The sequence below is a fragment of the Alosa alosa genome, chromosome 3 (genome assembly GCF_017589495.1).
Source record: "Alosa alosa isolate M-15738 ecotype Scorff River chromosome 3, AALO_Geno_1.1, whole genome shotgun sequence".
NCBI lineage: Eukaryota > Metazoa > Chordata > Actinopteri > Clupeiformes > Clupeidae > Alosa > Alosa alosa.
The window spans coordinates 5,093,145-5,165,233 of NC_063191.1; the positions used below are offsets into that span (position 1 = coordinate 5,093,145).

General features: G+C 41.2%; 2 protein-coding genes across 2 annotated transcripts; one reads left to right on the plus strand and one right to left on the minus strand.

Moving 5' to 3' along the window:
- The first annotated feature begins 3,900 nt into the window (after positions 1-3,900).
- On the plus strand, positions 3,901-36,700 carry LOC125292270 (verrucotoxin subunit beta-like). The gene is given in 4 exon segments (XM_048239487.1): positions 3,901-3,984; positions 11,411-11,528; positions 34,235-35,334; positions 35,336-36,700. Coding segments are annotated over 3 exon segments (2,565 nt in total). The 5' UTR covers positions 3,901-3,984; positions 11,411-11,428.
- Positions 36,701-42,971: 6,271 nt separating this feature from the next.
- On the minus strand, positions 42,972-47,187 carry LOC125291738 (glycoprotein hormone beta-5-like). Its single transcript, XM_048238594.1, has 2 exons — positions 47,007-47,187; positions 42,972-43,248 (listed from the first exon to the last, which is right to left on the minus strand). Exons 1-2 carry the CDS (start codon positions 47,130-47,132, stop codon positions 43,054-43,056), a joined length of 321 nt encoding a protein of 106 aa, XP_048094551.1. The 5' UTR covers positions 47,133-47,187; the 3' UTR covers positions 42,972-43,053.
- Positions 47,188-72,089: the final 24,902 nt, after the last annotated feature.

Sequence of the window (72,089 nt, forward strand, 5' to 3'; positions counted from 1 at the left end):
TGAGAGTTTCTCTGTTATGCCCTATAAATTCTGTGATTTTCTATCTTGGGTGGGCTTGGCAGGCTACTAGCCCTGGCTGCCGCTAGGGGCGCGTCTAGATTTCTAGGCTACTTACCTAGCACTTTCTCGCCAAAATCATTTGACTTAATTTAAGAGGAGTTTGACATATTTTAAGACATCTCACCCTAAAAAGAAGCAAACAAAGCAAAAAAGTAAATTTGCCTTGATAAGACTCCTTAAAATAAGTCAAAGTCATCATGAATAAGGTCAAAATTATATTTCAAGAGAGTGCAAGGTAAGTCTCTTCATACTAAAAAACAGTACCAGATTTTTTTGATCTTAAAGGAGAATTCGTGTGATATTGACCTAAAGTGTGTTGGAACATGATACCGAAGTGTGAACGATGTCTCATAGCCCATCTCTGGCTTGTCCCCTGCACACTCAAAAATCTGGCGCTTAGTTAGCCGATGCTACCAACAGCTTTTTCAAGCTTTTTTGTGGTGCTCGGCATCGGCCTAGCCATGCAAAATAAATCACTGTTTTACACCATTTACGAGGCTCAATGTATCTCCATACTTCATTGGTAGACTTCCGAGGGCCCCTGACATTTAAAAACGAGACATTGAGAACTTTGAAAAAGCACTGGTAGTTTACTTACAAGACGATTTATACAGACAGTATCTTCACAAAGTTTAGCATTTGCAGCCATCTTGAATTTAGTCACGATAAGTCGAAATGCATGAGTAAGAAAAACAGGTATGATAAGGATTAGAAAAATAATTCTGTGGAAATGCATGGATTCCAGTTGCCGCTACTGGAAGAAACTGGAATCCATGCATTTCCACTGAATTATTTTTGGATGTTGAACCCAGCCTGACCCTCTGGGGATGCCTGTTAAAAAGTCCAATATCCAACTGCAGGTGAGTGATGGGAGCCCAAAGGTCCACCAGCTTAGACACCAGACATTGATATTAAAGTATTGAAGATTCAGATGAAAACACTATTGCTTAATATATAAAGGTGCATAGGCCTAATAATATTGATGTTAAATGTAAAAATCACATAGGTCTATTATTTAGGAGGATCACCCCGCAAAAGGAGTGAGGGTCTGTTTTTTTTTCTAATGAGAAGCCCCCGCCCTGGTTAGTGTTTCATTGGTTGTTGTGTTCCTACAGAGCTCTTTGCCTGACATATGCACAGAGCTGAAGTTAACTAACATGTTTAGTGTAAATTCTCCCCCTCTCTCCCTCTGGTTTGTTTTTTTTCTTTGGTAGTTGTGTTTCAATTTGATTCCTTCAAATGGGCCACTGACTATCAAAGTCACCGATGCACTGTTTGAAGTTGCAGTGCTTGCTTCTAAAGTGAATGACAGGTGTCATCCCAAAAACACGGACGCCCTCGGACCTTATCGCGACATCGTGAATGTCGTGATAAATCAATTCGAATTTGCACAATTTTTAAAAAAGCAGCATTGAGGTGACGCGGTTTGTAAACTTGAAGACAAAGCAATGATCAGCTATTTGTAAGAAATGCCTGGTGGCCTAAGCAGTTTAACCTGGGTAGGAGTAATGTAATAGACTAGATTATGCTACCTAATGTTTCATACAACGTCATTAATTAAATAATAAATAAAATGGGATGATATCAGTAACAGCATCCATAGAAACATTTCAACGTAGGTATGTTTGAAAGATTAGGACTGTATCTCTCTATACTAATTGTGGTTGTAAACACTCTGGTGTGTCAGTCAAAACACAATGATGAGGAGACAGGATTTTGGAGTTTCTTTACCTCGAATGCAATATAGTCTGTAATACACAGACAGTATGCAAAAGGCATATTACAACCATGTAATTATCAAATTCAAATTGACTGCCAATAATAAATAGCCTAGAAATCTAGAAGCGCACCCTAGCGTGACAAATTAATTTGCTCAGCCTGTACGTCTAGTATCAAACCATAGGGATTTCTATTGGCTGACGCCGTGGACCTCATCCAATCACAGTGCTCTATTTTGTTGGAGTCTTAAGGCAGGCTTAACAGGATAACGACAGTCCTGCGACGGTGAACAACAAGGAAGGTGGCTATGGCGAACGAAGAGCGGTTGTTTGAATCGGCGTTGGCGTCAACTTTGGAGAAGTTGGACTTTTCTTTGAAAGTTGCGCAACACAATGCACTTAAGTCATTCCTTTCGAAGAAGGATGTATTTGCCATTTTGCCGACCGGATACGGATATGGTCGTAGCACTGGCCTATTGCATGCCTAGGCAGTTTGAAAGACAATTCTCTGCCCGCCCCTTGGATTAAGCGAGGTGAATGGTTCGATGCCAGACTATACATTTCAATGATATAGGATGGCCCGCCAGGCTAAATAATAAAGGCAATGCAACATGCGCTGCACTCACCTTTAGGTTTCTTTTGGTTGAGGTTACGTCCCAAATATTTTTGGTGTGCTTGCCGACGGGCTAGGTGCAAAATACCAATGACTTACAGCGTGCTGTGGTCAAAGTAAAAAAAAAAGAGGTAACAATCCCAATGTGTTCTTTCTTTTTTCCTGGTTAATTTAAGGTCAGTAATCAACCATGCTGGAGATAAATGCATCAATGAGTATTTTAAGTCATGATTTTGTTCAAATCTACACACCTATGGCTATTGAAAAATGTAGGGTTCATTTAGCAAATGTTATTCTGAAGTGTTAAAAAACATTGTTGTTTTAGAATTTCCGAACAAAAGTGGTGATAATTTGGGGTGTTACGATACTTTCCATAAAGAGTAAAGAAGTAGCCTAATGTATAACATTATTTTAGAGATAGATAGATAGATAGATACTTTATTGATCCCTAGGGGGAAATTCAAAGGTCTCGGTAGCATACAGACATCACACACAACATGCACTTACAGCAGAAATGGTAAATATAAGTATAAGTATAAACATATAACCAAACTCTACTGTACAATAGAGACAGTAGAAGATAAGAAAAATAACAAAACTAAATACTAAATATACTATATAAATTAAATAAAAAAATCCACAGTGTGCTTGAGGGTGATCAAGCATGAGACGCTTGCAGTGACAGGGCCGGGACTGGCCTGTAGTTCTGTGTGCATGGTGAGGTGCTCAAGAGAGTGAGTGTCATAGTGAAGGTGCAAAAAGTAGTCCAACAGTAGTGCTGTAGTTCTGTGTGCATGGTAAGGAGCTCAAGAGAGTGAGTGTTGTGGTGAAGGTGCAAAAAGTAGTCCAACAGTAGTCCAACAGTGCAGGAATAAGGTCTAGAGACCAGCATAAATAATATGGACAAATAGGAAAGTAAAGTGTAATGTAGACAAGGTAAAATAAAAAAAACTATGTCAGTTTGAGGTAATAGGGTTGCAGCCATTCAGTATTCAGTATTGTAGCAGAAGCCATTGGTCATGTGTGCTAATATAGCATGAAACACACAGTGTAGCAGTAAAACAGTAGTAAAAACATTAGGCTGTGGACATTAGTAAAACAGCAGTAAAACAGTAGTGGGCAGTCAGTACTCAAACATGGAGAGGGTGGAGAGGTAGACAGACTAAGCAGAGACGTCTATCTCTCCTCTTTCCTTTAGTGAAGCATTGAACAGTTCAATGGCCCTGGGGACAAATTACTTCCTCAGCCTTTCAGTTGTGCATGGCAGTGAGCGAAGTCTCCAGCTGATCAAGCTCTTTTGCTTTTTAATAATGCTGTAGAGTGGATGACATTCATTGTCCAAGATGTTGATCAGTCTGTTCAGGGTCCTTTTGTCAGATATTGAAGTGATGCACTCAAGTTCAGCTCCCACTACAGAGCCAGCTTTCCTTACCAGCTTGTCCAGTCGCCCAGCATCCTTCTTCTTTGTGCTTCCTCCCCAGCATACCACTGCATAGAAGAGGACGCTGGCAACAACAGACTGGTAGAACATCCTGAGGAGCTTGCTGCACACATTGAAGGACCGCAACCTCCTCTGGAATTTTACAGTAACAAGTAATGTGTAGGCTATTACATTGCATCCCAATTTGTTCAACAAAGAAACACTTTTTTGCCTTTACTTTGTTCATGTCAGTGGACTAAGATTAAATAGTTTGAAGAGAAATGATACAGCTAGGCCTATTGCCTACCTGATTTAAGTTTGGGTGCTGAGCCATAGACGTCAAGGTTGTTCCATTTTCAGGGTGTCTACAGCCAGGCATAAACAAGTTAAATTTAAGACTTCTTTAAAGACCTTTTAGTACCACTTCTAAATTAAATTTAAAACCAAACTTATGAAGGAAATAGAAAAGTGGAAATATACAACACTTTCACACAAACACACAGGCATTTGTGGGCATTTGAGGGCGTTTTTGCGAGGTAACCAGGTACGCCATGCTGTTGGAGGTGCAATCAAATGCTGCATCACCATTGAGATCACATAGTAAGGAGCTGGCTCAAGAGTTATAAAAGTATTCTATCATGTTCATTTGTATAATGAATTGACTTTAATCACTCCTACACTACAAAATCTGCTTATCTTATAAAATATAACCAAGTGTTATTTATCTTATATCAACATCAATTTAATATTGTTTTCAGTATAAAGAGACTTACCTACTGTAGCGCTTTCGTGTAAAATCATTTGTCTTAATTTAAGAAGAGTTTGACTCCTTTTAAGACGTCTCATCCTGAAAACAAGCAAATCTTTCTGCCAGTGTGTTAAGCAAATTTGTCCTGTGTGCAAAAAATAAAATCTAACCAAGTGTTATTAATGTTATATTAACATCAAACAATCTAATTGTGATTGTTTTTAGTATGAACAGACTTACTTTGCTTTGCTTCATAGTTGCTGCTCTGTGGTTTATATTGGTAAATTAATCAAACATGTATAATTGAATTTGGGCAATTCCATGCAAAGGTCATCCTTACCATGAAAAAAAAAAGTTGTGCATACGCAAATAGAACTGTTGTTAAAATCTTCATTTAGGTCTATATTTTATTGTTTGTAACTGATCTGATTGAATTGATGGAGAATTACACTCTTTTTACATCATAAATATGGTGTGCAACCATACAGAAACAACATTTTTCACATGGAAATATTATACATATTTAAAAAGTGGATAAATGGACCCAAGGTTCAAAGAAATTGTGTCATTTGACAAATTCCAGATTGACAAGGGAATGGTAGAGCAATGTCTATGCTCAGCTTGCCTTTAAGAGCACAACTCCTTACATTTGTAAGGCTTTTGTTTTTAAGTTAGCAAGTTCCATGGCCATGTCACATCTATAACGTTTTATAGGAAAAGTTTATGCTACACATACAGTGTTGATGCAACAATGTCCATAGTGTCTGTGCAAAGCTGATTTATATCAATGTAAAGTGTGATGACCAAATTGTGCCCCTTTCTTACTTTTAAAACATTTAATGGTGCGTTATGAAGTGACGTTATGGATGTTACATAATGTGAATTTACAAGACTGGGGACTTTATTATACCTCAAAGCCGATAAAACGTCTGTTCTAGTGACTTGTCAGTTTCAACGCATATTCACCTTAGTGTTTACAATTGACATTTCAAAGATTATTAGGTTGATCAAAACCACATAATCCATTAGCAAACCATTAGCAAAACAAACATAATATTAAAATACCTCCAGTGATTAGCCTAGCCATAGCCTATTTTCAAGTGGCCTAATAACGAAAATTTTAGCGATTATCTTCCTGTAACTGTCATGCTGTTGTTGTACAGTAACTGGATTATCGTGTTAGCTGGTGAAGATGGCTGACTTTGCAGCTGGAGTTAACATAGCAACCTCCTGTTGCAGATCTGCTCAGCCTGCCGTTCACGTCTGCTTAACACAGTTTAATTAAGTGTGCTTGCTGCAAAGCAGCACACTTATTGTTCTTCTTAAGTTTTATTATTAAGTGTGCAAGCATTTTTCCACTTCTGAAATAACATTCAATGTTCTGCATGTAGCCTAGACATAATTAGATTTGGTGTATAGATGTAGCATATTAAAATGCAATTAGGTCGGCAGACAGTCGAACTGCATGCGCTCATGGAGCTGCTTGAGTATATACCTGGGACAGTTGAATCAGCCGGAGGTCGGTTACGCTTGTTATGAGTCCGAAGTCAGCCGAATCAGCCGGCTACGTTGTCATGAGTGGATCTTTAGAGCAGCGTAGTAGCCTAACTCCTCGTCAAGGTGAAAACAAATCCACAACAAAAGCCATGCTTTCACTTCTGAAATAACATATGTTCTGCACGATAGCCTACTATAAAATGCAATTAGGTCGCAAAGACAGTCCGAAACATTGCAAGCTCTGTATGGAGTTGCTTGAGTAGGCTACCTGAGTCAGTCGGATCACCCCGGCGGGCCGGTTATGTTATCTTGTTATGAGCGCGAAGTCAGCGAATTAGCCGGCCACGTTGTCATGAGTGGATCTTTAGAGGGGCGAGTAACTCCCTCGTCAAGGTGAAAAGCAAATCCACAACAAAAGCCATGCTTTCACTTCTGAAATAACATATGTTCTGCACGCATAGCCTACTTTTAAAATGCAATTAGGTCGCTAAGACAGTCCCAAACATTGCAAGCTTTGTATGGAGAGTAGGCTAGCCTACCTGGGTCAGTCGGATCAGCCGGGCGGACCCGGTTACGTTGTTGTTATGAGTCGCAGTCAGCCGAATCAGCCGGCTCGTTGTCATGAGTGGATCTTCAGAGGAGCCAGTAACTCCTAAATTCACGGTTAAAAGAAAATCCACAACAAAAAGCCATGCGTTCACTTCTGAAATAACATATATTCTGCACGCATAGCCTACTTTTAAAATGCAATTAGGTCGCAAAGACAGTCCGAAACATTGCAAGCTCTGTATGGAGTTGCTTGAGTAGGCTAGCCTACCTGGGTCATTTGGATCAGCCGGGCGGACCGGTTACGTTATGTTGTTATGAGTGCGAAGTCAGTCGAATCAGCCGGCTACATGAGTGGATCTGTAGGCGAAAGCCTTGCTGTCAAGGTAGCCTAGTTTCTAGTAGTAGTCAAGGTGATAATAATAATAGGCCTAATGAGAATAGTAGTAGTAGTAGTAGTAGTAGTAATAATAATAATAATAACAACAATAATAATAATTTATTCACTGCAGGGCATTGCTACGTTCCTGTATCTATGTCTACATTGAAAGTCAATTGCTTAGGCTAGGTTAAGACAATAAATAAACAGTCTGGCTCAAACTGCTGTTTCTTTCCCGTGATTTCTGTGGGTGGAGGTTTTGATGCTATTATATTAGGCTATATTATATTATATTATATTATATTAGGCTACCTAACAGTATAGCCATGATTAATAGTAATATTAGTTGCCTAGTATTAGCAGCCTATAATACTTATTAGAATAGATTCCTAGTAGCCTACTATTAGTAGTAGTGGTAATAAACATTGTAGCAGAGTAGCATTAGACCTAGGCAAACCTTTCTATTGTTAACAAAACAACAACAAATAATTATAATAATATAGGCTACCCTCTCTGTCAATAAGATCAAAGTTTCTGAACATGAGCACCAAAAAGATGAACAATGTGTGGATGCACTTTGATCAGGAGAGCAAAACTCTAAAGGCTAAATGCAAGTGCTGCAAAAACCTGGTTTCATATCATGGAGGATCCACCTCCAATATGAGAAGGCACTTGATGAAATGAAGCACCCAACAGCACTGCTTGAACGTAGGACTGAATTTCTTTGCGATGTAGCAATACTGATTCAAGTGACTCGTTCAACCCGGATCAGTTTAGTGAGTGACTCAGAATAACACGGATCCTAAATTGGAACCGAGTTTGACAGGTCTACTTACGATCTGAAATAGCAAGGAGAACAGTAGCTATATATAGCTTACATAATAGACGTTCACACTGACGGTATTCAAATAAAAATTTTCCTTATTGTTAAATGTCATGATGGGAGAGTATTATTAAAAATGTTACAAGTATGAAAATTCATATATTTACGGGAAATGAGGTTTTACTGGGTTTGTTTTGTTTTGTAAAGACATGCAAGGCATTCTGGGCCATGTAATAGACAAACAGTGGTCGGCAGCGTCCTGTATTAATATGAATAGGTATTTCTGTAAACCTAGGGACAATAAACAGCTATCTCTGTTACAAAAACAAGCTGGTAATCGCTCATTGAAGAGGGAACTATGATAAAAAGATTGTTTTCCTAAAAGCATGGAGTTGACGAAAGAATAAACAAGCAATGTCACGTTAATGTTAAATAGCCCACATCTGGACGCTAGGTGGCAACGTTGTATTACATTTCACTAGTGTAGCCTACTTGAAATAAGGTGTGAGATTCACAAGTAAGGAAGGTGCAAATATTATGTAATTTATCATGGGAAATTATTGGAAATGTTATTTTTTGTTTATTCTAATTGCAAACCACACACATCCATTCGGAAGCACACGTACACATAGACTGTATATATCTATGCACGTACACCATTTTTTACAGTCTATGACGTACACATTTAATACTGGAAGACTGTCATTTCGTTTATTTGATGTTGCTTAGCAACGGGGACAGACTTCAGAGCAAAGATTCTAGAACAGCTTCAGAGAGACACGTTTTGAGTTCGTGGCCAAGTACCTAAAATATCGGTTTCCATGTGTATGTGCTGGATGGTGTGCTTCCTTTATGAAAGTAAGTGTTTTATACAGTTAACGTTACAGACATAATGAGTCATGTTGTAGTGGTCCACATAAATGTGCCCCTTCTGTTATTAGAATGCTAAGCAGATATTTTAACATCATTCATTTCTAGTGTGGCTAGAAGCTAGCTAGCTAGGTCATAGGGAGGAGATGTTGCTGTAACGTTATGAGATTTATGTTGCTTAACCTAATGCCATGGTCATTTGATATGAGATGCTTGTACTCGTAACTTCGTCACTCGTAACTTTAGGACTCCTATTTTTTTTTACTAAGAGTAATTCAGGAAGCATTTTAGCCCTAAAAGTAGCGTCTGAGTCTGTGACAGCTTAAGCGAGGACTCCTAATAAGACCGATTCACAAACAATGTTTTGTGGTGGCATTTCACGTCGCGATGTTTTGAAATGCGTCTAACAATCACGAGGGAACAATTTTGCATTGTAGGCATAACTAAGGGATGCAGTAACACCACCAACAACAACCAAAACTAGCCTACTCATTGTTTACATGTACATTAAATGTAACGTTTCATTGTGAATCAAATTAAAAGATTCTCCTCTTTGCAAACGTTGGCATAGGCATATGGTGACAGATTAATTTAATAATGTTGCTGCGTGAATCACGGTAAGCGCGAATGAAGTGGCCAGGAGTCACTGTATGGAAGTAGGCTAAGTAAAATAGAGATGTTTAAAATAGGATAAAGTTAGGATATGCCCGCTTGACAACGGCAGAGATAACTGGCACATTCCCACATGAAACCCGGAATTGAAGGAGTCTCTTGGCTTGGTCCCCTGGAGGCAAACATAACGGAAAAAAATGGTCATCCTAGGCCCTACAGTTCTCAAGATATTCACAGAGAACTGTGTCTGCCCTACCCTCCTTTCGGGGGGTCCAGTCCAGCGGGGGGGCTACAGATCAAAACGAAAAATGACGGTTCCATGCTATCCATCTGGGGGTACATGCCCACCAAGTTTCGTGTACCCCGGTCTTTCATTGTCCCAGGAATCCTTGCTGGTGTACGGTCACTAAATGTACACATAAATTATTTTATTGTAAGGTCCCCCATGAACAAAAGTTCACAAAACTTGGCATGCAATCGATCCTACACTTTCAATTTCGTGCAGTTTTGACCATGTCAGCCAGAGATATTGTGCTTTTTAATTTTTAACTAGGTGGCGCTATACATGAAATAAGTGGTAATGGGATGGGTTGACACGCCCCCTTAAGACCAACATACAAAAAAAAAGGTGGACCTCCTAGGCCCTACGGTTCTCGAGATATTCACAGAAAACTGTCTCCGGCCACCTACAGGCCAGTTGGTGTATAGTAACATAAATTAATTGATTGTGTGGCCCCCCATGAGCGGAATTCCACGAAACTTGGCGTGCATTCAGAGGGTGTCACAATGATCCTACACTTCCAATTTTGTGCAGTTTTGACTATGTTAGGTCACAGATACCTGCGATTACAACACCTCATTTTTACTTTTTTGTGTTTAACTAGGTGGCGCTATACATGAAATGAGTGGTTATGGAATGGGTTGACATGGCCCCTTGAGATCAACATACAAAACGCAAAAAAACACGCAAAAAAAGCTACAGATCAAAACAAAAAACGATGGTTCCATGCTATCCATGTGGGGTTACATGCCCACCAAGTTTCGTGTACCCCGGTCTTACAGTGTCCTGGGAATCCTTGACAGAAATTTGGACATCCAAAAAAAAAAAAAATCTGACTAAACCTATATGACCGCCGCTTCGCTGCGTGGCGGTCATAATAAGTTTAAGACTACATAACAGCTCAGCCAGGTATGCGTGTTGTCACTAGTTTGGTTAAGAATGCCGATGGCATTTGGGATAAAATAGTTTTTCAATAGGCTACACTTTTTGCCTCTCTCCAATGTATGTGCATTCATGATCGCTCTCCGACTGCGAGTTTTTGTAACGTTAGTATTGGAGACGCAGAGCATATCGGCAAGCTGTCGGTCGGTGCGTAAAGTTTGCCTTGCGCTAAAGCAGTTCCTGCGCAACTTCATTCGTTTTCCTGGACACAAACCCACGACGGTCATTAAAGTGTTGTTTCACCAACTGGCAGGTCAGCATCACTTATTAAATGTGCACCGAAATGTGTCCAATAGGCTTACCATGCCTTCCGACATTCTTCACCCTTCCGATGGTGGAGGCGCATTTGGGGTTCTCAAAGAATTCTATGGCCCACTCAATCTGTGACAAGATAGGCTAGTTTAAGATACCATCATTTGAGGCAGTCAATAGGCTACAATACGTGATGTCCACTTAATTATTTAATTGTGCTTGACATTAAATATAGGCAATCCTAAACGTAGCCTACGCATTTACACGGTCAGTTAGGCTATTCTCTGCCAAGCAAGGACTCGGACGCAGACGCTTAAGTATTGCTCTTTTTTTGTTATTACAGTTCTCTCCTTCTACGCCTCGACTACTCCTCCTCTGTAAAATATGGTGCTTTTCGTTTCGCCGGTTTCACTCATGGTTTCGACTCTCAATAGATGATGCTTTTATAAGTTCGCCGTGAACGCGCACAACTCTGGGTTATCACAGGGTTGATTGAACTAACTGGTAACCGGTGTTTTGGAACCGACAGCTCGGGTTTAGTCGCCACAGGTTCAGACAACCCAGAGGTTAAGTTTTATCTCAGTGTTTGTTAAACCTCCTTTCTGTAATACCCCTCTGATCATTAAGTAAAACTGTGTTTTGTTTTACAGCTGAAATTGATCAACACCATGGCTTCATTTGATGATAATACCATTCAGACAGCAGCCCTGGGTAGACCATTCCAGCTCGGGATGCTGTACGACAGCCGGAAGGACACTCTTATTCCCGGTAAGAATTCCTGGATATGTTGACTATTCGCAACAATTCTATGGTTTGTGTTCCCTGTACACTTGTTTTGGTTTACAATGGCCACCGTCTGACTAGGCAAATATTAGTTAATATTAACATAAATCTTGCAACAGATAAACGATAAATGATTTTTGAGTATCTGTACTTTACTTGAGTATTAATATTTTTTGAAACTTGTGATTTTTACTCCACTACATTTGAAACACAAATACTGTACTTTTGACTCCACTACATTTGAAATATGAGCATGAAGTATTTGTTACTTTTAGCCACATTTGAGTCTTTGAATGCAATAATGCGATTGACCATCTTGAAGTCTTGACCATCTTGAAACTTAGCTGAATTGGTAATGGTAATCAGTGGTTAAATTGGCTTTTGTAAGGAGGGGTGAATGGTCATCATTCAAAATCGCACCGTAAAATGACAATGGGCCCCATCATGACATTCTAAAGTGCATCGTCACTCGTCAAAAGTCTATTCAAATTTAGTAGGATGTCCAGTTCACATTGGGAGGGGTTTCGTTATGAAAAGTGGAGCGCATGGCGTAACAAGGTGTTCCTAGGTCTTTTAATCAGTCATATGGGTGTGTTTGGGGCGTAACATCATTTTAAACAAATGAGAATTACATCTGTCATTCCCTTTAACGGCACAACGCGCGATATGTCAAATAAATGCATCGGTATTTTGGCATTCAACGGCGCATTTGAAGGAGGCTGCTTGCGAGACCGTATGGAATAGTCATTCTTAAACCATGCTTTACTAACACCTAGCATAGCCTTCACGCATTTGCACTCGTCTATTATTTGAACTCATTAGCAAAGTGAAACTAACTTCACCAAGGAGTCAGTCAACGACAAGACAGTTATATGCAGTTACTTTCACTATTGACTGACAATGGGTTACCATCGAAAACATAGGCTGGAAAAAGCAACACTTACCCTAATGTTGCTCAAATGACTGAATAAAACAACATTTATCCTACAGGAGTTGCTTATATCTCGTGACAGTGCGTCTTCAGCTGTGCTCCATACGTGTCTCTCGCCTCTCCCCTAATCACTTTTAACCGTCATTACCAATTTGCAAATGATGGTGAATAACTACTCATCATGAGATGTACAGTATTTCGTAATATCTTTATTCTAATTATGTTTCCCATTGTAATCGTGCAATTTGTAATGCTTTGCATGGACGTGCGCTGGTGTGCGTTCATGAATGATAGAAGGATGGTGCTTGCACCTGCCAATATGACTGTTGACATGCGCTCTTAAAATAGCATATGAACAACTCACCATTGACTTCTGACCAGGTTTAGGTGGTGTATGATAGCGATTTTCAGACAATGCGCTAGGTCCCTCCCTAGGTTGTTAATTGCCACACCCCTGGTCACAATGTTTAAAAAATAAACGTGCATGTAAAGGACCACTTTGGAGTTTTAATATCTGCTGTTGATCTAATGAAATAAGTATGGGTTGGTTTATTAGTAAAATATGTTTGTAAATGTGTGTAATTTAATCTAAATGAATTCTATATTTCGTATGTGCCTTTAATGTTATTTGTATGTGATTGACCGGAAATTCTGTGCACCATGTAATGTTGAAATTTGTCCCTTTGGTGGCACCGTAGTTTGCACAAGGGAAGATGAGCTTTTAAATGGTAGCTGGCGGTTGTGAGTAGTACGCAGCTGTGTTTGGGCCTACAGGATTTTATCAGATTTCGTTAACTTAAATGACTTGACGCCCGTTTCATGACGGAAGAAAGGACTATCATATATTTTGCATTCCTTGGTGAGCACAGCGAGTTTTCACGGTGCTAAGGTGACTATGATGGATTAAAAGTTGAACGTATGCTGGTTTGGCAAACTAAATAAAGAACACCTTATGCATCAGTCGAGACTCTCTTTTTGGATCCAAGGGCTGCTAAATAACGAATTCAACTTTCCACGGGTGAATAACGAGTATTACGCCATGCGCTGGTGGCCCAAAATACAGCCCAATGTGTTTTTACACCAAATGGGCTCTTTTTCCAGTATTAATGTAAGGTAGGGTTGAGTAGTTATTCAAACAAAGAGAATTACTTTACAATTGACGTAGCCAACTTTATTGTTATTTTTTACCTTTAATGTTGTGCCTTTCTTTAGGGTTTTTCTACTAAATGCATAGTTCCATAGCCTACTTCAAAACGACTGATTCTGCACACTTCTGTGTACATCTTCAATCTCAACCGCCCCTCAAAACATCTTCCAGGATCCGTTTCATCGCTATAGATCAGGGGCGTCATTAGATCTAGAGCTGCAATGCTCCCCCGTAAGAAAATGTAGCATATTTTAACGTTTAAATGCATCAATCTGGGTAAAAGGTAAGACTTAATAATTACATAATATTATATAAAATATATGGATGGAAATATTTGTGCTGTAGTCTAAACTATTTTGCAGTTCAGAGTTTTAACCATGCACACACAGTATAGTTAAGATACTGCAATAAATTCACAACCACAAAGCATATTTGCTGAGTTTCACTTTTTAGAAATGGTCAAAACTGTACATTTCAGCACTCCATACAATTATGCAGCAGCCTGTAGCAGAACAACCTGTGTTGTTCAGCTAGTTAATCTAAGGCTTAAGCTAGTCATATTTAGCCTGATGAGTCAGACCCACATTAAAATGTAGGGTCTGCACTGCAAAAATGAATTCTAACCAAGTGTTATTAATCTTATATGAAGATTAAAAAATCTATTTGGTATTGTTTTTAGTATGAAAAGGCTTACCTAGTGCCCTCTCAAAAGAACATTTTGATTTAATTTAAGAAGACTTTGACTTGGAGTCTTATCAAGACAAATTTACTCAACGCACTGGCAGACAAATTTGCTTGTTTTTAGGACAAATTTGCTTAACGCACTGGCAGACAAATTTTCTTGTTTTCAGGATGAGATGTCTTAAAATAAGTCAAACTTTTTTTAAATTAAGTAAAATGTTTTCACAAGAAAGCGCTAGGTAACTCTCTTTATACTGAAAACAATACCAACTAGTTTTTTTATCTTGATATAAGATTAATAACACTTGGTTAGATTTTGTTAGATAAGCAGTTTTTGCAGTGTGGGCACTCACCGTTCGCAGTGCTCAGTCCGAGGGGCGGAATAATCGGTTGTCTTTCAAATTCCCTCTGCACGCAATAGGACAGTGCTATGAGTCCCATGTTTTTCCCACCATCAGAGCTAGTTGGCTAGTTCAAACTTTTGCCAACTTAATAAAAGCTTAACTCGTGTCACACTGTTCGCCAACAGCAACATCCATCTTATTTGTTTTCAAGTAGCAGGGAATTCATAACCTGACTCTCGCCAGATGAATTTAGTTCCGCTTAGCTCCGCTTAGCTTCACTCACATCCATCTGGGACCTCTTCCATTGAGAGTGATTTCTGCAACCGATATTATGGTACAGCCAATCAGGATGCAGGGCGGGAGTTTCATAGATGTGACATAGCGTAGAAGCGACTGTGAGACTGTTATCAGCGTCACGGGTTGGTTTTGATGTGAGTGGTTGAAGTAGCACGTCAATAGATGACGGACAAGTGGCTTATTCAATCATATGCAAGCATTTGATTAGGCCCAGCCTTCTGAAGCAACACTCCAATGGATTGGTCCCAGATGGATGAGTGGAGCTAGGCGGAACGAAATTCATCTGGCGAGAGTCAGGTTAGGGAATTCAAGCCAAACCGTTGCAACTCTACCATCAATCATTATGTTAAGCCTGCCTAATGACTCTATACGCAATTTGATTGGCCTGATAGAAGTTTAATTTTTCGAGCTCACAAGCCAACGGAGAGTTGCTAGACTAGCCCCCTGGCTGCTAGGGTGCGTCTAGATTTCTAGGCTAAGTCATATTGGTCATTGAGTTATATTGGTCATTACAATGGCCATCGGTACATGCTATATCTTCCTTTTTCAGGACAGTCTGGGCTACGCATTCTGGGAAAGTAGATGTGATAATTAGGGCTGTCAATCGATTAAAAAATAATCTAATTAATTACATACTCTGTGATTAATTAATCTAAATCGCATATATAATTTTTGCTGTGAAAGTATTTTAAATACTTAAATTCAAATGAATCATTGAATAATCAGCATTAGTGACATTAAAGTTCAAAAACTCTTTTATTATTATTTTCACTGTTCAAATAATGGCCATAATAATCTATGATATGACCTAATATGCTGAGGAAATAAATTCAAAAGTGCTTCGGGAAGAAGTTTTTTTTTCTTCAAATACAAGGCCACAGATATAACAGGGGACACAATGAAAATAAATTAACACTCCCCTCAATGGTCCGTGTACCTTCTGTTCATTTGATTTTCAAATTCGAAACGAAAATTGAAAATCGAAAAACCCTCTTCTGTTGTTCTGTATGCGCGACTAGTCTATCGTTTTCTGTATTATGTTGGTAAAGGAGAATAGTAATGGAGAAAGAATCGAAAATGAGCTGTCCTTGCATTGGGGCGGGGGGTGGTGCACGTGATAAGGCCTAAGGAAGCATAGTAGCCAGCTGACCAAGGACGTAGGCTATTTGGTTATGGTTATGATAATGGTATTTCGCAGATGCTTCTGTTCAAAGTGACATACAACTAATTTATATTTATATTCATATTGTAACAACGGAGGCTACAAGGTTCAAATCAGTACATTTATTGGGTCAGGAGCGGGGAACACAGACAGGTCAAAAGTTAACATCATTAGCTTATCACACAAGGCTAGTCACTAACACATGCACAATACACGAACGGGTAGTCACACACAACACGCATGAATAAACACATGAGGTACAACCATAGACTGTGTATATATATATATATATATACAACCAAGGGAAGACTACACATGCTAACACACCACAAGGTAAATGCAAATACAACTAGGCCTACTAAAACCGATATATCACATTCCAACATGTACATATGGCATTATGGGAGTCCGATACAACGACATATTACAATTGTTTTTTTTTTTTTTTGCAGTTTAAACTGTTAAGCTAAGCCTATACCTACAAAACATAGGCCTAGGCAAATAAATGCATGATGTCGATTGTCTTTTCAGTGACATATCCCCTCTTGGAAGGGTGCACGCAACCTTAATCCCACTCCCTAGAACACCTGGGACATAAATTAGGCCACATATCGATCAAAATGAGAAGCTTGGAATGTTCTGGCGAATAGTTTTTTTTTTTTTCTATGTGCAGATCACTGTCCTTCAACATCAACATCTTGCTCCCTTTGATGAACATATAGGCTAGCAATTATCCATTCGGGCAGTGGCAAAAAAATGCTGTCAGCATGCAGTAGCTTGTTGAGTGTGTGGTAGCCTCGTGTGCCTGGGTTTTCATTTTAACTTGAATAATGACTAGGCCTAATTGAAATTACAATATTGAAATTCAAACCCTCATTGTATATTTGATTATTTTTTCCACAAAATGCTTCAATATTTGTGTTTTATTTTTCTCTGGGAAGTACTGTTTTAGGTAAAGGTCTTCAAATCCGTTTTTTGATCACTGTTTCAACCTTGAAAATCAAATGAACAGAAGGTACACGGACCCAATGTCAACACTTATTTCTTTGCATTGATGTGCGACTATAGAGTTGATGAACTCCGGTGATATGCAAATTCCTTGCTGCAGACATAGCAAAGGACTTTATTTTCAACACTTTATTTTTATCAACACCATCAGGCCATTTTTTGAAAGTAAATGTTCCAATCAATGATCCAGGCAGCACGTTTTCTTCTCTCTCCTTCATTTTACAGTCTAATTTTTACTGACTAGAACGGCTCGGGGTCAAGGTCATACGGAATCGATTAATCTGCACTAATTTTTTAATCAGTTTATTTTTTCAAATTAATTAATCGAAATAATCAGTTATTTTGACAGCCCTAGTGATAATATTTGTCTTAAATGCAATATGCAGTCTGTCAGCCTTTATATCAAGAAAAAAAAAAAATTTGCGTGTCATGATTTTTTTTCTTCATATTTTTGCATTCATGTCATTAGGAAGCATTATATTATATTATATTATATTAGGCTATATTATAGCATCTGCAATATAAGAACCATGATGGTGGAATACTCTGGCTAAGTGATTTACAGAAACGTTTCTACTGACATACTGTAGGCTAAATAGTTTAGATGAGAATACATAAAAATTTTGGCCCAAAGTTGGAGACCATGTAGAAATGTGTTGCAATTTAAAAACAACGGATTACTCAGAAACCGCTTGTTGTACAAATGCATGCGTTATATCATCGTATTCGGCAAGGTCTGCTGTTTATTGTGATATACGGTTCGCCTTGTGTTGAGTGAAGAGTTTGTGCAGAGATGTGTGCAGAATGCAAATATGATTAGGCCTACATTTCATTGCAAGTTCAATGTTAAGCTTCTTCCGAACCATTTATCACAGCCACTTGGCGTTAATATCATTGGACAGCTTAGATTCCACTCGTTCACGTGATATCTGTAGCCTACCCCGCGAGAAATTAAACCTGAACTGATTTTACTGGGCCACTGCAGTTCAATATTAGGCTAGTCTTGCTAATATTCAGTCTCATATGCCATGTATTTGCCAGGAGATGAAAAATAATTCTAGTGGAATAACAATATTTGGTGCTGAAGGAGATGGAGCTGAGCTCCAGCAGGGGGTGTTGTGGACCTGAGGAGGCGGAGCTGCACTCCGGCCCAATTTAACCTCTGATGGTAATGGTAATGGTAATGATGCTGACAATAGATTCTTCATCAGAACATCCTCCATGTAACCTGGAGGAGCTATACAAATCTGTTGTAGTGATGTAGTACCCGAGTCCGGTCTCAAAGACTCGATCTTGACTCGGTCTCGGTGTCACAAGGTCGGTTAGTTGCCGCTCACAGGCCTCGACCCCGCCAACTTGACAGCCCAAAAAAAAGCCCAGCGGTTAGAAGCGTTCTTAAGGTTATGGCTGTGAGCATTTACACGGGCAACTAGCACACTAGCTCAGTCTGCCTCCGTTACATCGGACCACAGTGGGAGGAGAAGGACTCGTAATTTCAGACCTCGAGTCCTCGAGACCAACGCATTTTTTTTATGTTCATATAAAAAAAACACACAACACATAACAACAATAATAATAAAATGCATTGTTGACGGGCATTATTTGAAAGACATCCCATGGTGCAATGCAAAGATACTGCCGTCAGAGCCGTTTATTTATCTCTATGGCTCTGCTGCCGGTGAGTGTCAGTGACTTCACTTCAGTTGCTGCCTGGTGTGATCACAGAGCGACGGCAAGATGAGCAACGAGTCTAAGACTGCTCCTCTAAACAATTCCTAATCTAGCTTAGTCTGTAGGCCTAACTGTTGATTATTAACTGGGGTGATATTAAATCATGAATATAAAAACTGACATGTTTTTATGGTCTTTGTCTCGACTCCTAAAGGACTCGGTCTCGACTGACTTGCTTCCTCAAAGACTCTGTCTTGACTCGGACTTGACTGTATTTGGGTCATTCCACGTCAATTCAACCAGGGCACTTAGGTCTCAAATTATTCTGAAAAAATTACCAGGTGTACCTATGTTACCCAGGAGAAACACTGTAAAATACCTTTTATGTAAGATCAATACTTTACAAGATACAGCCAGTTTTACAGGGGAGTGGGGTGTCAATTTTGTTCGGCCTCTCTTTTTTGTCAAAGTTCACAAGCCCATAGTGCAAGAACTAAACCATGTAGGAGGCTCAAATTGTGCATGCTGGTACATAAATAGGAACAGTATGTAGCAAAATTGTCCCCACCGACTAGTCCCAATCAAATTTTTGAGATGATAAAATTGTCCCCACAAATATGTTATCGAACTCCTTTGTGCTATTTGGACTATTCCAACGGCAAGGACGACAGTAAAAGAAGCACGGTCATTTGATTGGCTGAAACCGAAGGGGGTTTATCTGACACACACAACAGAGTCAAAGCATATCCTAGGCCAACTTTGTAGTGACACTGTCAGAAAAGCGAGTGAGTGTGTATGCTAAATTATCGAGCGAGTGAGTGTGTATGCTAAATTATCAGGGATGTCTACCAATACATAACCCAAAAGAGGCCAGTGTAAAACATTGTAATATTCCCTTTGCCCTTCAGCATGCACATTTTGCCTCTTTTTGCGCTTTTTAGATCAGCTATGCCGCCAAAGAAGAAAAGGAACATTCGAAGCGTAGCACAGAATAGCACACCATCACTGACTGTTAATTGGGCTATCAATCTTGCAGTCGCAATAAACAATGGATCCGAGATATTTTCCTGTTCCTATATTCTGTTCATGTAGGCTAATGTATTTGTGAATGTAGCCTGCACAATGCAAAGAAATAAACGACAAATTATGGTGCATTTCCATACTTATAAATGAACATTGCGAGACGTAGGCTATCGCCTTTTATGATCTCATTCAAGAAAGATTTTCTTTGACTTGTTAGTTTTTTGAAGATTTATTTTATCTAATGACATAGCAAACATGATAAATTGAATCCACATATCCTTACACTATGCACACTGCAAAAAATGAATTCTAACCAAGTGTTATTGATCTTATATTAAGATTAAAAAATCTATTTGGTATTGTTTTTAGTATGAAAAGACTTACCTAGCGCCCTCTCAAAAGATCATTTTGACTTAATTTAAGAAGACTTTAACTTATTTTAAGGAGTCTTATCAAGATAAATTTGCTCAACGCACTGGCAGACAAATTTGCTTGTTTTTAGGACAAATTTGCTTAACGCACTGGCAGACAAATTTGCTTGTTTTCAAGATGAGATGTCTTAAAATAAGTCAAATTTCTTTTAAATTAAGTCAAATGATTTCACAAAAAAGCGCTAGGTAAGGTTCTATATACTGAAAACAATACCAACTAGTTTTTTTAATCTTGATATAAGATTAATAACACTTGGTTAGATTTTGTTAGATAAGCAGTTTTTGCAGTGCAAAACTATTTTCCACTAGCCTAAAACCGTGAGTTTGAAAGCTAATTGCGTTCACGTTCTCCTTAAAGTGACAGGCACACAATTAAACTTGCACACCACAAATATGATGATATTAAGTGTAGACTAATAATAATTTAACTAGATGTACCGCATAGCGGTACAAAATATGACCGCCGCTCAGTCCTGTACATCTGTTCCGCGAAAATAAATCACACTTCAATTTGTCTCCATATTTTACTCCATCCCCACTCTTGAAACTTTTGTGTATGCTTGTTTGGCATGCCTGAGTGTGTGTGAAGCGGCTGCACAGAAAGTACCCTACTGGTGCTGAAAAGGTGAATAGATTGTAGAATAGCCAAAGAAGATGTAGAATTGTTATAAAACCTTTAAAATCTCTAAACAATCACAAGTAGGGCAGTTCATCACAGTTCATCCATTGCAACTGGATTGATGAAAGGTCACTTACACCTGTAGGCTACATTGTATTTGGGAAAAGCAAAAGGTATCAGCATAATGTTATTTATTTATTTATTTTTTATGTATTTTTAAACAAAAACATCTCTGTCAGTTCCATGCGTTTTCAACAGCTATCAAAACAAAGGTCATTTTGGATGGATGGATTTTTTGTGAATGTTTCTTCTTCTTACATAAGAATTTAGTCATCTTTAGTTCATGTAATACTTTATTGTCAATGCACAAATTAAGTAACAGTAGTCTGAAACGTTATTGTTAATGCACAAATTAAGTAACAGTAGCCTAGCCTGAAACGAAGTACTGTTTTACATCTAACCAGTGGTGCCAAATAACTGACATGTCAAATGGGCCTTGATGAAATGCGCCGCTAGACTGTTCATACACATTTTAGCAGACCCAAAGTTGAAGAGCTTTTGTCCGTTATTGTTAGTGCAAATATAGGCTGATTCATGTTCCCTTGCATTGTTTAACTGAGGTCCATGGCTAGTCTGGCTTTCATCAGACCAAGCTCAATCTTTAAAAAATCAAAAAAATAAAAATAGCGGGCAGATCAGGCTGGGTTCACCCAGCCTAGTCCATAGGCACCGATGTTGTTTAATTTTCGATTGAGATATACACGCTCTGGCTATTCTAAATGCAAAAATGCATCAGGGGTTATGACAAAAGCGGTAACTAACAAACTAGATCTAATAGAAAGCTGTTAGCTTCCTAAGCTATAGGTAGGATTATAAGGTAGAGCTATTTACAACATAAATTGTCAATAGGCTATGCTGGCGACACAAATAAAATCTCCTTTGGAAACCAATGGCTACGCCTTACAGTAGCCAGCGGGACTTAAACTGTCATATCGGCGAAAGTTGTAATAACATTCACACAGCTCCATGAGTCAAGGGAAAGCGCGAATAAAGTAGCCACTTCTATATGGGACCACTATACAGTAGTTTAGGGTGTTTTGCTAAAAGCAGCCATAATGAAATGAAGGTGTCATTGTTTGGATACTTCACCCACACGTGCTTTTTTAATTTCACAGACTACAACTACCAAGCTGTTATCAAAGCACATCGATTCCCCTCTCACACCCTGCGACTTAAAACAAAATAAACAGGCGATCTCAGTCTCACGCATGTATAGGCAAAACTGTATCAGACCCGTTAAGCGTTGGTAAATCTTCCATTGCACAGAATGATTTTGTAGCGCGATGCAATAAATGACAGTCGAAAGATACAAAACAGTGCTGCTATACACATTTGCTTGGTATAACCGCGATTTATAGTTTTCTACAAATGCAATAAATCAAATGCCTCCATCACTCAACCAACACTAACAGTAACATTACCTAGGTCCTTATTGATATTACAAGATTAACGCATCTGCAGTAAAACCAAGCATGTCCGATAAACATCCTCAGATTTATTTTTCGCTTCAAGAAGAAATGGGAATTACACTTCATGTGAACATCGTCCTATCCTTATTAGATGTTAAGCTGCGGTAAATTACAGTCCTTGTATGAAGGCCCATTGTTTTTTCCGTCTCACTGCAGGGATTACGCCATCTAGTGGACAAGCATTTACTTCGCCAATACTGAAAATGCAGCCATGATGATGATGATGAATATTTATTTTGGCTTTCTTTTAATCCTACTGATTTTCATTTTTTTTGCGGGGCAAATCACAAATGAGTGATTATGAGCCAGATTTGATGTGGGCCCTTGAGACCAACATACCATAAAGATTCACAGAGAACTGTGTTCGCCCTACCCACTCCCCTTTAGGGGGTCAGTCCAGCGGGGGGGCTGCAGATGAAAATAAAAAAATGACGGTTCCATGCTATCCATGTGGGGAATTTACATACCCACCAAGTTTTGTGTACCCGGGTCTTTCAGTGTCCCGGGATCCTTGTTGGTGTGCGTCACTAAATGTACACATAAATTATTTTATTGTAAGGCCCCCCCATGAACGAAAGTACACAAAACTTGGCATGCATTCAGAGGGTGTCATAATGATCCTACACTTTAATTTTGTGCAGTTTTGACCTTGTCAGCCAGAGATATTGAGATGAAAACACCTAATTTTTTGCTTTTTAATTTTTTAACTAGGTGGCGCTATACATGAAATGAGATGGATGGGTTGACATGCCCCTTAAGATCAACATACATAAAAAGGTTGATTCTCCTAGGCCCCACGGTTCTCGAGATATTCACAGAAAACTGTGCCCGCCCCCTACAGGCCAGTTGGTGTAATATAACAGAAATTCATTTATTGTGTGGCCCCCCATGAACAAAATTCCACGAAACTTGGTGCATTCAGAAGGTGTCCAAAATGATCCTACACTTCCAATTTCGTGCAGTTTTGACTATGTTAGGTCACAGATACCTACAATTACAACACCTCATTTTACTTTTTTTTGTGTTTTAGGTGGCGCTATACATGAAATTAGTGGTTATGGAATGGGTTGACATGGCCCCTTGAGATCAACAGTACATAAAAAAAAGGTGGTCCTCCTAAACCCCTTACGGTTCTCGAGATATTCACAGAAAACTGTCTGCCCTACCCTCCTTCCGGGGTGCAGTCCAGCGTGGGGGCTACAGATCAAAACGAAAACGATGGTTCCATGCTATCCATATGGGGTACATGCCCACCAAGTTTGTCTACCCCGGTCTTTTCAGTGTCCCGGGAATCATTGACGGAAATTTGGACATGCTGAAAAAAAAAAAAAAAAGAAAAAAAAAAAATCTGATTCAAAACCTATATGACACGCTTTAACCGCTGGGCGGTAAATATTATTATGATGTATTCAAATGACCAAATATATTTAGCTATTAGTAATTATGCAGATCATAAAATGCTATAATTAACAATATACAGTATATAAAGTTTATATGAATACCAAAATATGAAATAGAAACCTATGACAACTATCACTTTCTGTGTGTGTGTGGTTTGGGTGTGTGAGTGTGTGTGTGTGGAGGGTCAATCAAATTCTATGATTGCCACTGATGTGAATGATCACACAATATTCAATATTACTGATACTGTCAAGGTGGTGGGGGCCCCCAAACCAAATCAAATTTTAAAAAATCGCAAAGGTATCGAAATCGAGATTCTTCACTTGGTATTGGTATTGAAACAATATTGTTGGTATCGTGACAGCAGGAGTTGGGGATGTGTCCCCACCAAAGCTGAGACCAAACCTACGCCCTTGCAATAGAGGCTTAGACAACTATGACCCACGTTTTGGTTTCGTAAATGAATTTGTCCTACTTCTTGACTGCAATGTAGTCAATTGACTGCTTGACAGGTTATTTTTATTTTTCTGTACAATAAACAAATACATCTGCTTTATGCTGCAGAATTACGCACTTGGCCAGCCTATACAACGGGCACATTTTGGAGAGAATAGAGAATGCATGCACGCAAGAATCTGTAGGCTATTTGTGGCAGGTTACCAGCAAACAATGTTTAATGCATTAAGTCAAGACCTCAAACGTTTTTCTAAACAATAAAAACAGAAAGGATGCAGCAGGCAGCAAATGTAGAAGAGTAATTTCCAGTGGAAGAACAAAATGCTGAATGAAGCCCAAAGCTATGAAGGCATACCTGGCAAGTTGCTTTTTTATGAAGACATAAATGGTTGCATTATAGGTCAAGTTTGCAAGACGGAGACATAACTCGTGAGCATGCCACACCATCCAGAGACGCGCTCACACAGCTGTGGTAGCGGGGGCAGGAGGATTACTGTCAGCGCATGGCTTTATATAAAATTCTTCAACAGAAGCATTATTAAATAAAGGCCTGCTTCGAATGCAGGCTTGCCCAAAATAAAGGCCTGTGGTTTGCGCAGCCTACAGTAAGTAGGCTAAATAACAGACCCGCCACAATATGCGGTATGATGATTTTTTACGAGCAAGAAGTTTGTTCTTAAATAACAATGAAATATCATCAGTAATATTCGACCATTATTTTGAGCAAATGGGCTATGCATTGGGTTAGACACCAGGGGCCATATTCACAAAGCCTTTTATCTTACCACTTGGAGTACTCCTAAATAGCCATAAAATATTTTCGCTAGGAGTTTCTCTTAAGTTATTCACAAAGCCTTTCAGACCTACTCTTAGTAAGGAAAATGACAACTCCTAAACTAAGAGTGAGTCTTCGTTGCTATGGATGACGTCATTACTCATGCACGAGCTTGACTGAAGTGACCACCTTGATTGGCTGATGATTGTAACGCGGGAATGATTCCTTCCCTTACGATGATGAGTGGCAGGTGACAGGTCTGAGAATGTGTGCGCTACACAAGGACGGAAGATGATGAATAACTGAATAAAAAGGCCTAGCCTAAATTAATCAAGAGTAAGGCAAAACAAATAGCCTAGTAGCCTAATGAAACATACAGATTGATGCAGTAACTTTGTAACATTATTAAATGAATCTGTTACTATGCCTATGCCTACATTTGCAAAGAGGAGAACATTTTAATTTGATAATTATGGCCGCCGCTAGCGAAGCGGTCATATAGGGATTGTCAAAGTTTTTTTTTTTTTTTCCCCCCCGTCATCTACTTCCTGAATTTTTGGTCAACGATACCCGGGACACCGAACCACCGGGACACATGAAATTTGGTGGGTATGTAGCCCCACTAGACTTTTATGGAAAAATTTCGTTTTGTCCCCGGGGTACACTCCCCCCCCGTGCTGGGCCCCCCGAACCGCAAAAAAGCAGTTTTTTCTAAATAACTACCTGAACCGTGGCACTGAGGATGAAGAATGTTTTATGGTATGTTGGTCTCAAGGGCCCACATCAATCTGGCCCATAATCACTCATTTGTGATTTGCACCCCCCCGGTAAAAAATAAAAATGCAATATTATTCTGCTTTAATCGCCCCTATCTTCAGTTAAGATGTTCAGAACTGCACCAAATTTTATTTGTATGATTGACCTGGCATTCTCTGGGGGTATGCCAAGTTTCGTAGAATTTCATCCATGGGGGTCTTAAAAAATAGATTATGTGTACATTTAGTGACTGTACACTCATTGGCCTGTAGATGGCGGTTGCACACATATACACATGCACACACACACAGGCACCCACATACTATGGGGTATTAGAACGGCCGATACATAATTACAAATTCAGTAGGATTAAAAGAAAAGCCAAAATATATATTCATCATCATCATCATGGCTGCATTTCCAGTATTGGCGATAAGTAGTCGTTTGTCCACTAGATGGCGATCGTTGCAGTAAGGCGTAATTTTGTTGGAAGTTAAACGTGGGGTTGGAATAACAATGGACGCTTCCTACAAGGGCTATAGTTTACCACAGAGAACGTCTAATAAGGATAGGATGATGTTCACATGAAATGTAATTCCCATTTCTTCTGAGGATGTTTTATCGGACATGCTTGGTTTTTTTTACTGCAGGTAACGTTAATCTTATAATATCAATAAGGACCTAGGTAATGTTACCGTTAGCGTTGGTGAGTGATGGAGGCCAATTTGATTGATTGCATTTGTAGAAAACTATAAATGCGGTTATACCAAGCAAATTGATAGCAGCACTATAATTGTATCTTTTCGACTGTCATTTGTTGCATGTGCTACAAAAAATCATTCTGTGCAATGGAAGATTTCCCAACGTTACACCGGTCTGATACAGTTTTGCCTATACATGCGTGGAGACTGAGACACCTGTTTATTTTGTTTTAAGTGCGTGCAGGGTGTGAGAGGGGCATCCCGATGTGCTTTGATTCCAGCTTGGTAGTTGTAGTCTGTGAAATTAAAAAAACGCGTGTGTGTGTGAAGTATGCAAACAATGACACCTTCATTTCATAATGGCTGCTTTTAGCAACACACCTTAAGCTACTGTGTAGTGGGTCCCATTTAGAAGTGGCTACTTCATTCGGCGCTTTCCTTGACTCATGGAGCTGCGTGAATTTTATTACTTTTCGCCACGATATGGCAGTTTAAGTCCGGCTTGATACTGTAGTAAGCCATTGGTTTCCAAAGGAGATTTTATTTGTGTAAGCCAGCATAGCCTATTGACAATTTATGTTGTAAATAGGCCTATCTTATAAGCCTACCTAGCTTAGGGGAAGCTAACAGCTTTCTATTAGGATCTAGTGTGTTAGTTACAGTTTTGTCATAACTCCCTGATGCATTTTTTTGCATTTAGAATAGCCAGGCGTGAACAATATCGGGTGCCTATGGATTAGGCTTGGTGAACCCAGCCTGATCTGCCGGGCTATTTATTTTTTTGATTTCTTAAAAGATTGAGGTTGGTCTGGTGAAAGCCAGACTAGCCATGGACCTCAGTTACACAATGCAAGGAACATGAATCAGCCTATATTTGCACGAACAATAACGGACAACAGCTCTTCAACTTTGGCCCGTTAAAATGTGTATGAACAGTCTAGCGGCGCATTTCATCAAGGCCCATTTGGACATGTCGTTATTTGCACCACTAGATGTAAAACAGCATTTGTTTCAGACTACTGTTACTTAATTTGTGCATTAACAATAACATTTCAGACTACTGTTACTTAATTTATTGCATTGACAATAAAGTATTACATGAACTAAAGATGACTATAATAATAATAATAATAATAATAATAATAATAATAATAATAAAACTTTTATTTGTATAGCACCTTTCATACACAGAATGCAGCTCAAAGTGCTTTTACATTTGAAGCATGTAACACAATAATAGTCAGTCAGTCATTATCAATCACTTTTTTCTTTGCTGTTTATGTTATACTCAGCAACATATCAAAAATATAGAAAATGACCCCCACAAGCACGCCATATGGCAACTGTGGCAAGGAAAAAAACTCCCATATTCAGGAAGAAACCTTGGCAGAACCTGACTTAATAGGGAGCCATCTGCTTCTGGCTGGCTGCCCTCAATAATAGCAGATGTAGAATAATCTGAAAATGTAGTCTACAGGATAAGATGAGTTAACTAAAAGCTTTCCTGTACAGGTATGTTTTTTCAGATCTTTTTAAAAAATATTTACTGAACTCGCCTGCTTGATGTACAGAGGCAGAGTGTTCCATAGTTTGGGGCATAATGGATAAACGCAGCTTCTCCACTTTGTTTGTGGAGCACTTTGGAATCGATTAAAAGATTAGAATTGGATGATCTAAGTTTCCTTTTGTGGTTGATAAGATATTAAAAGCTCAGAGATATATGAAGGTGCTATGCCATTCAGAGCTTTGTAAGTAATTAACATAACCTTAAAATCAATTCTATAGGAAATAGGGAGCCAGTGCAGTTCAGCCAACACAGGGGTGATGTGTTCTCTCTTCTTAGTCTTAGTTAAGAGTCTAGCTGCAGAGTTCTGTATGAGTGCCAATTTCTTTAGATGTTTTTGGGAAGACCAGTGAAAAGTGCATTGCAGTAGTCTAACCTGCTAGTGATAAAGGCGTGAATTAGTTTTTCTGCATCTTGTTGAGTTAAAAAGGGCCGCACAAAGTCCCCACAAAAGGGACTAAAATCTTATGTAGAAGAAGAAACATTCACAAAAAATCCATCCATCCAAAAATGACCTTTGTTTTTGATAGCTGTTGAAAACGACACGGAACTGACAGAGATGTTTTTGTTTATAAATAAATAAATAAATAAACAACATTATGCTGATACCTTTTGCTTTTCCCAAATACAATGTAGCCTACAGGTGTAAGTGACCTTTCATCAATCCAGTTGCAATGGATGAACTGTGATGAACTGCCCTACTTGTGATTGTTTAGAGATGTTAAAGGTTTTATAACAATGCTACATCTTCTTTGGCTATTTTACAATCAATTCACCTTTTCAGCACCAGTAGGCTACTTTCTGTGCAGCCGCACACACACACTCAGGCATGCCAAACAAGCATACACAAAAGTTTCAAGAGTGGGGGATGGAGTAAAAGATGGAGACAAATTGAAGTGTGATTTATTTTCGCGGAACGGATGTACAGGACTGAGCGGCGGTCATATTTTGTACCGCTATGCAGTACATCTAGTTTGTGAATAGGTCTGTGAGTTAGGAGTCCTCTCGACTTCTTTTTAAGCTGCCACAGAGGTGGAAAGGTACGATTTGTTGGGGGCAGGGCCGGATTAACAATTCATAGACCCCTGGGCACAAATGTCTGATGGCCCCCCTAGGCCTGCCCCCCAGCCAACGTGAATCGGGCGGTCAGTTAATAGGCCTATATCGTGAAGATTTTTCTTGCCATCTAAGGCACGAGCGCATCTGTAAGGCCAGGGCCGGAGTGGGGCCACTTTTCAGGTTTCAGGCCCAAGACCGGCCCACGTTTTCCATAGTGATGGAAATTGGATAAATGAAGCAACATTTCAGCTCTTAGGCCTACTATCCTGTAGTTTTTATTAGTACCATGGTTCAACAAATGTGTAAAGGTTATATTAATTCACTTCAACTGAGAAGTTAACAAAAAATATTCCACTATTCCACAAGTTAACAAAAACAGAAAGAAAGAAAGACAGAAAGATAGAAAGCCTTTGAAATGTAGCCTATCCCACGCTTCCACAAAGAGGCATGAACTAATGTTTAGGCTACATGTTTTTTGCATGGGTAGGCTATATTGTTGTTTGGTGATTTAGCCTACTCCTTTACTACACCCTCTTCTAAGCAAACAAATATAGGTTCATCATGTAGCATAAATATTTTGCTCTTTCTTACATTAAATCACTTTAATTTATCCTCTCTACTTGTCCCTGTAGTCATGGCCTCCTCATCACTAATTTCGGGCTCGCCATTTTCAGTGGTCGACTGGTTGATCTGCTGCTCAGAGGCTACAATTTTTACCGCATAGGCCTACACAGATCAACTTCAGTTTTGTTATTAATATTTGCATACTGCAAAGTCTATGAATTTTTTAGCCTACACCTTTACTACAAAAGGCTAATATTTCAAGAAATGTAATATGTTGCTTGCAAATAGCTTGACAACGCTACAAACGTCCAATATTAGCCCAATAACTGCTAATAATCATTGCCTATAGGCTATCTCTCTTTACCAGTTGCCACTTTTATCTGTAGGCCTAATCTAGAAGCTTGGCACATTTAGCAGCATCTACCTGGCCATTTCAGTCCCTCCTGGCCTGTTTCTACCATCCATCCTTCCTGACGCTTATGGCTACTGTAGGGCTGGCCCGGCTATCCGTATCTGAGAAAACTTTTTGGAAAAGACGGGCTATATGGACCCAACCAACTCTTTTTGGGAGGGGAGAACTCCCTCACACGGTAGGCTACAACCCATGCAGAGGCAACAGTGCCATGCACAGAATGCGGAACGTGTAGCCTACTTTAAGAGAAGTTAGACTAACGTGACAAATGTCAATATTTTTTTCCTCGACCGGCCCAAAAGTGAAGCGGCCCACTGGGAATTCTCCCAATTTTCCCGATTACCCACCCCGGGCCTGTGTGAGGCCAAGACTCACCAAGTAGCCCGTTTGTTTACAACTAACATTACATTTAATTAAACTGCTTATAGGCTATGCCAAAATAGTTTTCAACATTTTGAATATTAGTGTCGGGTGAATTAGGAAATGTTCTCAAAGTAGCCTTATGGCTGAAAGCTGCTTGGGATCCTCCCCTGTCAAGCAATATAACCATACAAACGCGCGGCCTGCCTTCGGCTTTGTCGGAACTGGCCATTGTAGGCTACGTAAAAATAAACTTCCAAAACTAACGAAAAATATTTATCTTATTTCAGTTCATTCAAAAGTTTCCAAAAAGTTAAAAACAGTTGACATAATGCGCAAATAATATAGCGTAGATATTCCAATATATTCGAATACATGTGTTTATTTTAAAGGGAAAATTCAAACGTCATTTTTGAGGAATTTTGACAGCCCTAGTCCATCGTAGGCTACGCCAATCGGCTATTACTCGGCCATTCGGCTAACACCTTCCACCTAGCCCCGGTGAGTGGGGGTCGCTAAAATGCGTGTGAACTAGCACCATTGAGTAGCCTATGCAAATGTCTCTTCATTTGATAACACTAAATTAAGAAATATTTTCTAATCACGAATATGCTTAGTTTATTTTTCTTTCGGTCCGCGGTTCCATAGGCTACCATTCAATTGCAGCACATTATCCGCGGACTAGCAATCTCATTGACGAGGAGGCCCTATAAGCCTGCAGATCATAGACAGAGAAAGCATGCTCTGGGAACAGAGCACAGTTGCCTGCCTTGTGTAACCATGGGTATGTCTACAAGGAAAATGTCTTAGTGCGCTTCGGGGTGGCCGCACACACCCACTTCCAACGTCACTGGCTGCCTGATAGGTGAAGAGAACAAGAAATGGAGAAACATCAACGCAGTGCCTTGGTAGGCCTAATGTTATTCAGCGCAGTGCCTTGATAGGCCTAATGTTATTCAGCGCAGTGCCTTGATAGGCCTAATGTTATTCAGCGCAGTGCCTTGATAGGCCTAATGTTATTCAACGCAGTGCCTTGGTAGGCCTAATGTTATTCAGCGCAGTGCCTTGATAGGCCTAATGTTATTCAGGCGAGTGCCTTGGTAGGCCTAATGTTATTCAGCGCCAGTGCCTTGGTAGGCCTAATGTTATTCAGCGCGGTGCCTTGGTAGGCCTAATGTTATTCAACGCAGTGCCTTGGTAGGCCTAATGTTATTCAACGCAGTGCCTTGGTAGGCCTAATGTTATTCAACGCAGTGCCTTGGTAGGCCTAATGTTATTCAGCGCAGTGCCTTGGTAGGCCTAATGTTATTCAACGCAGTGCCTTGGTAGGCCTAATGTTATTCAACGCAGTGCCTTGATAGGCCTAATGTTATTCAGCGCAGTGCCTTGGTAGGCCTAATGTTATTCAGCGCAGTGCCTTGATAGGCCTAATGTTATTCAACGCAGTGCCTTGATAGGCCTAATGTTATTCAACGCAGTGCCTTGGTAGGCCTAATGTTATTAGATTGGATTTTGTAGTTAGGCTACTGCGAATGTAACACCCTCGTTTCTATGAAACTGGAAACAACTGAACCAGGAGACTTTGTCACAAGACAAAACAGATGTCTCAAAGCCCATTAGATTAATGTGAGCCTGTGGTTTAGATTTGTAAGACAAAAATTTTGGTTAGACTAGGCTAGCTAACTTTACACTGACATCAATGCAGTCGCAGTCAACATGAAATCCAACACTTTTTGATCACCAAGTTGAAATTTCCAGCTCAACCACAAATAATTCCGATTCTTTTTAATATCATCCAATAACTAATTCAATGTTGATTTAGGCCTATAGGCCTAACTCGGCCTACTTAGCAACACCATTGAACACCACTTAAAAGTTCAACAAAGAGTTGCCATTGCTGCTGCTGTGCTGAAGAGATGTGGACGGCACGGAAGGGCACGTCCAATGAAAATAAATTAACGCAACGCAACACCCGCTTCTCTCGCGTCAGTCACTGAAATGAACGCAACACAGAACCCGCTTCTCTCACGGCAGTCACTGACAGTAGAATAAATGCATGGGGAAAAACACTTCGATGATAAGCGCCGCGCAGCAACAGTTTGTGACGTTGTTTATTAGTGTAACCTCATGTATGAAAACTAGTAGTGCCAGGCAATGTTAGCCTACTTTGAAAAGTAGTGTTGCCGTGGCAATACTAGTGACGTCGGCCATGTCCTGAAGTAGCCTAAAGCATGTAGGCTAATGATTCCTAAAACATATACGACATCCATTCTGTGGCTATTGAAATTTGGGTATATCATGTTAACTGTAACCCACCCTCTGAAGCCTTTCGTGACACATAGAAAATACTTTTTTAATGAACCTGACGTGTTCTTCATTCTCTGATTCTAAAAATGTCATTTTTAAGTCATTAAAACTTAATACAAAGTGGTTTTGAGCCATTTTAAGTCGCTGAGCTGCAGCATCAGGTGTTCGTAGACTGCGCTCCTCCTCCGTCTACTGACAGCCAGGGCATATACATTTCTTCTACGGCTGTAAACGGGATTCACTCGCAGTTAAAGGAACCGTATGTAAGATTGTGGCCAAAACTGGTACTGCAATCACTTTCAAATTACTGTAGAGCGGTGTATCCCCTCCCCCTCCCCCCTGACAGGAAGAGCTGGCAACCCTGGATGCCGAAACACTACTGACTTTGTGATTAGTAGATAGTTGGAGGGTGGCGCATCAGGCCAAAACACAATATGACAACATCAACATCAGTTGAGGGCTGCAACTTCACTTTTTAAATGACAATATCCTGGCCGGACTACTGTTGTCAGTGATATAAGTATTTGAAATGAACATGATTTCTTAATGTCTAGCGATATATCAGGGCCATTTTATGATTAATTGAAATACATTTCTTACATATGGTTCCTTTAACCAAATATTTTTTTATTAGGGCAGGGCAGGCATATTTCTGGCTATTAAATTATTTCTAAACCAGTCTGCTAAAGTCTGTAGTGAAGTCTGTGTAGGGTTTTCCAGGCTCCATTTCTTTTTACGAGACACCCTGCTCACCAGAACCATCTGGCGGTTGTTTAGGTTGTTGCAGCTTCGTTGCCGCGTCACGGGAGAAATACAAATTAAAGTCGCGTGATCCCACGTGAGGTCACGTGCGAACCTCGAGGGAAGCTGGCCAATTTGAAGTAATGCCCACTGTAAGTGTGTGGGCCCTGGTTGAATTGACGTGGAATGACCCATTTGAAAACTAAAGGACTCAGTCTCGACTCATCAAAGTCTTGACTCGAACTCGGCATAGGTGGTCTCGTCTCCATCACTACCTGTTTGCATCAGAACATCCTCCATGTAGCCTGGGAGAACTACACAAACTTGTTTGCAATTGAGACTTGAGAAGTGGTCGGGTGTTAACCAGGTTTTCCTCCATGATCATTGTGAAATTGGAATGAAATTAGACAATCATCTGACACTCACCACATAGCTAGATCTTTAGACCAAATGATGTATACCCTATTAGTGACCAAAATACATTACATTACAATAAAAAGGAAAAATACTTGTGTTTCTGAATACTTCTGAATACTATTTTTAAAAGCAAGTACTTCTGTACTTCAACTTAAGTAAAAATCTGACTTAGCAACTTTCACTTGTTATGGAGTAATAATTGACAAGGTGTATCTATACATTCACTTAAGTAAAGGAATTGTGTACTTTGTCCACCTCTAATGTTACACATTTAAATTTAAACTGTAGTATTTCAAGTCTGTTGACTTTCTATTGCATAACCTATTTGTCAACAGGTATAACCTTATGGGATCAAGTGGAGTTACAGAGGAACAGAAGTGTGAAAAAACAAAATAATACTGAATTTAATGTCACAACATCAGATTCAATTGAGGAGAAGTCGGATTCATTGAAGATCTCTGGCTCTCTGAAACTAAGTCTCTTAGGAGGACTGGTGGATGTGGGAGGATCAGCTAAATATTTCCAAGACACAAAGAAATCTCACAAACAAGCCCGTGTGACTCTTCAGTACAAAACAACAACAAAATTTGAAACATTAACAATGGCTCACCTGGGTTGTGGACAGGTGTCTCATCCTAACGTGTTTGAAGATGACACTGCCACTCATGTCGTCACAGCCATCTTGTACGGAGCTGGTGCCTACTTTGTGTTTGACAGAGAATCATCTTCAGAGGATAAGAAGGAACAAGTGGAGGGGGAGGCTAAACTCACCTTCAGTAAACTGAAATTCCTCACAGTAGATGCTGAGGCATCTTTAAGCATGGATAATACTGAAAAGACAGCAGTTGAGAAATTTAGCTGCACATTTCATGGAGACTTCAATTTACCCACCAACCCAACATCCTTCAGTGATGCTGTGAAAGTTTACATAGACCTTCCAAACATGCTCGGATGGAAAGGAGAATATGCTGTTCCACTCACGGTGTGGCTGTACCCTCTGTGCAAGTTGGATTCAAGAGCTGCAAGACTGAAAATAGACATCAGTAATGACCTCATCAAATACTCATCAGAAATAATAGAGGGTTTAACCACAGCAGAGATGAGATGTAGAGACATACTGAAAGACACTGCAGCAGCAACATTTCCTGCTATGAAAGAGAAGGTTCAGACTTTGATATATAATTGCCGTCAGTACAAGCTTGACTTCATGCAGAAGCTCGGGTCAGTGCTTCCTTCTATCCGAGGGGGTGGGAAAGAGGAAAGTGCCCTTTTAGACGTGCTGAAGGCACATAAGAGTTCTCCATTCAACAGCAAAGATCTGGATAAGTGGCTCACAAGCAAGGAGAAGGAATCTGATACACTTCAGTCTTACCTCAAGCAACTGGACAATCTGGATGCAAAAATGGACAACAATTTGGATGACCTTTTGTTTGCAGTAAAAAAATGTTGTGTGTTTTTCATTCACCTCTATTGACCACACTGATCATTTTCTTGTGAACCTGTCCAATTATCTTAAACCATCAGGAGTGATGGATTCTCCCACAGAATCCACTGATCTACAGGCTAGAAACACAGATTGGCTCTCCACTGATACTAAAACAAGGATGAGGACACAATTTAAACTGTTTCAAGAACTGAAGGGGATGAACAACAGTGATGACACCAAATTCATAGTTGTTTCAAAATACGACAAGAGTCATCCTGGGGCATGTATTTTCATATATGAAGATGGAAATGATAATGCAATCCTCTTTGTTCCTCCATCAAAACCTGACACTCCAATCAAAACCACTACTGGTGTTTCACATGACAGAGTAACAGTTCAGGTGTCTGACCCAGACTCTGCCACTGTAGAGTACCGAGTAGAATACAGAGAGAAACAGAATGAGGAGACTGAATGGAAATCCCACCCAGTGCGGAAGAACCAAGAGCCAGTAACTCTGTCAGGACTGAAGCCAGAGACTGAGTATGAGATCAGAGCCACAGCTGTGGGTAAACTCAGCTATGCTGTCAGCAGTGATGTTTGCAGAGCTGTGACCCTCAAAGCAGTCGGTCCACCAACTGAGGTAAAGGTGACTGAAGTGAAAGCAAACTCTATCACCCTGACATGGAGCTCCCCATCTGTCCAACATTATGAATCAGTAGAGCAGTACATCATTGAGTTCAGGAAGGAGAGCAGCAATCAGTGGCAGACCAAGAGCACTGGGAAGGAGGTTTACACATTCACTCTGAAAAACCTTAAAGAGAACACAACCTACTCCATCAGGATATGCACAGGTGCTGGTGTCGGAGTGAGTAAACCTGGTGAAGAATTGCAGATTAAAACTAAAAAAATACCATTGAAGAAGAAGTTCATTTTGTTGTCAGGTGATCCACCAGTCTACAAACTGAAACCAACAGGAGTTTGTAATCTCAACCAAATGGTTTTTGGAAAAGTACCAGCCAAAAACCCATCAAACAAAACCATCATGGTTGTTGGAGCTACTGGATCTGGCAAGACCACCCTCATCAACGGCATGATCAACTACATACTTGGAGTCGAGTGGGAAGACAACTGGAGATTTAAACTAATACATGAAGAAACAAACCAAACACAGGCATGCAGTCAGACCTCTGAGGTGACAGCCTATCAGATTCACCATACAGATGAATTCAAAGTTCCATATTCTCTCACCATCATTGACACTCCAGGGTTTGGGGACACCAGAGGAATCAAACAAGACAAAGAAATCACAGATAAAATAAGAATTTTTTCTCAGTCAAGGGTGGAATTGATAGCATTGATGCAGTGTGTTTTGTAGTGCAGTCTGCATTGGCTTGACGGACACACAAAAAAATACATCTTTGACGCCATCCTCTCCATTTTTGGTAAAGACATCGCCAGCAACATCATCATTCTGGTCACTTTCGCTGATGGCCAAAAACCCCCAGTACTGGAGGCAATCAAAGCTGCCAACATCCCATGTGCTACAGACAAAAAGGGTTCCATTTTTCATTTCAAATTCAACAACTCTGTGCTTTTTACCAAAAATACAGGAGTCAGCAGTGATGAGGACAACTTTGATTACATGTTCTGGAAAATGGGGAAAGCCAGCATGAACAAATTCTTCACTCATCTAAACAGCATGCAACCCCAGAGTCTGACCCTGACAAAAGAAGTACTCCAAGAGCGCAAACACCTTGAGGCGACTGTTGAGGGTCTACAGCCAATGATACGAAAAGGTTTGTCAACAATGGGGAAATAAACACCACACAAGCTGCACTGCAAAACCATGAGACCCACATCAAGGAGAATGAAGACTTTGAATATGAAGTAGAAGAAGAAAAAGCTGAGAGGATTAATATTCCAATAGGAACCTTCATCACCAACTGCCATGGGTGCAACTATTCATGCCACTATCCCTGGGCAAATTTAAAATCAATTGTTCTGCAATGAAATAAAAGTGTATGGGATGTCCAGGTAAAATGTATGTGGATGGATCAGGAACTGAAGAGTAAATATGAGGCAGCAATGGGAGAGAAGATGGACAAAGAGAAAGTCATGAAACAGCTGGAAGTGGAATATGACCAGGTGCAGGTGAAAACTGTAGAAATGATAGAAACTGTAACTAAATGCCTGCAAAATCTGAGAGAGATTGCCCTTTGTCCAGATCCTTTGTCTACTCCAGATTACATCGACCTCCTGATACAGACAGAAGAACTTGAAGCCAAACCTGGATTCAAACAGCGTATTAAAGAGTTACAGGAAGTTAGAGAAGGTGCACTTCTTTTGAAAAAGGTGGCAGAGGGAATAGTAGATTTTACTGGAAAAGAAAAGTCAAAACTGGAGAAGATGATGGCCAATGCCAAGGGGCTCTTCACCAGTTGGTTAAGTTAGGCACCCCTAACTGCTGAGACCAAATTCCTTGTATGCAAGTATACTTGGCCTATAAACATGATTTACAATTTACAATTATAGTATTATTTTTTAGATATGTTTCTCATTTACTGAAATGTTTAGTTTAACCATGCATATGTGCTATGTGAAAATGGTTCCCTTCATCCAAAGTCTCCATCTGTGGACATTTTCAGAGAGTGAAAAGACTGTTTGCTCTAGGGTTTCTGATTGACTTCACCCCAAGGACACAAACATAGCCTAGGCCCTTAGAAGGTTAAGGGGTTTTGTAACATCCTTTTCTCTGTTGATACTAACTGGATGGATGGATCATTGTTGGGGAGAAGTTTCTTGTGATTTTTCCATGTGTGTGTGTGTGTTAAGGGTATAAGAACTGGCTTCACCCAGAGATGTGTGGGATTGTTACTTGACATTTGCTGTGAGTAACAGTCTCCCGGTATTGTGAATAAAGCAGTTGTCTTTGAGTAATTTTGACCACAAATACAATTAATCACATGACACACATCACATTTTATTTCAACTTGGATATTAGTGGGTGATGCTGTCAAGATATAAAACATGGAAATGAGACTGCTGAATATGCGTGTATTCTTTTCTCATTTAGGATCACACTGGCCAGCGGCAAGCGTAACTCAACGCTCAGACCATAATAAGTTCTATCTCGTTCCTATGGTAACACAAACGGTTTGCCTTTACTGACAATGGAAACTGATTTTTGAAAGTTAAACCAAGTTCAATGCTCAGCTTGTTCAACGCTAGTGTTAAACCAGCGTTGCCACCGTTCCACTGCCGAACCATAGAGAACAATAGGAAGCCTGCTGCTTGCCGCTGGCCAGTGTGATCACTCATTTATTTATTTGTGGTTGTTCCTGAAGTTGTTTTATGACGTTTACATTTTTGTCTATCTGGTGTTGGGAAAATATATCATTGCATCCTTGTTATTTTAGATCATTGTGTAAATGTTATTTAGTTATTTTTGTCAAATTCAGGCAAGTTCCATGTTCAGTTTATAACATTTAGGGTGTAGAGTCATACTGTATTCTGACTTACAATGCTGGACTAAATGTTATATGATTTATGCTAAATAAAAATAATGCTTGACAGTTCAGTTATTGACTGTGCTATGATCTTTCATGGGTTCAATAATAACATAGTTTGAATCACTCTTGAATGTAAAGAAAAGCAGTTACAGTTTCAGAAGGGGCATTTGCGCTATACAATGTTCTTGTGGCACATAATAGCGCAGCGCAGGGCGACAGGGTGTGTGTGTGTGTGTATGACAGACGTGATACACTCGGTGGCAGGGACGTGCACAGGGGGGTTGCTCAGGTTGCTTGGGCAACTGCCCATATGCCCTTCTCGACTCACGATGCCCTTCCGAGGGGGAGAAAGAATAAATAAATAAATCGTACAATGGATGCAGAATGTCACGTAGGCCTAGATAAAAAAAAATCGCAAACCCACATTCACTTCCATTCGGGCACCGAAAGTGAAAGTCAGTAGGGGAAGGGCAAACTCTGTTTACGTCGCTGCACGCGACCGGCACCTGAGCTGAGCCTGCATAAGCGACCCTAGAAGGAGATTGTCGTGGTTGTCGGGTCAGGGTGAGACGACTCAACATTGTCGGAAAAGGTGAGTTTGATGTATAACAAGCGAACAATCATCATCAAGTTTTATAAAATGTCTTCATAAATCTAGGCTGAGTTTACCACGTTTAGCCTAAATAATCAGACTGATAGCTTGCAGACAAGCAGCACGTTATCACATACACTGTAGCCTAAGCTATTATTTTTTTGGTAGGCATTAGGCAAACTAAGCTACATGTCTCCTGATTAGTTAGTTTTTCACTTTTCATTTTAAGAATGAATGATGGAAGTAATGCATCACATTAATTATTTTATTCAAATGCCTAATTTCACTCTAAAAAATGTTGGGTTAAAATAACCCAAATATAACCCAGCCGCTGGTTAACTATTGGACCAACACCACATTGAGTTATCCTAACCCAATGGTCTGGGTACATTATTAAACCCAGCAGATTGGGTATGATTCTAACCCAAAACACTGGGTTATATCAACACAACGTTAGTTAAATTGGCACAATAGACTGGGTAAAGGTAACCAATGTGCTGGGTTATAACTATATAAATGTTGAGTAAAATTCACACAGTATATTGGGTATAGATTCAACCCAAACCACTGGGTTATATCAACAGAACTGCTAGTTAAAATAACCAGTTGTCGGGTTTTCTAAACCCAGTATTTGGGTTGCATTGAGAGAAAATGGGCAACAAATAGCCATGCAATGAAATAAAACAGTTCGACATAATTATTTATTTGACAGTTTACTTTATTTTTGAATGGATAGCCTACTCTAAAAGCAGCATCAGCATGTGATAAGTTACTTCCATGAAGACAGCTAGATTCCACGGTCCATTTAGGGGTCAGCCCTGTCAATCAAAGAAAGAAAAAGAGTAAATAAATCACTGCTATTGACAAAACTTTAGATCAAGACTTTCACAAACCATGATCAGTGAATGATGTTGACAAACATTAAAAATTCGGAGACAAAATATTAGCGCAACACACTCGGAAACCATGACCACCTCATGGAGTTGTTTAACAGCAGACTGACAAACATACGTTCAGTATTATTAACGTTAGCTAGCTCATGTTAACACATTCAGTTAGTTAAATTCAAGTTGTCTGTAACGTTAATGTTACCACCAAAAACCACCCAGTAGGTTACATGGCTATAATATGAAGCTACCCTGAATGAATTAATATGTTGTTTGGCATGATGATTACCGTACGTAAAGAGACTACTTGGACTGTATACATTAGCTGACACACATGCTGCACTAACACGAAGCATTTGTTAGAGCTAGAAGCTAGCATACCAACCGTCTGCTAACGTTAACCTAGCCAGCTGTTGGTATGCTAATTTTAGTTCTTTGTAAAAGTTTGTTTTGTTTCTGTTCAGCAGTTCATACCCAGTCAACACAGAACTATGTTTTTAAGAGTCTGTCTTTGTGTAGATTTAACATTAACATGAGCAGTAATTGTAAGACTGTAAATTAATGTTAGCTAACGTTAGCTGGCTTGAATGTCACAATTCTTAACCTGCTTAGGCTGAACGAAATTGGTAGGCAGAATATCCATTCATATCACGAAGGTATCTCTGGGTGTAAGGCTACTTTTAAAATCCGTCTAAATAATAATAATAAAAAAGTTAAAAGCAGATACATACCTTCCAAAATCGCCTGATTTCCACTGCATGTTGAAAGCTGCTGGACTGCATGGACGGTTGAAAGAATAACGATTTCCCCCGAACTCTCAAATAACTATGCAGCTGTGTTAAAGTTACCCTGGTGCTGAGTAGTGTGCTCACGTCAGGTGGGGGAGAGGAGGGGCGCTGTCCTAAACTATTAACCCAACAAGCTGGGTTACAGAAAATAACCCAACATGAGTAAAAACAACCCCACACAATGACCCAACAGTTTTAACTCAGCGTTTGGGTTGAGAAAATAACCCAGCATTTTTTAGAGTGTTCTATCACTATTTTGGGCATTGTTTGGAGCCAAGATGCCCACTGAAAAGAGACGGATTCAGGAGAGGGTGAGACAATTCAGGGAGGCAGCAAAGGGCAGCACATCACTGCAGGGTTGGCTGTGAAAATGGCAACCAGCAGGTGAGACAGAGACTTTGCACTCAGTAGTGTGACGCCCCTCTGCAACAGGCAGGTTGCCGGCTAATTAAGGGAGATTGGCCTCACCTGGCGCCAGTATATCATCGCCATCCCTTGTTTCACTCTCTCTTTTTTTGTTTCTCATTTTTGACACACTGCACTGCAAACCACTGCTACTCACTTACATATAACCACCACGCATCCATACACTTAATGTTCACCCCTAGACATTACCATTCATTATAGCTCACTTTAAATAAATATAATTTATTTATCATTCGAATTTGTTGTCAACCTCTTTTGTGTTGTGCCATGCACCGGGTGTAACCGTAGTTTAGGTGATTGGGTGCTGTATTTCAGTGTCAATGTGTGTGTGTGTGGGGGGGGCAGGGTTTCCGTTGTCCGGTAATTTCCGGACATTGGCCGGAAAAAAAATTAAATGTCCGACAAAATTAAATCTCTCCGGTAAAATTGTCCGATTGAAATTGGCTAATAATCCCGTCCCCTATCGCAATCTGAATTTGAGAATAAGCCTTAATATGTAAGCCTATATTATACGTTGTCTGTCTATGTTTTTAAATTAACAGGCTCTACCGTTTGAAAAGTAAGCTATTAAACAACACGCATAGCCTGCTGCATTTCAAATAGGAAGCGCACGCTTAAAAAGTCCATGTTAAACAACGAACAAATGAGTGAGGCGGTTCAAACATGGCCAGGCCCAGGCAGAGCCTTAAACGTTTTTTCAGAGGCCAGACGCAATGGATGATGATAAATTGGTAACGTCTGAAGCCTCAGATGTCCGGTCAACTCCACCACCACCAGATAAAAAGCAGAAGTGTCGGGCGTATCTGTCGGAATCAGTGACATTGGAAGTGGAGTTGCGGGGGGTGCGGCCGCTCCAAGACACTATCATTCTCTGTGTACACTGGACACACAAAGTGTTCTTTACCCAAAGCAGAGGCTACAATAGGCCTATTATTTAGGCGTTCTCTGTCTATGATCTGCAGGGTTAGGGCCTCCTCGACGAGGCGATTACTGGTCCGCGGATCATTTCTGGCACAATTAAACGGTATCATTGAACCGCGGCCGAAAGAAAAAAAACCTAAACATTTCCCAGAATAGGAAACATTTCTTAATTTATTGTTATCAAATAAAGAGGCATAGCATAAGGGGGTAGTGGTCTGAGCGCTCATTCCTGTGTGTGCGCATCTGTGTAAGTTAACAGTCACCACTGGAGAAAACGTGCAACAACAAACAACGTAGCCTTTTTAAAACAACGAAGCGGACTCTTGCTGTCCATGAAAAGATACTGGCTAGTGGTTAGATCTTGTTAGGCATGTTTAAGTTGGGCTAATGAACATGTTCCATTCTATACAGCCTGATTATGTCATTCTTTAAGCTACATAGCCTGTCTCCAGTTTTCCTAAATTTGACTAATTAAGAAGGGATAATAGGATATTTGACCGGCATATCATCAAAATGTCTGGAAAACGAAACCTCTGCCGGTCACTTTGACCTAGCGGAAACTCTGGTGTGGGGATGCCCTTTTTTCAGGTCAGAGCAACTGTCCCTCAAAATTCCTGCTCGGTGGTGCTGGTCAGACACACAGCGCAGTCGCAGCGCATGGCGATGGGGTAGGTGTAGGTGGGGTCGACGTGGGCGGAGCAGTTGGGCAGGCACACCGTCATCACACAGCGTGAGCACAGGAAATAATGCAACATCCTGCACCTGGTACGACTCCGTTGGGGCGGCTCCAGCACCGGTTTCTATGGAGACACACAGGTGAGCACAGGAAACAGCTGAAAACAACATCCTGCACCTGGACTAGGAAAGAACAACACAGTTGATCAGCTGAACTCAAACAGCTCCAGTGGTCAGCAGACCTCACATCCCATAATACTACAGGACACAGATACTCAGCTGAACTCAAACAGCTCCAGTGGTCAGCAGACCTCACATCCCATAATAATACATGACACAGTTGATCAGCTGAACTCAAACAGCTCCAGTGGTCAGCAGACCTCACATCCCATAATACTACATGACACAGATGATCAGCTGAACTCAAACAGCTCCAGTGGTCAGCAGACCTCACATCCCATAATACTACATGCTGGTGTTTGGAGAATATCTCTCAGTAGCGTACAGGCCAGTTTCAGCATTCAGTCTTCTGATCCAGTTTACAGGGTTTTATGGTGTATTATGAATTCCTATTATAACTCTGGGCTACACTTAGCATTTACATGTCAGTGTGTAATAACGTATAGCATTTAGCATTCACATGTCAGTGTGTACATTTAGCATTTACATGTCAGTGTGTAGTAACATATAGCATTTAGCATTTACATGTCAGTGTGTAATAACATATAGCATTTACATGTCAGATTTAGCATTTACATGTCAGTGTGTAGTAAAATATAGCATTTACATGTCAGTGTGTAGTAACATATAGCATTTAGCATTTACATGTCAGTGTGTAATAACATATAGCATTTACATGTCAGATTTAGCATTTACATGTCAGTGTGTAGTAACATATAGCATTTACATGTCAGTGTGTAGTAACATATAGCATTTAGCATTTACATGTCAGTGTGTAATAACATATAGCATTCAGCATTCACATGTCAGTGTGTACTAGTGTTGCGTGGGTTTGGTCACAAGCGCCCCGCGGTCGCCCGATATTTTAATCAACCCGACCGCAACTCGGACCGCGAATATTAATTAGGACAAAATTATACCCGACCCGCGATCCGACCCGCTTATTTACAAAATGTGGGCTTTTGGTTATAGCCTGCATGCAGTGTGACAGTAGGCCATTTCTGTAAAACAAACTAATTTATTTACGAAACTTTATGCAGTAGAACTACATGCAGTAGGCATGCAGGACATAATGTTTGTGCAGGAGAGAGAATGAGAATAAGAGCGCAAGCACCAAGGATTAGAACACTAGGATAAGATTTGGCCATGGACATATATCTTTCTTTCGAAAACAGAAATGGTGAGGCAAGGTAGGCAAGAGAGATACATCAAAACGTTAGCGTAAGAACTGGTTTATAATGCTGAATGAAGCACAAAGCTTTACTAAAGCACATCCACTGTTAGGGTGACCAGATGAGATTGGCTGAAATTCGTGACGTTTTTTTTTTTCGCGGGGGGGGAGGGTGTTTTAGGCCTACATAGACTATTATAAAAGATAATGAATTTTCAAACCTGTACCAAAACACTTTTTTATTCAAACATCAAGTCTGCCTCAAAATACAACAGAGAAATCATGAACTCAAAATGTCATTGTGGGGGGACAATGGCTAACAGTGCAAATCAGACCTTTCAGAATAAGGATAATAGCCTAACGGTACCGATCCACTTGCACGACACGTCATACGCATGGGGTCGCGCTGCCTCCCCTCGTTCAGTCGTGTGTGGGCATTTTGTTTAAAATGTCAGTTATCAGCTCATACTATCTTAAGTGTTTTTCCACAAATGGACCACAATTTTAGGCACGTACTTAACAGTATACAACACATTAATAGCCTAAACAAACTATGCAAGCCATTTCGAAATCCTGTTTTATTAAACTACTCAAACTATCTCAAATCCTCACCAGAAACACCAACAGTCAATATATTCATCCAAATCCTAGTTTCGATTGTTTTATGGCCTACTGGGTGGTCGTGGAAGAGATTGTTAAAACATTTGTCTTGTAAGCGCAACCAAAGTTTCACAGGCACTGTTGTGGTTGTACGAAGGACCTACAACCTTGTGCTTTCATTGGATAGCCACCTCGCGTTCAACATATTCATTTGCATAAAGCTGGGTATCGGCCATCACCCATAGGACTAGAGTGGAATTGGAATACGACACGACAAAATGAAGTGAAGTGCAAGTGGATCTGTACCGTAACGCTAATAACAAGCCTTGCCAAAATTATGGGTCATTAAGTAAGAATACAAAATAATTGTTAGATTAAGTAGATTATGTTAAAACAACATTGGACATTAGGCCGAACTTCCGACGCATGTAGTCTAACATCTGCCTCCCCTCCGTGAGAAACACCAAACTCTCTTCTACACACTTTGCAGAATGCTTTCATCCCGTCGCTTTAAGGCTTATCCGAAAATAACTACTCAGTATTCTGATTAAGTATAATTTTCGGGACAATTAGGGCAGGATTCGGGACAACTGCTTGGATATCGGGACTGTCCCGAATTTTTTCGGGACGTCTGGTCACCCTACATCCACTGTTTAAAGTCACTTTAAAGAACTAAGGTAACTTTTATGCATGCACAAACCTATACATACCGGTAGATATGGCTGTGTAGTCTGTGCCATAACATTTATTCCTGCAGGCTGCCCGTTTTGGCTGTCATACTTTTAAATGGCTTCGCAAGAAGTAGGCCTACATAGATAGACCATAACTTGTACTACTGTCATCTTCTTTAAGAACTTTTCCCAATATTTCCCATAGCCTATATCGCTTTTCCTGAAGGGGTGTCTTTATTATTTTAACTCGCGTCTTCAGCTTCTTTGCTGTTGACTTTACTGTATTGATGCTAGCCTTCTCGTGATATTTTAAGTAGGCCTATTTGTAGAAAATATATATTTAATTATTTTTAACTGACCCGCCCGCAAATGACCCGAATATCATTAAAATATTTTGTTTATGACTCATAACCGTTTAATTTCGGGCAGACCGCGCAACACTGGTGTGTACATATAGCATTCAGCATTCACATGTCAGTGTGTAAAAACATTTAGCATTCACATGTCGGTGTGTACATATAGCATTTAGCATTCACATGTCAGTGTGTAAAAATATATAGCGTTTAGCATTCACATGTCAGTGTGTAATAACATATAGCATTCAGCATTCACATGTCAGTGTGTAAAAACATTTAGCATTCACATGTCAGTGTGTAATAACATATAGCATTTAGCATTCACATGTCAGTGTGTAGTAACATATAGCATTTAGCATTTACATGTCAGTGTGTAATAACATATAGCATTTAGCATTCACATGTCAGTGTGTAATAACATATAGCATTTAGCATTCACATGTCATTGTGTAATAACATATAGGAATGTGTTTGCATCAGTGTATAATAATATATAGGAAAGTGTTTGCCTGCATAATACTGTATGTTTGAGTGTGTAGGCTATTTATTTATACATTTTAGCTTTTATTCAGCACGGCTATGTGTACAGCATATGTGTGTGTGTGTGTGTGTGACTGGTTCTACTGTATGTGTACTGCTGTATGTGTGTGACTAGTTCTACTGTATTCTACTGTATGTGTACTGCACTGCTGCATGTGTGTGTGTGTGTGTGTGTGTGTGTGAGACAGGTTTTTGTGTACTGCTGCGTGTGTGTGTGTGTGTGTGTGTGTGTGTGTGTGTGTGTGTGTGACTGGTGTGTGTGTGTGTGCGTGCGTGTGTGCATGTGTGTGTGTACATTCGCCTCCCAGGTCTATGTGTACTGCTGCATGTGTGTGTGTGTGTGCAGTGCGAGTGTGAGGCCTCACCTCCCAGGTCTCACAGCGCCTCCAGCAGGCATCAGTGGTGATGTGCAGGCCACTACATCCCGGCTTCTTGGCCAGGAAGCTGAACTCCCTCACGGCGCAGCCAATGAAACGCCTCAGATACACCATGGAGGCCCCGCCCCTGACACGCCCATCTGAGTGCAACCCCGCACACACCACCACACATACCAGAGCCAGGATGGTAAACCTACACACACAAACACACACAAACACACACAGCACACACACACACACACACACACACACACACACACACACACACACAGACACTTCATACACCAAGCTGTGAGGATGCTGAACTCTCCCTCCCTCCCCCTCCACCCTCAGCTAAATAACATCCTGGACATTGGACCCACAATGGCCGCCTGCACTACTCCCACTTGCACACTTGCACACTTTTTACAACTTGTTGTTGTTGTCCTGAAAACACAACACTTCTGCTGCTCTTACATAACTTGCACCACTATGCCACTTTCTTTCTTACTTAGGTCAAACAGAACTACCCAAGCCTTTTATTGGCCTGACTTTGCACTAGTATTTTATTGACTGTCTATGCACAATTTCAACCAAATTTTGCTGCTCTTATTTTTTCATTATTATATGTGCCCTCTTATTTACTTATTTACTTACTTTTTTGTTTACTTGAATGTTATGTTTGTCTGTGGACTTAAATTGGTAAAATATGTCTTGTCTTCACCGTGGGATAGTGAGAAACGTAATTTCGATCTTTTTGTATGTCTGGAACATGTGAAGAAATTGACAATAAAGCTGACTTTGACTACTTGGACTTGACTTGGAATAAAACATGAACTTCCTGTTGAACTACTGATGAAACTCACTAAGTTCATTCTGAAATCGAATTATTTCATGTTCAATAAAAAATACTTCCTACAAACCCAAGGTACAAGCATGGGGTCACTGTTCGCTCCCAATTATGCAAATGTATATATGGGTTTATGGGAGGAAAAATTCATATTTACTAACAATCCTTTTGCTGCCAATGTATTGTTTTATCACAGATTTATTGATGACATCCTTTGGGTTTCTCTGGCAGTGAAGATCAACTTATGGCTTTCAATGACTATATTAATGCTACTTACCAGATTTACTCTGGAATTATGGAATTAAGGCTAATGAGATGGGAGAAAGATTTAAACAGAGGGGGTACAGTCAGGCTCTTATTGATATAGCTCGAGAAAGGGCCAATCAGAAGGATAGAGGAGAGCTATTACATCCTCGCCCTGTACAATATAAGCAAGAAAATAGAATTGTGTTTGTGTCAGAATATTCTACTGCTTCGAGACAAGTCAAAAAGATCATAAGTAAACACTGGAGAATCCTAGAATGTGACCCAAATCTCAACCATTTGTCTTCTTCCAAACCTCGTTTCTCCAAAAAAAAAAGAGGCAGGAATGTTAGAGACATGGTGGTTAGTTCCGTGTACCAGGAACCCACACAGACAAACTGGCTTTCTCAGCAAGTCTATGGGAATTATAGATGCAGTAGATGTGCCCATTGCGCCAACACTTTTGACACTAAAACATTCAGCCACTCACATTCTGGACGAAAGTACAAGATTAAAGAATTTATAAAATGTCTATCTACCCATGTCATTTATGTACTGATATACCCTTGTGGCCTTATGTATGTTGGACAGACCAAACGCAACCTCAAGCTGAGAATAGCAGAACATAAGGCAGCCATTAGAAACAATAATCTTGACTATGCCATTGCTAGACATTACATAGAAAAAAAGCATGGTTCTGTTGCCTCCCTTAGGTTTATTGGCATTGAGAGGGTATTGCCAAACTCTAGAGGTGGTAACATAGTCAAACAGCTCTTGAGAAGAGAGGCCTTTTGGATAAATGAACTGTCCACTCTTGAACCCGCTGGTATGAATGAATCACAGGACTATAGCTGTTTTCTGTAGATATAAGTGTATAGACAATGGGGTATTGTTCACTTGTTTAGCTGTATTCGTGGCATTGGGGATACATTGATGATGCCTGTGACACCTATATGTACTTTTCTGCAAAACTCTTTGCTCTTGTTGGACTTTTGATTACACTATTTTTGATGATAATTATGTATATATGTATATATTTGATAAGAATTATGTATACATTGTATATTGTATATCTTTGCGGACGTGTTCTATATCTTTGTCTGTTAATTGTTGATTGTATTTAACTGTTTATGGGAATATTGGATATTGGCATTGAAAATGGACGTTTCAAACAACTGGTCATGTGACTAGAAGGTAATTAAAGACACACCTGAGAGCTCAGACCATATCTGAGCGAACCTGAAGACGCTGTATGCGAAACGCGTTGTTCGCTCTGAATACAATCAAATAAACGTCAAAACAGTGTGACGGCCTGTTAGGCCTTCTGCATATTGACTACTTGTTTTCAGGTGTGCTTAGGACTTAACGAGCTGATGAGCTGCACCTGTACACTGGAGTCCTGATAAGAGGACTGCTTCCTCTCCCCTTAGGAGGGCCATTCTTACTTTGGGTTTTGGACATGCAACACTGCACTCAGACACATTGCAAACACACAACATCCATGCATTACTGATGACTGACCCACCTCACACTGTTTGTTTGTTATTTGGTTAATAAATCCATATTTTAGATAAAGGTCCAACCTCTCGACTCCCTCTTTCGTTGTGGCCTTACCCCTAGGTCATAACATGGGGGCTCGTCTAAACAAACCTTTTTTCTGTTGTTAGTTTACGTTTAAGTCGCACATTCGTTTTTGTATTTGATTGTTCTGTGTTTGCTCCCTTTAGGTTCACGTGCAATTGTCTTTGGTTCTCACTTGCCTTGCCTTGCTCAGGTGCAGGAGGGTAGAGTGAATTTGAAGTCCAGAGAGTCTGGCATTTGGTGCATGTAGCACATTCGTTGGACAATTGGCATGTGTTCCTCTTTGTGTGGGAGTATAGTATGTTGGGATCACCTGGATGTGTCTGCTCAGGTGCAGAGCATCAGGTAGGCTAGCGCCGGAAATCCCAGTTTGTCCTTTGGCGCCGGTAGGTGCAATAATTTGGTTAGCAGTCGTAGCACTTGATTGGTGTCTGCTTAGGTGCAGGCCAGCAGGTGTGATTTGGTTTAACTGCTGCTCGCCTAGTCGTTCGGTGTAGTGCCGTAGTCTAGTGGGAGTTTTGGGTCTTAGGTTCTCGCATGAAAATGAGAGGTTTGTGATTTGGTTGCATTGGTTTGATTACTATTTTTGCAAGAAATTGTATTTTGTCGGCTTTGTTAATGTTTGTGAGTTAAGAGAATGTGCGACATATGTTTTTCCGTGACTTGCCACAGGCTGGTCTATGGTCATTGGAACCGTATTAACAAAGTTTTGCCGACATTTGTCTCTGCAAAAGGATTCATCTCCTGTGTTTGGTGAGTGCGTTGCACTTCTTTGAAGGGGGGCGAGAGAGGTTGGTTGGATAATTTGGATTTGTTTTGCTCAGTTATTGGCTGAATTTATCGGAGGTAAAGGGCCTTTTTGCTTATGTTGGTCTTAGCCTTTGTAGTTTTGTCTTGTGCCATTGCTTAAAAACATTGTTTGCCACTTTAATGTCCAGTGCTCTCAGTTTTCCCTGTTAGGCTTTAGTGGCGTTTCCCCTTTGGGTTGCGTCAAGGGGTGTTGTAGTGTTGTGGCAATGCGGTTTGTGTCAATCATCTTTGGGTGATTTGTCTCGGGAGCACGTCCGTGGGAATTTGTGGGGTTGCCTATTGCAGGTCGCTTTGCAAACCCGCTGGTTTAAGGTGCACAACAACCCGCCGCAAATCCTCATGAAGACCATAGGTAAGTTTAGCTAGCTTTGGGGCTATATAGTTAGTGGGGAAAACTCCATGCTAGTTAAAGTGGTGAACACTGCGTTATTTTGATTTATGACTTGTTGGTTTTCTTAGATTTGTTCTACATTTGAACTTTCATACTGGCCATTTGATTTGTTTTTTGATCCACATGTTTTAATTTGTTGAGCAAGGGCACAATTCATTTTGCTGGGGTTAGTATTTCCCTTAGTGATCGTCTGCCTGTTTCTTGCCATCTCCTTTTTTGTTTTTGTGTTTCTCAGGATGGGTACCTGGAGTGGTGAGTTCAGCTGGAAGCGCGGTGCAGACTTGTGTACAGTTTTAACAATTGCATATTGTAATTTAATGTTTTGTCCATATTGGATGTTTTGGGCCTGATTGATTTGAAATTCAGAAACCTATGGTTTCTGTTTTATGGGGGAGGGTGTGACGGCCTGTTAGGCCTTCTGCATATTGACTACTTGTTTTCAGGTGTGCTTAGGACTTAACGAGCTGATGAGCTGCACCTGTACACTGGAGTCCTGATAAGAGGACTGCTTCCTCTCCCCTTAGGAGGGCCATTCTTACTTTGGGTTTTGGACATGCAACACTGCACTCAGACACATTGCAAACACAACATCCTTGCATTACTGATGACTGACTTTGACCCACCTCACACTGTTTGTTTGTTATTTGGTTAATAAATCCATATTTTAGATAAAGGTCCAACCTCTCGACTCCCTCTTTTGTTGTGGCCTTACCCCTAGGTCATAACAACAGTGTGCGGTACAACTATCTTAATTTTCACTCAGTTTACAGTTTTTCATTTTCACAGCTGTAATTCACAGCTTTACAGTCACATAGTTTATAGTTTGAAAGTTAATAACACACTACAGCACTATTGTACAACTTTGGCTCTACATTACTGCACTATAAACACACAGCAATATTATTTTGCAACACAACTGCTGTGAATGCTAGTCATGGCTTGCACCCTTCCCCCTGGACAAATGTGGATTTGTTACAAACTGATAATAATCGAAGAGCTGACAAGGTAATGATAGTATAATAGTAGTATGCTATTACACAATTGCCATAAAGTGTGATTCTCTGGGTCAGGGCAGAGTGAAGTTGAAAGGCTGGTCCTCTGTAGACAGATAAGCTAGGCCTGGGAAGGCATGCCATGCTCACTTTTACAAGTTATCAAACTGAGAGGATACAAATGTCAAATCTGTGACATAAATACAAAGCCATAAACTGTACCAGGGGTGCCAATAAATGTGGATTTATGGGTACTTTGAAGATGCTTTTATTTTACTCGGTCACTTTTAGTCTTGTTATATGTCTTTTATCTCACACAACTTAAAACAGAACTTATGTGATTTGGTCCACCCAGCAGTAGACTTTGTTCCCACGTCACATATTTCTTTGTTTACCCTTAACCTTGGTGTTCACCCTTCTGTTTAATAAACATACCTTTACTATGTGGCAAGTGGTAGGTTAGCTCTCTATTGTGAGATGTCGACTACGCCATCTGAGGCCCCTCAGAATATTCAATCACTTGGACTATAACTTGTTACCTGAAGCCCAACCAGGCAACACAGGTTCGTGGTCAGAGAAAACCAGAGGCGTGGTTCCAAAAATAAACTGTCTTTATTTACATTCATTAAAACGTACAGGGAGTGAGTTCTTTCCAGCCAGTCAGAACCTCTGCCACTAAGGCACTGACACAAATGGCCTACAAGGCCTGTACACACTTGTGTGCATTAGAATTAGTGGCTCATGCATATTATGCACTCACACTAGGAAGACAACTTACAGTATCTTATACAGCAAGGCCTAATGCTCTTCTTGCACGTTGGCATGTCACAGGCTACTAGCTAGCCATGCGTAATCCTCGGATTAATGTCCATTCACAATTAGAAACACACATTCAGTTCAAAACCAGTTTCCATTGACACTAACACACAGGGTGCTCAAGGTCACGTTGGCAGACATAACGTTGGACGAGTGCGTCCAGTGTTCTTCTCCCGTGTGGAATGCAAACATAGTAAACAAAAACAACAAACATGTAAGATCGACCAACACAACTTGGGTGCAGACAAAACACCAGCGTTCGGAACTTGGACCAAAGTAGCCTTGATGTTGCCGCTCCTTGTGTTACCGCCAAGCTCTGCAATCAGCTGAGGTCGGTTATGAAGCCCATGTTCTGCGGCCGACAGCAGTCCAGGAATGTCACTGGCCAATACCGCACAAGGAATCCCGTGGTGAGTCAGGTGGACAACAACGTTGTGCAGCTACAGTAGGACGTCGGCTTTTAAATTAAAAGCCGTTAAAATGTATATAGCCACTTCTGTAAACTGATTGGCTCACCTCTGAATGCAAAGAGCCACTCACAATGGCATCACCGGGCTAGACAAGGGACCTTGTGCTGTTACAACTACATCTCAGAAGAACCGTATGTAGTAGCGTTGCTTGAGTCAACCCGTTACCCGCGGACACCCGCGGGTCGGGCGGGTGCAGGTAAGCTTGATCGGAAAACATTGCGGGTGCGGGCGGGGCGTGTCAAAAATGGACAAAGCACTTCTTCTCACAAAGTTCTCACTTAGTTATTAATAATGTGGGCTACAGAACATTAAGTGCCACAAACCTTCTTGCATTCTCTCTTAACTGCATAAAACAGGTTAAGATATGATTAGTCTACAAGACCTTCCATCTTCTCTTCCCCTCTCCCTCTCACACAGCGCTGCGGACAGAGGGTGCGCTGCAACCTGCATTCCCAAGAACAAGCAAGGCCAAGTGAGCTTTCAGCTCTGCTGGTCAGGTGCTGGAGGCGCGTCAAAATAGAATAAATCCTGGAATGGTGGATTTCATTCTCTTTTTACAAAGTGCAGCTAAACAGCTAACCTAAATCAAACAGGATCATCTATACAGATGCATTTTTGTTAAGTTTGTGGATGCATGTTATAGGCCTAATGATAACTTCAACTTTCTTTCATTAGACAGATGCAGTTTTGTTAAGTTTGTGGATGCATGTGTAACGGGTGAAGCTCTGGCCTGCGCTTCCCCGACTACTCTGCGTTGTGTTGTGCACAATGTGAAGCTGGACACAGGACACTCAAGGACCACTGACAGGTTTATTCGTTCCACTGGTTCACACAAACTGCATCTGATGTATAATGAAACATAAAGGAGCAGAGCACACGCACGTTCATCCATAAAATGCCTCTCTCAGTCAAGTTTAGCGGTAACTCACTTACTGAACGAATATACAGATAACCAGTGATAGTGTGGGAGAACAGTACACCTTATCAACACATACCTGGTGTATAATGAAACATAAAGGAGCAGAGCACACACATGTTCATCCATAAAATGCCTAACACAAAAGAAAACCAACTTAATCATGCAATACACAAGACGATGAAATGGCGGCATTATATACACAATGAAAACTTCTGGACTAGCTCGCTCTCCCCCAAAGTGTCTCAATATTAACTCCCAACTGAAATATCCGGACATAAATCCGCACAGATACACCACTACACGCTAATGGATTAAAGTTCCTGTCTGTAAGTCCATAATAACATAATTAAATCACACTTTCATTCGAACAGTATTAATACGTACCTCTCTCAGTCAAGTTTAGCGGTAACTGACGAGAGAACGGGAATCAACACAAGAAAGCTTGATGTAGCCTATTTGTGTTTTACCTTTAAATACATCAATAAAGAATTAAGGATCTTTCAGTTTGTTTATTTATTCAATAGGCCTAGCCTATGTCCATGAAGCTAGATTCAGATTCAGTTAATCCAACATGCTAGCGAGCCAAGCCTAGAGCAACAACTCTTTGTTGAAGCATATCCTACAGTGCAAATTCTTCTTGTTTCAGTGTTTAGTTAATAAGAAAGCATTGTCTTTACAATATGAACTACAAAGGATAGCCTAGGCTATAGGCACATTGTTTTTTTTTTTTTGTTGGATCGGGTCGTTAATCAGCGCATATTTTTGAGGGTCGGATGGGTGCGGATCGACTCTCCTGACGGGTCGGGTGGGTGCGGATGTTAAAAAACCTTAACCCGCGCAACACTAGTATGTAGCAATAAATACAGATTGCAGGTTCCATGTTGTGAGATTTATTGGTGGTTTAGCAGTGGTACAACAGTGCTAACAGAAGGAAAGTTCATAAAGATGATGATGAGATATACTGAGTTAGCTAAGTGTGTGTGTGTGTGGCTGCCAAAGAGCACTAGTAAAACAAGTTCCCGCTGATTTATTAATGATGGGCCTGATTTGACCCAGAGGGCTTGTTTATGTCGACGTTGTAGTGAAAGCAGGTGCACAGAAGACTGAGATCTCACTGCCGGAAGGTAAAGGACTTTCTGTGGAGAGGAGAGGGTAGGGGGGCAGTTCCGTGGAGAGGAGAGGGTAGGGGGGCAGTTGGTAAGTGTTCTTAACAGTCTTCTGTAATGAACTCCCTTTTCGCTAACTACGTTGTTGGTGCTTCATTTTATGTGTAGGGACCCCGAGCAAGCTACTCATGAGGTTTGGTGCTGTTTTGAAGAATATTACTGGTTACAAATGCTATTTAGGAAGTGTTTTGCTCATGGCCTTTAGCTAATCCACTGTTTGTGAGTTGGAGCTATAGTGTATACCGGAGCAAGCTCTGCAGTGGTTGATCAACAAAAAAATACTGTCTCCACGACTTATTTGATGTGTTTTAATGCAGAAAAAGTCCTTGGGTTCAGTTTTCGCTGGAGTTACACTTTAACTTTAACTAGAATTTAGAAAAATTCTAGGGGAAACAATGATGTTGGGTTCCCAAATCAAAGCCTATGTGATGCCTACTAGGAAAATGGTCCATTCATTGTATGCAGTGCTTCAGGTCATCCTTGCCACACAATAAAAAGTAACGTATGAGAGATCAAATTTAATTGTAAATGTGAAAGCACTTTAAGTGTAAGAGAGGTGAGGCTAGAGTTATGGCATGTCCTTTTACTGTAGGCAAGTCCGCCCACTTGTGCAACACATTTTGGGCAGTTATCAGGCATCTATTTTCCTATTCAAGTGAATTGGGCGGCATACAAGAAGGGGCAGGATATGTGTAGAGAGACTACTGCCATATTGGCATTACAAACTAACCCCATGCATTTCTATGGAGGATGCTTTGAGTGCTGTGTCAAAGTCCTTTTAGGTAAGTCCTTCCACTCGGCGGCCATATTGTAATGCTCTTTGGGTACTTATCGGGCGTCTATTTCAGCAGAAATGCGTGTGTGCAAGGCTTCATGACGCCAAGCAGCGAGATCACAACACATGATTGGCACAATGTATTCACATGTCATTCACACTCTCAAAGTCTCTGGCTGAGTCTCCTCATTAGAAAGTCTCTGATTATGGGCCCTTGTATGTAAAAATCTTTACATGCGCACCACCACCCTTTATGCTCAGGCAGCCAGTCAGAGAGTGTTTTTGTGATCTTCCATACGCTGCTGTCCTGCTCTGAGCTAAAGCATCCAGAAGAAGAGTGCAGACCAGAGCCCAGCTGAGAGGCAGTAGGAGCAAAAACTGTTCTGGTTTTGGTGGCATATTTTTGTGGTTGGTGGCCAAGGATGTCAGGCAAGCAAGAAATGTCACTGCCTCGCTCATCTTGCAAATCATTTGGTCTTTGCTGAACAGGAAGTTTGCACCTGCAGGCTGTTTAGTCAAGGATGAATAGAGTAACAGGAAACATCATCCTGTCTGTCTCATTTCAGCAGAGAATGACATGTTTATATATATATATAATATATATATATAATATATATATATATATATATATATATATATATATAAACATATAATGACATGTTTATATATATATATATATATTTTTATATATTTTTATAATTTTGCCATTCATCTGTTTTACACAGCTTTCCAACGGATATGTGAAGTAATTCTGAAAGTAAATATTTGTGTGTGTCCTTGCTATAGCTTCTCAACACATTTCATTACTTGCTTTCACTGGTTGAACTTGACACACAATAGCTTACAGTGGAGTTTCCATCTACACATGCACTGACAACTCTCTTTGAAAATGCCAACTACAGGCTGCAAGCATTCAGTGATGAGGAGGGAGGAGACAGTGGGTCTGTTTGAAACAGAGGACAGCTGCCTACTGTTTTTTCGGTTTCGAACCGCACTTGCTGCCTCGCTCAGTTAGATATTTAAAAAGGCAGCAACTTTACCCGTTTCGAACACACCCAGTGTCTTTACTTCTGTGGCTGAGGGAAGACAACCCCACATTCTGATAAAGTTAACAGAAATGAGTATAGCTATCCCCAGTAATAAACAGTATTGCACTGTGGTAAACTGCATCTAGTGACTTCAGTGTGGATGGGGCTGCATGTATACACAACAGCACCATGATGTAGGACTGGTATGGTGCTTCTTTTATGGAGAAACAAGTCCTGATTCTGTATGGTTGTAGTCACTCTAGATAGGTTTAGTTGCTTTTTAAAAATGTAACTGAAGAAACAGTCTGTGTGGTTTCTTTGCATTTCATTCGCAGGAAGTTTGGACCGCAGGCTGTTATGGCAACCACATAGAGTAACAGGAAACACTACTACATCCTGTCTCATTTCAGCAGAGAATTTACCATTTAAGATATAAAATCATATATTTCTCTCAGTTCTCAGTTCTCTCAGTTTACTTGTCTTGTCATGGGGTTTGGTGAAGTAATTCTTTGTGTGTCCTAGTAAGAGTAATATAAATCAAGAGTCAAATGCAAATGTCTAGATAAGCTTTACTTTTGGTGTGGGTTCAAAATGGTAAACTATTCAGTGGACTTTTAGGTACGTTTAGGGAGTTTAAATGCTTGTTTAGTCTCATGTTTACTCTCAGACCTTGAATTTCCCCTTGGGGATCAATAAAGTATCTATCTAGAATATATATCTTATCTATCTATCTATCTAATAGCCTACAGCTTAATTAGTATAGTATAGTATATATATATATAATTTCCTGTGAGGGAAATTTGGTCTCTGCATTTATCCCAATCTGTGAATTAGTAAAACACACTCAGCACACAGTGAACACACACTAATCCCGGCGCAGTGAGCTGCCTGCAACAACAGCGGTGCTCGGGGAGCAGTGAGGGGTTAGGTGCTTTGCTCAAGGGCACTTCAGCCGTGCCTACTGGTCGGGGTTCGAACCAGCAACCCTCCGGTTACAGGTCGGAAGTGCTAACCAGTAGGCCACGGCTGCCCCGCTAATTGTCAGTGCAGGTTAGCTAGCTGCATCTCCATTGAATTTCAGCATAATATTTTCAGTGCAGCATGTCATGGTAGCCCTATTCTAACTTTATTGTATTTAAACATTAACTTTCTCACCTTCTCTTCTGTTTGTCTGGCTTCTGTTAACTTTGTTTGCTGCAGCCTTTGTTCAGGTCAGGTGAATGAAGAATTCAGAAAGACGTCCATTTGTTATTATTATTTTAGACAATGGATTTGTGGATATTAGAGTTTATGTGAGCTGCACGAGACACTGCATAGCGTTTGTTAAAGGGACACCAGGCAAGCCTGATGCTTTTTCTCTACGAAACTCCCCCTCGCTCGGTCTGAAGCTCTTTTCCCTTTATTTGCATCTTCCGTCAAGGGTTTTCGCTGCTTCTTCGCCGGCTCTGCCATTATACACACGTTTGCAACAATCGCTAGCGTTTCGTTCTGTGCTGTAAACTGATCCTGCTTCAGTCAGCGGGTACGATACACTGAACTTGCAAGCGGGATATTCTTCCTACAGGCAGTAGGGGCGGGCGAGAGAGTCTTCATTCGCCCTGTAATGAGTCATTTAACCATATACCGACTTACGAAGAGGAATAATTAACACAAAAACGTTGCCTGGTGTCCCTTTAAGTAGTTAAGGACACTGTGATAGATTCGTATATCTGCAACTGCGTGTCAAGTGACGGTGCGTTGATGCAAGGATAATTGTGGGACGGCATGAAGGTTATCACTGGCCTGAAGAAGAACAGCAGCTCTGTGGAGGGGGGCCTGGACAGGGCGAACCAGTTGAACCACTTCTACAACAGGTTTGACTACCCTGCTCCAGCTCCAATGGGAGTGGTCTGTCCACCATCCCCCACCCCCACACCCCCTCAATACCAGTGCAACACTCACCTCCATCATCACAGGCTATCGTAACCCCACCATCACTGGATTTTGCACCCCTCCCCCACATGGCGATCACGAACAATGAGGTGACAACGACCTCAGTCAACAGCCATCAGACACACAGATCCCAGATGCACCCCTCCCCCTCCCCTCCCCTTACACCCCTCACCATTACAACAGATCAAGTGACAGTCCAACTTAAGAAATTGCGCAGCAATAAAGCAGCTGGGCCTGACAGACTGTGCCCAAGGCTACTCAAGGCCTGTGCTGCTGAACTGGGGGAGCCACTGAAGCACATCTTCAATTTAAGCCTACGCCTTGGACAAGTTCCAACACTGTGGAAGACATCATGTCTCACCCCTGTCCCTAAGAAGCCACACCCTAGTGAGCTTAATGACTACAGACCTGTCGCTCTTACATCACATGTGATGAAGACAATGGAACGATTGGTCTTAGGTATTCTCAGACCACAGGTACGCCATGCACTAGACCCGTTACAGTTTGCTTACCAGGAGAAAGTGGGCGTGGACGATGCCATCACTTATCTTCTACACAGGACACATTCCCACCTGGACAAGGGGAAAAGTGCTGTGAGAATCATGTTCTTTGATTTCTCAAGTGCTTTTAACACCATCCAGCCCCTCAGATTGGGGAGACAAGCTTTTGCAGATGGGTGTGGACGCTCACCTGGTAACCTGGATTACAGATTACCTGACCCGGCGACCACAGTTCGTCAGACTGAAGAACTGTCTCTCTGACACTGTGATCTGCAGCACCGGAGCGCCACAGGGAACTGTGCTCTCTCCAGTCCTGTTCACCCTGTACACATCTGACTTCTGCTACAACACCGAGTCATGCCACATGCAGAAGTTTTCTGATGATACTGCAATTGTGGGGTGTATCAGGAACGGGCAGGAGGAGGAGTACAGGAGCCTGGTGGAGGACTTTGTGCAATGGTGCAAACTCAATCATCTTCAACTTAACACTTCAAAGACCAAGGAGATGGTGGTGGATTTCCGCAGGTCTAAGCCCACACTGCTACCAGTCAACATTGATGGGGTCAATGTGGAGGTGGTTAGCACCTACAAGTATCTGGGTCTCCACCTGGACAATAAACCGGACTGGTCAGCCAACACTGATGCACTCTACAAGAAAGGGCAGAGCAGGCTGTACTTCCTGAGGAGGCTGCGGTCCTTCAATGTGTGCAGTAAGCTCCTCAGGAGTTCTACCAGTCTGTTGTTGCCAGCATCCTCTTCTATGCAGTAGTATGTTGGGGAGGAAGCACAAGGAAGAAGGATATGGGGCGAATTGACAGGCTGGTAAGGAAAGCTGGCTCTGTAGTGGGAGCTGAACTGGAGGGCATCACTTCACTATCTGACAAAAGGACCCTGAACAAATTGATCAACATGGGCAACTTGGACAATGAGTGTCATCCACTCCACAGCACTATTGTTAAGCAGAAGAGCCTGATCAGCTGGAGACTTCGCTCACTGCCTTGCACAACTGACAGACTGAGACAGTCATTTGTCCCCAGGGCCATTGAACTGTTCAATGCCTCACTTAAGGGAAGAGGAGAGATAGACTTCTCTGCATAGTCTGTCTGCCTCTTCATCCCCTCCATGTTTGGTACTGTCTGTCCACTAGCCACTTGTACCACTGTCTTTATGCCTCACTGTTTGCGTGCTATATTAGCACATTAGCACATATGCCCCCCCCCCTCCATGCCACAGCCGAACTGTGGCCACACTTATACATTTCTTAAATAGTTAAATATATAGATATATAGACTTTACTTTACTTTATTTCTGCATTGTTGCACTGTTGGACTTAATCATTTGCACTATCACCATGACCACTATCACCATTGCACTACCACCATGACACTCATTCACACAGAGCACCTTAGAGCACCTTACCATACCTTACTATGCACAGAGAATCTCAGGCTCAGTCCCTGCCTCAGTCATTGCAAGCACACGTTTTAAATACCTTGGTGGCCACATTACTGAAGACTTAACATGGACTGTTAACACTCAATATGTTCTGAAGAAGTCCAGACAACGACTTCCTTCGTCAGCTAAGGAAATTCAAAGTTTCTACATCCATCATGAAGGCCTTCAACACTTCAGCGGTTGAGAGTGTTCTAACTGGTAGCATCATCACCTGGTATGGGAACTCCACAGTTAGACATTGTAGTACTCTGCAGAGAGTAGTGCACTCAGCTGAACGTACTATAAGAACTCAACTCCCTGCTCTACAAGATACAGTATCTATTCCAGAAGAGTACTCTTAAGAGCCCAAAAGATCCTGAAGGACTCTTCTCATCCTAACAATGGATTATTCCTACCGCTGAAATCAAGAAGACGCCTATGTAGTCACAAAGCCAGAACTGAGAGACTCAGGAGAAGTTTTTATCCCCAGGCCATCCGAACTCTGAACTCACACTATACAGACTATACTGTCTTCAGCTCAAGAGATTCCACTCTTACTTCATACTGTAAGTGTCAATAAGTAATAGGGTAGGGCAATGTCCCATAAATTGGCATTTGACGATGTGTACAGTAAACATCGTGATGGACGGGGGGGGGGGGGGGGGTGTAGCAAACACCAATTAATTACCATATGTCTGTACAGAAATACATTTATCATTTTCTAAATAAAAAATATGTTATTTAGGCTATACGGCCTGATGAACATGGACAGCTAAGAGAGACATACTAACCAGGCTACCGAGGTTGTGTGGAAGATCTGCTCCAAGAAAATCGTCGTGAAAGACGGATAGACAATCAATCTGAACACTTGCGTGTGCACCAACCAGCGGAACATCACACATTGCCAGCCTTCGCTGGGCCTAGCAAAAAAGCTACTTAAGACTACTATCGTGGTCACTCATTTAAAAACTTCAGAAGTACGCTATGCAGCATCCCACGTCATCAGGCTACCGTCTATGTTGACTATGAAGGCGGCGGCAAGTGAAAGTAAAGGGCTGCGATCGCGCAGTACAGGCAAAGTAAAAAAAAACTTTTACAAACAACAAATCCCGATTAACACTCCGCTGCTGTCTGGGACTTTTGCTAAATGCATGAAATACAAGCCTTACAGTGAAAGACTTATGATCGTATAATTAGCGGAAAAAAAATGTTTATTTTAACACAGGAGAAGGACACATTTTGCGCTCGCTGTAGCCTCGCAAAAAATATTTGAGCGCTAGAATGTCCTAGTCGTTGCCTAACAATAATAATTCAATAGGACTATTTACTGCTAAAACATTAGGCTACATATTTTACGTCCAATGTAGGCTATAGGCCTGCGAGACATTAAGGCCTACGCTACAAAAAGACAATTACACATTCATGTCACAGTCAGGAATTATTTGAATAAGATGGTAGACCAGGGGTCTCAAACACCCGGCCCGCGTCCTGCGCAATTCCGGCCCGCGACGTATGTCAAAATAATAATGTAATCCGGCCCTTGAGACTATTTTTAATTGCGACAAACAACGATACTGATTAAAGTAGACGATAGATCCAAGTATGGTGACATCTCAATTGTAGCCTACTCTGCTCCACTATGTGCTAGACATCCAGAGCTTGATTAAAACCCAAAATCGCTGCGCAAAGTTTCCAGAAATACTTGTAGGCCTATTACACGCGAGAAACACAAAGACGTGCATTTGTAATGACGCGGAAGCGATGCAGGCCATAGTTTTGCACAAATTGAAGCAGAAATAGGCCTACACCTAATGTTGAAAAACGTTCACGTGTGATGAAGTCTTAGGTATAGGCTATGTTATTCACCTATTCTTATTCTGAAGGAGAATATCCTTTTGTATATTATGATCGATCGTCTATTGACAGTGATAGTCACAGTGCGTCTGTGAATGGAGGTGCGTCTTTGCGTGTATACGACGGTGTCCACTAAGCATACCATGCTTATTTCGACCCTCTGCCCAACATAGCTTGGAGGTTGCAGTGGTAATCGTGGTCTCAGAATGGACGTGGTACAGACAGCAGGGCTAGTAAAAACAGGGCTCTAAAGAACTACAAAGTCACCCGCAATATGATGCTTAACTTCTGGGTACTCAGATTACCCGCGATAGGAACTGATTTGACCAGAATACTTTATTGTAGGCCTTGTGGTTTAGTAATACATCACTAAACCATATACATCTTAGGTGTTTTCCTGTTCATTTGTTATGTGGGTAATATGAAAAAAAGGAAAAAACCTGCTCAAATATGTTCATCCAGTATTTACTGAAAGGTGCATAATTTGAGGTGCTTGCCATCCAGTGATGGGTACATTTACCCCCTTCATAAACTTTTGTTTATACTCAAATATTTTTATATTTACAGTAGGACTTTATCTCTGACCACTTTCAAGCCATGGCCTTTTGCCAAATCCAATGGTGTTGCTTTCTTAACCCTGACGCCTAGTTTGACTAGTTTGTTTTATAATTTGTATTAATATTTATTTTATCATTATTTTATTTATAAGCTAAGGTTGCTAGCACAGGTGTCTAAAACTAGATAAAAACACTTGCACTTTCTGTTTGCAGTTTTGTGTGGTATTTGAAAAAAAGAACATTGCATTTACAGAAATAGCCGGCCCTCCAATCAGATGACGTTGGCAGAAGTGGCCCCCAGCTCATTTGAGTTTGAGACCCCTGTGGTAGACTAATAAGTCTTTTATTTTACAAGAAGGTAGACTAATACGTGATAACTGTTTGGCTGACAGCCTTTAAAGTAGGCTCAATTTCATTTCCAGGGAAAGGTTTTTTATGTGTTAGCCTGTTACAGCAGGAATTAGTGACTGGCATGTGGGTGCGTGGCATCACGATGGTTGCTTCCCATCGTGGTGATGCCAACCCATCAGGCGTACATTTGGGCAGGTGGGGCAAACCTATCAAAGATTAGACTCCTCCACTAGAAAAGATAGATCCATAAACTAGATTCTAAATAAATGTTGTTTGTACATTCACTCAGTGAGATAAGTATGTATTCCTTTAATGTTTCTAAGTTGTAAACAAAATGTTAAAGAGCTTCCCCTTGCTTGTAGAGCTCTCTTTGCTCACCTCCACTGCAATTGCTGTACAGTAACATTACATTTTACGTGGGGCAGCGGATGTCTCTGCCCAGAAATTCCACAGCACCACACAGTTTTTTCCTATGTAAATCTGTCGGCCAGGGGCTCATTTCTAGAAACTCTGTCGTTTTTGGATTTGGTGTTTCTAGAAAGGGTAGCTCGAACTCTCAATCGCAAACAAGGACGCAAAGTTTGGTCGTTTGAACCACTGCCCTGGAGTGCGTTTCCCAAAAGCATCGTTGCTAACTATGGTAGCAACTAACATGGTTGCAACTATGTAAGTACGACACAACTGTTCCCCAAAACGATAGTGTGAACTATGGTGGTGGAACTTACATAGTACGATGCATCGTGACACTGCGTCAGTGTTTCCCAAAACCATGGTAGCAACTAACGTTCGCAACCACTATCGTAAAGTTGTGTAGTTACAGCTACACCTCTCGACCTGTAGTATGTAGTAAGAACCATAATAGACGACGTAACCCTGATGACGGAACACGCAGAGGACAGATGGATGAGAGGTAGCCATTAAACGATCCCATAACATTGCTGTGGGATACCATACCATAGCATTGCTGAAAGCTACAATTGCACATAACTGGACAACGTTATGTGGTACAGTGGAAAGTGAAGTGTTGTGTAGTTAGCCCACAACAGAGCGGCCTGTGGTGAAGTGCTATGGTGACCGCAATCATCTGTGTTGTTATTATTCGTGAATTTACATGTAGCCTAATGCTAATGTGTCAGCACAGATTCTTTTGAACACCCGTTAAGTTAAGTTATCTGGTGATAAAGCATTTGAATGCCAACGGTATTGTTTTGTGAGGCTAGCATTGTAATTGTTATAAAAGGATAACGTTACATTGTAGTCGTATGTTAGTGTGTTTGGATGAAGCATCTGCTAATCATACACATAGCTAACGGTATATGGACTCTACAGCCCATTATGATGTAGTGAAGTGACTGTGCTGTGGCAGAGACTAGCGTGTGTGCTTTACATGAGAGAGGTCAGGGGTTCAAGACTGAGTCAATGGGTGTGAGGTGAGTATGCCTGTGGAGTGGGGTTTGTGTTGTATCTTGTCTGATCACAAGCTATGTTTAGCGGGTGTATAAGTTAGGCTACTCTCAGTTATTATATGATCTTGATATTTGAACACATGAATTACGCTGAATTATGTTGGTACAATGACAGAATGCTGCTGTGAAGTTGAGTAGCCTCTCGCTTGGAGAACTTTAAGACCTCTGGGACTTAAGTGAGCATGCAGAGTGCTGTGGTCAGTGTCAAAATGTGACATGATTTTCACTGATTTAACTTGTCCTTCATGGCCCAGGTATGGGTAGGCCTGTCATGGGAGGCGGAAAAATGGTAAGTTGCCTTTGCTTTGTGACCTTTCAATCTGTGTATGTATTTTGATGTCATGGCTCATAGGGAACATGTGTGTGTGTGGGAGGGATCATGGGGAGAAAGTGATGGTGGGAAAGTTAAGTACATTTACCCCCTCACCCCCACCAAACTAAAAGAAATGTAAAAAACATAAACAAAAGAGGAAAAAACAGGTAATGTGGCAGGGAATTGTGGGGTTTGGGTGTTTAGGCCAAACATATGTGCAACTAATTCCCAGTGTGCTTCCAGGCCAGCAGGAAGGTGTGCAGCAGCCACTGGAATGACCTCTTCCACCTCCTCCACTAACAGCTCCTCATCAGCCGGCAGTGGGATGTGATCCTGAAGGGCCATGTTGCAGAAGCGCCGCCACCAAAACTACACTGCACGCCCAGGCCACCAGCGGATTTGCTCACACACACCTTTCCACATGCCCAGGGCCCTCTCCACAACAACGCTGGTCCATATATGGGTTGTTGTACCCGCACAAGATCTGCCTCGCTGTTGGGCTCCTAGATGGAGCAGTTGACATGCTTGTATTATCATAGGGGGTTGATGGAATAAAGTAGGTCTTGAAATGTCAGTGCACTCAGGGAATATAGACATGCATTTGAACAGTATAGACTTTGCTACTATCTCAGCAGCAGAAGGCAACAACATGAGCAGCACCTACAGTAACACTGTCTGTGTGTGTGTGTGTGTGTGAGAGTGTGAGTGTGTGTGTGTGTGTGTGTGTGTGTGTGTGTGTGTGTGTGTGGCGCAGATCCTTCAACCATTTGAGCATTGAAACATTTGTGCTATGTGAACTGTCATTTTGTGGTTGTGATTCAACACACAACTTCATAACTACAATGGATGAAAAGTCATGGTAAAAAAACTATCTGTGCATTTAAAATATCATGAAATACTTGTGTGTGGTAACAGTATTCAATTTTCAGTGTCACAGTGAAAACACATAACAAGGGCAACATTGGAAAAATGCTGCATAAAGGCATGAAAAACTTCCAGTGAAATGAAGGGCAATCATAAAGTAAAGTATTCATTTATATAGCGCTTTTAGAACAGAGTGAAACTCAAAGCACTTACATAACAACATGTTCAACATTGTTCATATTACATATCCATATTTATTCTGCTCTTACTGTAAGGTAACTGCTAAGATACTGCACATATGGATATTTCATTTATATTACTCTAAACCATCTTCTGCAAACCAACTGTATACTACTGTCCACACTGCACTATATGTCTTGTCCTGTCTATGCACCAGTCTATACTTTATATATCACATTGCACTTTTCTGCCTTTTTGGCACTTCTGGTTAGATGCAAACTGTATTTGGTTGTATTTGTACTTGTGCTCTGCACAATGACAATAAAGTTGAATCTAATCTAACCATGCCAATTTTGATAGAACATAATATACATTTATCCTAAGCCTAGGCTAGTAAGCATATGGTCTCCAATCAGTAGTTAAAACTAGGACTACAGGTTCAAAGTCAAAGTCAAAGTCAAAGTCAGCTTTATTGTCAATTTCTTCACATGTTCCAGACATACAAAGAGATCGAAATTACGTTTCTCACTATCCCACGGTGAAGACAAGACATATTTTACCAATTTAAGTCCACAGACAAACATAACATTCAGGTAAACAAAAAAGTAAGTAAATAAGTAAATAAGAGGGCACATATAATAATGAAAAAATAAGAGCAGCAAAATTTGGATGAAATTGTGCATAGACAGTCAATAAAATGCTAGTGCAAAGTCAGGCCAATAAGAGGCTTGGGTAGTTCTGTTTGACCTAAGTAATAAAGAAAGTGGCATAGTGGTGCAAGTTATGTAAGAGCAGCAGAAGTGTTGTGTTTTCAGGACAACAACACCAAGTTGTAAAAGTGTACAAGTGTGCAAGGTTCAAATGTTCAAGTGTGCAAGTGGAGAGTGCAGGCCATTGTGGGTCCAATGTCCAGGATGTTATGTAGCTGAGGGTGGAGGGGAGAGGAGGGAGAGAGTTCAGCATCCTTACAGCTTGGTGTATGAAGCTGTTGGTGAGTCTGGTAGTCGCGGGAGCGCGAGGCTTCTGTACCTCTTCCCAGAGGGCAGTAGATCAAACAGATTGTGAGCGGGTGACTTGCATCACTCACAATTTTGGTCGCCTTGCGGGTGAGGTGGGTGGTGTAAATGTCCTTCAGGGAGGGGAGTGAAGCACCAATGATCCTTCCAGCTGTGTTCACTATGCTGCAGGGCTTTCCTGTTGTATTCAGTGCAGCTTCCTTCCCACACAGCGATACAGCTGGAGAGGATGCTCTCAATGGTGCCTCGGTAGAATGTGGTCATGATGGCTGGTGGAGCACTTGCTCGCCTGAGTTTCCTCGCAGGAAGTACAGGCTGGCGCTGAGCTCCCTCTTCGCCAGTGATGCGGTGTTGGTGGTCCAGGAGAGGTCTTCACTGATGTGCACCCCAGGAATTTGGTGCTGCTCGGGCTCTCTCCACCACAGCACCGTCGATGGTCAGTGGCAGGTGTTGGGTGTGACCTCTCCGAAGTCAACAACAATCTCTTTGGTCTTGCTGACGCTCAGCAGGAGGTTGTTGTCCCTGCACCACGTGGTCAGATGGTCGACCTCCAACCTGTATTGAGTCTCGTCGCCCTTGGTGATGAGACCCACCAGTTATTGTGTCGCCAGCAAATTTCACTATGTGATTGTTGCTGTAGGTTGCAGTGCAGTCATCGTCAGCAGGGTGAAGAGCAGTGGACTGAGCACGCAGCCTTGGGGCCCCTGTGCTCAGTGTGATGCTGCTTGAGGTATTGTTGCCAACCCATTACTACTTGGGGCCTCTGACAGAGGAAGTCCAGTAGCCAGTTGCAGAGGTAGGTACTGAGTCCCAGTTTGTCAAGTTTGCAGATGAGTTGTTGTGGTATTATGGTGTTGAATGCAGAACTGAAGTCTATAAACAGCAATCTCACATATGAGTCTCTTTTTTCCAGGTGGGTGAGGGCTGGGTGGAGGGCAGAGCAGATTGCATCCTCTGTAGACCGCTTGGCTCGGTATGCAAACTGGAAGGGGTCCAGGGTGGGGGAGAATGGCTTTGATATGTGACATGACAAGCCGCTCAAAGCACTTCATGATGATGGGTGTCAGTGCCACAGGGCGGTAGTCATTGAAGCAGGATGGAGCAGTTTTCTTGGCACAGGTATGATGGTGGCAGCTTTGAAACATGATGGGACGATGGCTTGCTTCAGGGAAGTGTTAAAGATGTCTGTGAAGACATCCTTAAGCTCCCTGGCAGTCCTTCAGCGCCGCGACCTGGGATGTTGTCTGGACCTGTTGCCTTACGGGTGTTGATAGCAGCAAGTGTCCTCTTCACGCTGTCGGCAGAGAGGCACAGGGGCTGCTCATGTAGAGGGGATGGGTCTTCTGTGGGCAGGTGCTGTTTTGTGCTTCAAAGCGAGCAAAGAAGCGGTTCAGGTTGTTGAGCAGAGGGATGTTGCTCTCACAGCTCTGTGGCGTGGGCTTGTAGTCCCGTGGGGGGCCTGGAATGCCCTGCCATAGGCTTTTTATGCGTTCCTGCTGTCTTTGAAGTGGGTGGTTATCTTGTGAGTGTATTCCTTTTGCTTCCTTGATGCCACGGGACAGGTTGGCTCTCGCTGTTTTCATGCCAGCTTCATCCCCAGCTCTGTAGGCTTTGTCTCTGGCCCTCAGCAGCCTGAGGACATCCCCTGTCAGCCATGGTTTCCAGTTAGCCCGAAAGTGATGATGTCTTTTGTGTGGGTCACATCATCGATGCACTTGGTGATGTAAGAGGTTACAGTGTCTGTATACTCCTCTATGTCTGTCCGGGTTGTTGTAAGTGGCTGCCTGCTTAAACATTTCCCAGTCTGTTGTGTCAAAGCAGTCTTGAAGAGCATCGGAGGCTCCCTCAGGCCACACTTTTACCTGCTTACTTAACCCGGTTTGTTCGCTTACCCTTTGTCTGTGGCGGGCATTAGCATAACAGTGATATGGTCTGAAAGTCCAATGGGGGGAGGGTGGCTTTGTATGCTCCTTTGTGTGTAGTGTAGGCCAGGTCCAGGATGTTATCTCCTCTTGTTGGAAAATCAACATGCTGGTGTAGCTTTGGAAGTACAGTTTTTAGATCAGCATGGTTAAAATCTCCAGTGAAGATGGTGAAACCGCCTGGGTGTGCCGTCTGTTGTTCACTGACAGCCTGGTACAGTTCACTAAGAGCCGGCGTTCTTATCGCTGTTGTTGTTGGTAGGCGGGATGTATACTGCGACTAGCAGAATCGCAGTAATTTCCCTTGGCAGGTAAAAGGGACGGCACTTTATGATCATAAACTCTGCCAGTGGTGAGCAGTGTTTGCATACTACTACAGTGTCCCGCACCATTCGTCACGGATGTAAACACAGATTCCTCCTCCTCGTGATTTTTACCTCCCTTTACAATGGCCCTGTCTGCTCGATAGCATGCTAGGTGCTCCAGTTGTACAGCAGAGTCCGAATGTTGTCATTTAACCAAGTCTCAGTGAAGACGAGCACACAGCAGTTACTTACTGTCCGGTTCGTTGATCTCAGCAGTCGATATGATCCATTTTGTTGTCCAGTGATTGACATTTGCCAGAGGTTCCAAGATTCCAACACCATTGTTAATTGATCATTATCGAGGGCTCGAACCTACAACTACAAGATCCGAAATGCAGAGGTCTATCCTTTGACGCCACCTTGTCACGCTACAACAAAAAAATAAATAGTATTTAATAGGCTATTGGTGTGTTTCATTAAATGTGTAACTTATTTGTTCACATTTTAGCCTTTTATGCTTCACTGATTAGGCTAATTAGTAGGCTACGTTCAATAGACTGTGACGTTATTATTAAAATTATCCTTATTATGCCTATTATTATTATTAATAGCCTTATATATTTTTTTTAAAAGCATACATAGCCTAGGGTCTATTGAAATTACTGCCTATTGTTGTAATAAGTATTATCATTATTATTATTATTATTATTATTATTATTGATATTATAACTGATGGGCCCAGGAAATGTCATGCAATGTCAAATTTCATTACTTTTACGTGACTTAATGCGTTCGGCTCTAACCGACAGAGCCCGACATTCTCCGAACACATCTGCAACCATTGTAGTCTGAACTATGTTGGTTGAAACCAACATGGTTCAAACTAACAAAGTACTATGTAAGTACGACGGTTTTGGGAAACAGTCGTAACTTACATGTTGGTTAGTTGAACGATGCATCGTACGTAGTAAAAAGCTAACCTCCGTAGTTGTACGGGAAATGCACCCTGGGCAGTCGCACTTGTGTCGTTCCTTGGTAAATCCAGTTGGTGTCCGGAGCGTCTAACCAAAAATCACAACTGACCAAAAATTACAAAATGGATGTTTATCTCGAGACTCAATGATTCAGGGGTGCAGGAGATATTTGAAAGTGAGGGGGACCAAATTGTGAACACAAACCCATAGTGAGATCAGATATCCAGATATCGGATCGCCACCTCTGGCCCACTTTCGACCATCATATTTTAAACTTGCCAGAATATTAAGATAATATCATTGATAGTTTTCAAAATATTTTGTTGATAAAAATGGTCAACGCTGTGAGTCTGAGATGAGCACAGCGCCAGATCTGCCCTCAGACCAGCTTCCTGATATGTGCAGTTCTACTTTTACTTATTTTTTTAGATTTATTTCACATTACTTGGGCCAATGGTTGAATACTCTAAAAGCAACATGGGATGTTGATATTTTATGAAGCCATGAATGAACAAAAGTCCATCATGCCTATGGTCCAAACATGCCCGGTGGGCCGGTCCACATGTGGGCCTATGGTCCAAAAATGCTCGGTGGGCCGGTCCACATGTGGGCCTATGATCCAAACATGCCCGGTGGGCCGGTCCACATGTGGGCCGGTGACCTCCGAGATTTTTATTTATTTATTTATCTTTTATTTTATTGAAGTTATTTAGCCTATTTGCGGCCCGTCATGTACAGTAGGCCTAGGCAGTTGCATCCATTTGGCTTGGGGGGTGACAGGTCAATCATTTTGGCCTCTTCATGACAGGTTCAGTGTGCGCCCCCCTGCCCCCTCAAGTGGATTTGTCCAAGCAGCTGCTAGGTTTGTGGGGAAATAACCTACGAGTGCATGGTAGCCTAGACTATATATAAGTGCCCTCCGCTGGCTGGTGGTGTTCACATCATCGCAGTTTAACCGTAAACAGCAATCAGAGGTGTCTAGTTGTATTACATAAATAGGATATATTGTTTTTAGTAGACGTTGCACGCGCTACCAAGAGCTTCCATTTACTGCACCATGTAGGCTACTGTAGTGCGGTTTGTCTGTCAACATAAAAAAAACTACGGGTAGCCTACAATTTTTGCACAACATGGTGGAAAAGTGTAGCACAGGTTAAAGAAAACCCATTCATTTTTGGAGCTGATCCTACTCAAAAGGAACTTCAAAGTGTTTCCCATATAGTAGCCTTTTATCTCACAACGACAGTGAAAGTGTCACTCCAGTGGTAGGCCGGTCCAGGAGGAAAGGTCGAATTTTGTTCCCAGTCCGACCCTGATTCAGGCTGAAGATCAGCACCCTCATCATATGTGGGAGAAAAGTTTTTCAACCTGTGCACTTTTCTA

Coding starts and splice junctions, on each gene's coding strand:
- LOC125291738 (XM_048238594.1), bottom strand. CDS start 47,132: ATGGTGTATCTGAGGCGTTTCATTGGCTGCGCCGTGAGGGAGTTCAGC. Junction 43,249..47,006: donor GGCGCTGTGAGACCTGGGAG/GTGAGGCCTCAC, acceptor GTGTCTCCATAG/AAACCGGTGCTGGAGCCGCC.